This window comes from Nanorana parkeri, unplaced genomic scaffold, assembly GCF_000935625.1.
Source record: "Nanorana parkeri isolate BGI_ZX_2015 unplaced genomic scaffold, ASM93562v1 scaffold1376, whole genome shotgun sequence".
In the NCBI taxonomy this organism is placed as follows: domain Eukaryota; kingdom Metazoa; phylum Chordata; class Amphibia; order Anura; family Dicroglossidae; genus Nanorana; species Nanorana parkeri.
Genome location: NW_017307644.1, coordinates 253,893 through 325,981, shown reverse-complemented (window position 1 = coordinate 325,981; position 72,089 = coordinate 253,893). Strand labels below are relative to the sequence as shown.

At 43.2% G+C, this 72,089-nt stretch overlaps 1 protein-coding gene across 1 annotated transcript; it reads right to left on the bottom strand.

The window, feature by feature from the left end:
• Positions 1-13,838: 13,838 nt before the first annotated feature.
• Positions 13,839-64,795, bottom strand: STX3 (syntaxin 3). The gene is made up of 10 exons (XM_018569664.1): positions 64,613-64,795; positions 35,341-35,418; positions 30,222-30,321; positions 27,961-28,035; positions 26,260-26,327; positions 23,964-24,072; positions 21,487-21,560; positions 20,395-20,529; positions 19,982-20,092; positions 13,839-13,938 (listed from the first exon to the last, which is right to left on the bottom strand). The coding sequence occupies exons 1-10, from the start codon at positions 64,640-64,642 to the stop codon at positions 13,852-13,854; spliced, it is 867 nt and encodes a 288-aa protein (XP_018425166.1). The 5' UTR covers positions 64,643-64,795; the 3' UTR covers positions 13,839-13,851.
• Positions 64,796-72,089: the final 7,294 nt, after the last annotated feature.

Genomic DNA, 72,089 nt, shown 5'->3' with positions numbered 1-72,089 from the left:
ACAACCATACCTAGAACAGTTAGTACAGGGCAATAATGTTCCCAACTCTTCTAGCGTTCAGGTTTAGGAATATTGGTGCTGCTTTTGCAAACTTTCTTACAGCCCCTTTTGGTGTGTCTTATAGAGATTGTGAGGATTTGCTCCAAATGGTAGCACATTAAGGACACCGCCCCTTGCTTTTCACTTTAAGGGCTTTGCCCACTTTTATTAACGCTCAACTCAAAAGAAAAGTCCATACAGGTGTTCCCTCGCAGGGGTTTTCAAACATAAAGTACTGTTTTCTGTCACAGCAACAAACATTTTTCAGTCTCACCGACTTCAGAAAGGTCCTTTAACAAAAACATCCACTGGCCACACAGGCTTGTCTTTTCACCACACAGGCTGTCTGCTTCCCAGTCCACCAGACACACAGTCTTGTTCTAGGGTAGGGTTGTTCTCTTAGGAGTCTGGGACTTCTTGTGGAGACCCTAACAAGCCAGCTAGCTTCACCTGGGCTTGTTACCTCCAAGCATCCAGCCCTCTCAGCACTTCCCCCTAGAGGATAGCCTTTTGTATAACACCTGAACCTAGACCCAGACCTTTTTATCAGCCTGCTGCCACAAGATATAACATCGTATTTTGTAAGTGTGATTTTATGATTTCGTAGTTAACTGGGATAGAAAAGGGTGGGCACCACAGGTTTAACACTGAGTGCCACAAAGTGTCAAGATCATGCTTAGTGCAGCCAAAGACAACCTAAATCAATTCACGTACTTGGGCATACCCATCAAGCTTGCTGTACTCACTGTCGCTACAGATAAAGTTTGTGCATTCCACAATGCAATGAAGGGACCTCAGTGGCCAGTAATCTGAGCAGATAAAGTCCCCACATTCGACAATGCAATATGGGTTCATTATCTGCCAATAAAATGAGCACATAACATTTCAGAGTCTCACAATTTAGTCGGTACTTCACTAACTGCTGGAAAGAGCAGAAAGCTCCCATATCCTAGAATCTAATGAAGATACCTAAGAGGCCAGTAGAATCAGATTAAGTTCTTACATCCTACGCTGGCCAAGGAAGAACATAAAGTTCCCTCATCCCACAATACATATGGGTTTCTCATTGGCCAGTAGAAGGAGCACATTGGGTCTCTGCATTCCTCGATGAAATCAAAGTACCTCAGTGACTCTCTCTTGGCTGCTGATACTGAAGTAGGAGAACATGACAAAGCTTTAAGTCACAGGGAATGTGAGGTCTTTTATATTAAGACAATCAGGTTTGAGTCATCTAGGTGCACAAAATGTTTTTCACTAGACTACGAAATGCCTGACTTAGAGAGTGTTACAAATCATTTCATCTTTAATGGGAAGTTCCTTTTAAATAGCCAAACCAGAGTGTAAAACCCTTGAAGCTCAAGTTGTGTGTTTGAAAAAATCTAAAGCCCTTTACCTGAAAGAACACATGAGGCACAGTTTCTTTGACAAACTCTTTATATTAAAGTCATTCAGAAGACACAATTGTCCATTTACATCCAAAGTTTTCTTTATTCTTGTTTATTTGATTCGTAAATGCAGTCTGAGGCATAAAAGAAAAAAACAAAGATAAAATATAATTCAAGACCATCATCAACCATCCTCCATTCTGTTTTACTGTATGATAAAGTGATGGATTTACATAAAAGCTACCATGTAATGAAATGCAGAATTATGAGAAAGGTCCTTCTCTGCTTTATGTTGCACTGTGTTGGGGTTAGGGAAAATGTTATGAACCCTTTGCAAGCTCCAACACACCATGTTCGGTCCCGACATTAGGCCACTCAGGCCTCCCATCCTTGGAGGAAGGGAAGAGGTCACAAGGCCCTATGCGGTGTGTTATTTTAGTGGAGTTGGTGTTGGTTCACAACCAGCTATGACTAAAGCCGAGCAAGGCAGAAACACGTTTTATGGTGCTTTCTCTTTACCTCTAATAATATGTGTAAAATTTAGCTGGAACTGACTGGTTTCCTTCATCAATGTTGGTCTTTGTGGTTTAAAGTATCCTAGGGCTGATCCACATCTACACACTTGAAAATGCATGGAATAAGCCAGCACTTAAACATGGGGATTTAGAACCTTTTTTGAAAGTTTTTTTTGTGTTTTAGGTAATAGCCTGTTCGGCACTGAAAGCACCAGTAAGCATTTATATTGAGCACTCCTGATTTTTCAACCATTTTCACAGACTTGAAAATAGCTGTTCTGCTTAATATACTGTACATGCAATCAGGGCCGGATTAACATAAGGGCGGGTGGAGTCCAAACCCGACCCGAATCGTGGCCGGCCTGATGGCAATCGGGGCCGGCCTTGACTAGGTATCCACAGCCCTTTATTTAGGCATATCAGAGGGCCACTCACTCCTCTGTAGGGCCCCGAGGGGCCCTCTGATAAGGCTGAGCAGAGAGCCGCATCTACCAGTCTCACTCCCAGACCTCCTGAGAGCTTGCACTGTCCACCTGAGAGCCTGTACTGTACCACAGGAGAGCCCGCACTGTACCACCCGACAACCAGGACTGACCACCTGGAGCCAGGGCCAGACTAACATGGGGGTGGAGCTCCCGCTCCAGGCATGCCCCTGCAAATAGGCCAGGATCATCTATTCAGGCATCCCCGAGAGGCGTTTTGATAAGCCTGAGCAGAGAGCCATATATGCTGCGGCCACAGTCGCAGCCGCCAGTCTCACTCCCGTACCACCTGGAGCCTGCACTGACCACCTGGAGCCCGCACTGACCACGAGACCCCGCACTGACCACATGAGAGCTCGCACTGACCCCCTTAAACCCCGCACAGCTCTCCTGAGACCCTGGAGGCATCAGGTCACAAACCCAGAGCAACACTGAGTATGTAGCTTCATATTATTCTGCATTGCTTTACAATGTATTCCTGGGATTGGTAGTTCTCTATAGCTAATATTATTCTGCAGTGCTTTACAATGTATTGCTGAGATTTGTAGTCCTCTATAGTTAGTGGTATTATGCATTGCTCTGTAATGCAATACTGGGATTTGTATTCCTTTATAGTTAGAGGTATTATTTTGCATTGGTGTATAATTTATTGCTTGGATTTGTAGCCCTATATAGCTGGTGGAATTCTCCATTTCTGTGTAATGTATTACTGGGATTTGTAGTCCTCTATAGTTGGCAGTATTCTGCATTGCTGTATATTGTATTTCTAACATGTGTAGTCCCTCTACAGCTTGGAGTCAGTGACAGAACTACCAGGGTCACAGCTGCCACCGGGCCCTGGTGCTCAACCACTGACTCCAAGCTGTAGAGAGACTACAAATCACAGCCCGGACAGGAGGAAGAGGGCCCCGGTGACCGTCACCATTTCCATAAAAAGGCCCACCATAGTCCTCAGCATTAGATCCGTGATGCTCTTAATCCGGCCCTGCATGCCATGATAACTGACTGATCAATTGCAGAATTAAACAGTTCAAAAGATATTTTGCTGTAAAATTACCGCTCGGAACTACAAAGACAATATTGGCCAAACAAGGCAATCAGCATTCCTAGGCAGACTGCAACTGCATGCAGGTAATCGTAAAACCCATATATGACATGGGGCTTTAGGGTCTGGCCTCTGACAGCAAGGCTGGGAAGGAAAGGGTGGATGATCGACGTCATCCAGCTCAGAAATTAGGTATAGGTCATTGTGAATACAGGGACTTTAGTGCACACTGTGAGGTGCTCAAAACATACAATGACATTCAAACAGATAGTCTCTTAAAAGCAGAGGAGTCTGTACAATTGTGAAATATTTAAGGCAAGGTTGGAATTTCACCTTGGAAAAGATGTAAGGTGAACAGCAGTGAATTCTTAACTCTTCTGATGGGTTTTGGTGAAAGGCACTTTATAAACATTCCCCAAAAAGGTCAAAACTTCTTGCAAAAAAACTAAGCATGTTCTCAAAAAAACCTACAAGTTTAAAAACAGTTTATTTTATGTGTTTAATTCATTGCAATAAAAGATAAATAAATATGTACATCCTTTCACATAAATATATTAGCATTGATCGATAGAGTTCTTTATTTTAATTCCCTCCCCAGAGCGCCATAAGGTTCTCACCTTAGGCAAAGATTCCTCCAATCGTGGACGCTGTGATAATTATAAGGATTATACAGCAGATCATAATCATTATCTTCTTCTGCAGCATGCAAAAGGCCAGACAGGAGGGAATATTTTAGAGAAATAAAATGGATTTGATTAAAAAAAAGGAATAAATAAATGTAAAAAGATAAGTTTTGTATAAGATTTGTATGATTTGGGCATGGCTACATTGATCATTTCCTCATCCTGCAAGAACTAAACAAAAATCTACCAAAATTAACTCAAGGAACTTAAATTACTGCATGGAAATCTCAACACTGGAGAAGACTTGAGTGATTCTGCTCATCCATGCATGCATGATGGAAACAATCCGGAATCAAGATGTTCTAATGACTTGAAGTAAGCTAAAAATGATAAACTTTCTGGGCTGGAACAATATAGAGTAACAGAGTACTGTTCCCTCCAATGCAGGCCATGCAACAAAAGGCCTAAGAATTAGCAGGTGATCTCTGCTAAAGTGGAGGTTCAGCCAATCTAAACTCTGGTCCTTCACAAGAGATTATAGGACCACATTGCCTGCTTTTCTTTGAGTAATGCAACCGAACTGCAAAAGGCTGGGGCAACATTTTCTCCAAGAAAGGTACACATTTCAACACTTCATTACATCTGATTTATCCATCACAGCCAGGCTGTAGACAAGGCTTTAGGTCAACATTTAAATATGTTCGCACTTTAAAGGTTCATTTGAAACATCCAGTGTGATAATATAAGGCAGGGCAGTGAAAAACATGGTTCTCTTATCTATTGTGCTCACTGAGAAATGGTAACATTTTCTTGGATGCTCTATTGTATATCTGGCTATGGAATGACCAACATAGCATTGCCCTCATCATACTTAAAGGGGATTTTCATTTGGGGATAGAAGTAGGAAATCTACTGAAATGCTCCCCAGCTGCTGATCAGTATGAGTTTCCCTGCTAAGAAGTCCCCTAATCTACTGTTTTAACAGTGATTGCTTCTGGAAAGCCAAAGCTTTCCAATGTGGCTCAAACAAAAAGTCCCAGTTCGACCTTGAATTTCATTAGGATTCTGGGGCTGACTCAAGCTAAGGAGCTAAGGAGCTGAGCTAAGGAGCTCCAGGAGCAGTCAATTACAGGAATTCTAAGAACAGAAGCCCTTCCAGTCAGCAGATGGGTGCAATGTAGCTCAGTTTTCCACATGTATCCTAATTGCCGGAAACCTCTTTAAAGCAGACCTACGTGCAAATGTTAACATAAAGCTATCTCCGTCCTTGATGGGATGGATCAATAAAGTGCAATAGAAGGGCTAAAATTATCTTTTACTCATGAAATTTGGCTTAATGCTCCCTCTAATAATGGTCACATGACTAGGTCTTTGCTGGAAGAGAGAACAAATAGCTCTGCTTCTCTTTTTCTGCAGAGATCATATGATCTTCTGCTTTTACTTGGTGGAAGCATTTTCTCCATTATAGATATTTTGGCCCTTTATTACTCTATATATTTATCCACACCATCAATATCTGACAAAGCACCAAGTTAACATCTAACTATTGGTCTGCTTTAGGTCAATTTATGTGTCTCTTAGAAAAGTCAAGCAAGAAAAAAGAGAGGTTCCTTCATTATCTTTAGGTTGGTTTATATTACAGTATTTACAAATGTACAAAAAGCACTTCGGGACTACGGTCTATGTATGCGGGAACAGGTACAGGGGAACCACATACATTCACCTCCTCTCTCCTTTTCCTGTGGATAAAAATAGAAAGCAGCTTGTGTTGCCATTACCCTGATACTCTGTGGGCAGCACTTCCATTGTAACATATATTTGATATGATGGCACATTTTAAACATCAATCGGTTTAGGAGGCTTCCAAAACCATAACCTTTCCAATAGATACCCCTCTTAAGTGATGCCACTTCCAAGCTCTAGAGCAATGAAAACCTGCTGAAGCTTAATGAGGTCACGTTTACAAGAGTAATCTCATGTAAAAAGCTAACCAACAATTCTTCAGCACAAAAATGTCAATAATTAATTTTCTGTCAACTAACCATATGACGACTGATTGTTTCACATAAATAGAACCAGTTAACCTGGTCCATTTACCCTTTTAACCTGAGAGATAAACTAGGAGGTATTCAGAATGCTGGCCATAAAAAAAGCAGAAGCAAGTCAAACTTCAAATACAGGTTGGACCGGTATGATGTAACTTGTAACAATCACCCTACTTATCTATGCAAAAGTTCTCATACCAGGATATAATGGAAATGTTTCAACCATTTATGTACTGTTGTGTGTCTACAAGCTATATCTAGCAGCAGCTGTGTATTCATGGCTTTCTGGGCCATTATGGAAGGCTCTGTAGGGAAACCTACAAAATCTAGCACCAGAGTGTCTTATTAAAAGGTAGCCATGTTAAATACTTACATTCAAACCCCCTACCCAACCCACCCCCCCAAAAAAATCGGTTAATTTCCAGTTTGGGAGGCAAGATGCAAATCATTGCTTTATGCTTTGTGCATCCAAAACTGCTGGTTTATAGGAGCCACATATGTAAAGGACAGTTCCAGATGAAAAGGCATAAAGTAGTATAAGGGGTGAGAATCTCCATCAGGAGTTTTTGTTGTCAGTGTCGCATTGAAGAAGATATCCCCTCACATCCTGCACCAGGGATGTAACAGGAAGTGAAAAAACATCCCTCCAAGGTTGGGAAAGATTCCCTCTTAGACAGTTGTCACAACTAGGGATGCACCGTTACCGTTTTTTCAGTATCGAGTACCGATAATTTGCTTTCGTGACTCACTGATACGGAGTACCGATACTGGTGCTTCTGCTGGCATGGAGCCAGCTTCCCAGGCAATCGGTAAGGCGGGCGGCTGGTAATGACATGACTCCTGGCTTCCTGATTGCTTTCCAGTCAGCAGATGGGTGCAATGTAGCTCAGTTTTCCACATGTATCCTAATTGCCGGAAACCTCTTTAAAGCAGACCTACGTGCAAATGTTAACATAAAGCTATCTCCGTCCTTGATGGGATGGATCAATAAAGTGCAATAGAAGGGCTAAAATTATCTTTTACTCATGAAATTTGGCTTAATGCTCCCTCTAATAATGGTCACATGACTAGGTCTTTGCTGGAAGAGAGAACAAATAGCTCTGCTTCTCTTTTTCTGCAGAGATCATATGATCTTCTGCTTTTACTTGGTGGAAGCATTTTCTCCATTATAGATATTTTGGCCCTTTATTACTCTATATATTTATCCACACCATCAATATCTGACAAAGCACCAAGTTAACATCTAACTATTGGTCTGCTTTAGGTCAATTTATGTGTCTCTTAGAAAAGTCAAGCAAGAAAAAAGAGAGGTTCCTTCATTATCTTTAGGTTGGTTTATATTACAGTATTTACAAATGTACAAAAAGCACTTCGGGACTACGGTCTATGTATGCGGGAACAGGTACAGGGGAACCACATACATTCACCTCCTCTCTCCTTTTCCTGTGGATAAAAATAGAAAGCAGCTTGTGTTGCCATTACCCTGATACTCTGTGGGCAGCACTTCCATTGTAACATATATTTGATATGATGGCACATTTTAAACATCAATCGGTTTAGGAGGCTTCCAAAACCATAACCTTTCCAATAGATACCCCTCTTAAGTGATGCCACTTCCAAGCTCTAGAGCAATGAAAACCTGCTGAAGCTTAATGAGGTCACGTTTACAAGAGTAATCTCATGTAAAAAGCTAACCAACAATTCTTCAGCACAAAAATGTCAATAATTAATTTTCTGTCAACTAACCATATGACGACTGATTGTTTCACATAAATAGAACCAGTTAACCTGGTCCATTTACCCTTTTAACCTGAGAGATAAACTAGGAGGTATTCAGAATGCTGGCCATAAAAAAAGCAGAAGCAAGTCAAACTTCAAATACAGGTTGGACCGGTATGATGTAACTTGTAACAATCACCCTACTTATCTATGCAAAAGTTCTCATACCAGGATATAATGGAAATGTTTCAACCATTTATGTACTGTTGTGTGTCTACAAGCTATATCTAGCAGCAGCTGTGTATTCATGGCTTTCTGGGCCATTATGGAAGGCTCTGTAGGGAAACCTACAAAATCTAGCACCAGAGTGTCTTATTAAAAGGTAGCCATGTTAAATACTTACATTCAAACCCCCTACCCAACCCACCCCCCCAAAAAAATCGGTTAATTTCCAGTTTGGGAGGCAAGATGCAAATCATTGCTTTATGCTTTGTGCATCCAAAACTGCTGGTTTATAGGAGCCACATATGTAAAGGACAGTTCCAGATGAAAAGGCATAAAGTAGTATAAGGGGTGAGAATCTCCATCAGGAGTTTTTGTTGTCAGTGTCGCATTGAAGAAGATATCCCCTCACATCCTGCACCAGGGATGTAACAGGAAGTGAAAAAACATCCCTCCAAGGTTGGGAAAGATTCCCTCTTAGACAGTTGTCACAACTAGGGATGCACCGTTACCGTTTTTTCAGTATCGAGTACCGATAATTTGCTTTCGTGACTCACTGATACGGAGTACCGATACTGGTGCTTCTGCTGGCATGGAGCCAGCTTCCCAGGCAATCGGTAAGGCGGGCGGCTGGTAATGACATGACTCCTGGCTTCCTGATTGCCCGGGAAGCCGGCTCCATGTTCCCCTATGACACTGATGTCTCCAATGCAAGACTTCCACTCTATTCCTGTTCGAGACAATGGTAACCAGGACAAATAGAGCGGATGAATCTCACCAGCAGGGACAAAGATGGCAATAAAACCTGACAGGGGTTCTAATTCTTCCTAAAAATACAATTAAAAAAAGTTTTGGCTTTCGATGCACTTGTGTATAACAGAACCAAAACTGAAAAATGCAGGCATTGCCCCAATTTACCAATCAATGAGGACCTGTTTTTGTCTAACCTGAACTAATAATATGGCAGCTGTAATTTGACCGCTATGGCAATGGCAAGCTTTTTTCATAGTGTTTATGAGGACATCTGTTATGTGGCTGGCCAAAGGGTAACGCCAGAAGAAAGCTTAAACAATATCCCGGGGGATCTGAGAGCTGCCCAAATTGATCATAGGAACAATCTGGTTCCATTAGTCAGTTTTCCACTGCAGGTTAAAAAGTAAAAGGCACAGTTTGATTAACACAGATGGTACATGAAGGCCAGTTTTCTTTAACATAAGCCATTACATCTTCTTTTTTACATAGTTACATAGTATTTGAGGTTGAATAAAGACATTAGTCCATCAAGTCCAACCTATTAGGATCTCATTCTAGGAGTACCTGTACCCCTGTATATTACCTGTACCCCTGTATATTACGGTCCCTTAAGAAATCGTCCAAAAGTTTCTTGAACAATTCCACATTATTTGCTGAAATCACCGCCTGTGGCAGTGAGTTCCAGACCCTAACTGATCTTACTGTGAAGAACCCCCTTCGCCCCTTGTGCTGGAATTTTTTTTCCACCAATTTTAGGTGATGGCCTCTAGTTTTTGTAACGGAGTTAATTTTAAACAGTTTATCGCTAATGTTGCTTTTAGAAAGGTCTCACATGATTTGGTGTATTGTACTCCCTTGAAAGGATGACTTTTTGGCTGCAATTGGTTACCACCCTTTGCACATGTGCACTGCCCTTTCTGCCTGCTTATTAAATATTAAGAATCAAGTCAAGAAAAAATTTATACCTCCCATCTGTTTCGATTTGGCACAACAGTTCTGATTTTTCAAAAGAAGAGCCATTTAGAAGAAACAGTCCTAAATAAGAGTGTGGCTGGACAGGAATGAGGATGAGGTGGAGTGCAGGTTTTGGTTTCAGACATATGTGGAGGTGTAGATACGAAGATGGCAATAGTACTCAAGATTATTTTACAAATATAAGTCTTTCTTAACCTTATATACATTTAAAAAGCTTCTTCTTAAAAAAAATAGCATACATCAATCTTGTCCCTTCTCTTGCTTTTAAAATTGTAACAGGATTGTGTAGATGCATAGGTAGTGCAAACAGTCAATAAAAGAATGTGAGACCATAGTTCCAAGGGAGACATTATTGGGTGAGGTCTTCAGGAAGCAAAAGGTATGTTCTTCTACAGGAAAAGTTGGGCAATGGTACAGGAGAAGGCTGGAGGAGATAACTAGGATCTGGACTAGGCATCATGGATGGAGTGGTACGCTGGAGAACAGACAAAAGCAGTAATTACAAGATGGTTATAGCCAATGTCATTAACAAAATAGCCACCTGATATGTAGCATTGAGGTCTAACAGGGATATTCACAAAAGGGTGAAGAGTTTGGGGAAGGCAGGAGAAGTGAAGAATCTAGGACAACATAGCTGAACTTAAAGGAGAACTATGGGGTCAGTGTTTTTCCCCATAGTTCTCCTTAGGGTAACGGGAGGACACAAACTAGCGTCCTCCCGTTACCCTAAGCTCAGTATACCGCGAGCTACAGCTTGCGGTATACTGAGACGCCGCAGCCGGAGCGGATCATGACTTAACTGACGGGATCCGCCCAGCTGCGTGAGTGACAGCTGGCTCTGCCTATCCAGAGGTATGTGTTCGCTCACCTCCCGATCTACTGAGCCGACCTGTGACAGTCTCATTGTCACAGGTCGGCTAGAAATATGAGGTGAGTGGAAATCCCTCATCTCATAGTTCCCCTTTAAAAGTGAGCTGAATGGGAGAATTTTTCCAAATCAGCTATTTTGGTCTAGACTGTTCACTTCTGCTTTCTCCAAACTCTTCACCCTTTAGTGAATAAACCTGTAAGTATTTTCTCATTGGAGGATTAAGCCGAAATGAGCATGTTTAATAAATAATATCACTTCCTACAACATACTTCATAGTATCTATGCTAGCAGTGAGATGGTCCCTGCCTAGCCAGTTTTCACACCCGCAGTTTACATGCAGAACAGTGGTGCAGTGGTTATCGCTTCTGCCTTGCAGCACTGTGGGTTCCTGGTTTGATTCCTGGCCAGGTCACTATCTGCAAGGAGTTTGCATGTTCTCTCTCTGCTTGCCTGGGTTTCCTCTGGGTACTCCGGTTTCCTCCCACACTCCAAGGGCATGCTGGCTGGTTAATTGACTCCTTTCTAAATTGGCCCTGCATGTATGAATGTGAGATAGGGACCTTACATTTTATTGTAGGCTCCTTGAGGACAGGGACTGGTGCACTAGTCTCCAGTGTATATTCATTAACTCCCAGTGACCATTCACCAGTGTATATGCATTAAACCCCAGTGACCAGTCTCCAGTGTACATGCATTAACCCTCAGTGACCAGTCTCCAGCTTATGTGCATTAACAGTTTACATGCATTTAACCCTTAGTGACCCATCTCTAACATATATTCCTTAACCCTCAGTGACCAGTCTCCAGCATATGTGTAATAACCCCCAGTGATCCAGTCTACAGCATATGTGCATTAACCCTCAGTGACCAGTCGCCGACATATGTGTATTAACAAAGTCTATTTACCAGCATGTGTGTTAACTAGCCTCCCAACACATGTGACAGTGTATAGTTAAATGATGAAACTGCTCACTGCTACAAAAAACTCTATGTCACTGAGCAGTTTAATGACGTCACAGCTGTAGCAGGACACCAATATACTGCAGTTCTTGATAGGTGCTCCACTATTCCCAGATGCTGCTTTTACACTTCATTTATGAATGGCCATCCACTGGGTTGTGGGATGTACGTCTTTAATGTCTTGCTGGCCACAATCTGTAGATTAACAATCTCCTGTATGATGCTCTGTGCTAAAAGCAATATGAGTTCATGTTTCCTCTTTCACAGGTACCAGCTGATACACAGTATGTGGCTACTTTCATGCCAAGACATTACTAGCTACCAGTCCCCACTAGCAATCTAGATTCAAGCCCTATATGTCCAATATTTATGTAAATAGCACATTTGATATAGAAATATAGTTAAGTTATCCAACACATGCTGGTGATGCTAAATTTTGGCAGGGACTCATTTGCCATTAAATAAATGATTAGCTCCCGTCATCCAGTGGGATAAATTAGGGATAAATGATTAGCTCCCCTCATCCTGCCATTGCCTTTAGGGCAGTTTCTACACAACCTGAAATGAATGAAGTGTTGAGAGAGCATGTCTCTGCTGCTCAGCCACAAAACTAGAGTTATCATTAAAAGCATTCACTAATTCCATACTACATATAGAATGCTTTTGGCATCCATTGCCACTCTACCCTTTCTCTTGTGCTTCTGTGACACTGTATCACAGCTGGAAACACTTCCAAGAAAAATCCCCGCTCTGCCAAATTGTGTTTATGCTAAATAATTTATGCCTCAACATTTTAACTGTACAAGCAAACGAGTATCTATGACAAAACCCTTTTTTCCTACTTTTTATTAAAGTAGGGATAGGCTGAAACCCCCTGTCCATTTTTTTTTAACTGTCTGTCCCATTGGGGTATAATTACCTTCACTTCATGTAAAAGGCTATATCTCCTAAGGGAAATTTCCTTTTAGTTTGTTATCACCAGAACAAGTATTCCCATGAGAAGATTCCCCTTCCTGTTCTAGTGTTGACTTTTTTGGATTTTCTCTCATTTTCAGCCATGATGACGATGGTTACCAGGAGAAATAGTGAGGTTAAACCTCACCAGTGGGGACATAGATGTAGATAAAGTCTATAAAAATGAATAGACACTTCTGTGTTTTATCCAGACAAAAAAAAACAATAATACATTTTTTTTTAAAAAGGATTTAAAAACACTTTGGTCCTAAGGACCAAAACATAAATATATTGTAGATTAGCTGTCATCATATGTGGTGACTGCATTAGATTTCTTTTTTTTTCCTTTTTGGAGGGTAAGAACATGTTCTGCAAGTACAGAAAAATAACTCTTTATCTTGCCTGTAATCCGGTATCCTTGTATCTTATCCAGTGGCGGACTTAGGGAACAAAGGGCCCCGGTGCAAGATTTTTTTTCGGGCCCCCCCGCACCAGGTACTCCCCCCCCCCCTAGCGGGTGTCATTTTGCATTGCTGCAATGCAGAATGGGACCTGCTTTATAGCACTACAAATATCAGCTGTACTTCATACAGCATGTTCATCAATTGGGCTACAAAACATAATTATTTTATTTAATAACTTACCTTCACCTCTTCAGGCTGTTTTCTGGTGGGGGAGGCTGCAGAAAAACACACCATTGTGTGTGTCAGAGTCTCAGACACAGCATCCGTGTGTTCAGGCGGCTGCTTGCCGAGGCCCAGGGCTGCCCTGTGAAGTGCCTGCCGGCTTTTTTTATTCTCGCCTCCCTCTTCAGGCCGCACCGGCGGTAGGTCCCCCCCTGATCTTATCAGCCTTCCCAGCTATATTCTGTGAAGTAAAGGACACCACTTCCCTATGTAATGGAGGTAAGGTCCAAATCAGAAGAGTAACCTAGGGTGACAATGCTGCTCCTCCACAGATACAGTACAATGAGTGGCTGTTGTCACTCTAGGACAGGAAATGTGTGGACGTATAAAGGAAAAATTGTCATTATAAAAAATAGTCACCACATCTAAGGACAGGTAAGCTGCAAATTATTTTTTTTTGTTTTTGGGTTTAGATACTCTAAGTTATTTAGTTGTCTTGATTTTCCCACACTAAACTTTTAACTAATTCCTGAGGGTCTTGTGGCAGGGCTTTTAGGATTAACAAGTATGTTAGCAAGACTCTTAACTGTTTTTAAAGAGTTTTCTACTTACAAGTGCATATCCCCAGATGATGGTCTCATTTTTTTAGTCCAACAGATAAGCCAATAATCAGAGCCACGATCGCTAGCAGGATAATTACCACCACAATAATTATGATCATTTTCTAGGGAAGGGAACATCAAGGAGAAGGATCAAGTACAACAAGCAAATCGTACAATACAGTCATGTCTTTGTCTTATAGATGTCACATGTCAGTCCAAAGTAAGCACATTACATCGTTCCTGATCAAATATAACCTAAAGCGGACCTGGTGTTTTGCTGTTGACACAAGTTATAGAGGAGGATAGAGAAGGGATGAGATGGAACATAATTTAGTTAGATATAACATTTTTATGAGTATATCTTTTAGATGAATCTTTCCACCCCCCAAGAATGTAAAAAAAAAAAACTTCAAATCTGCGCCATCAGATGTGCTCTTCCTTTCTGATAAAGATTTAGGACTAATAAGAGCTGTTACCAATATGTTTGAATTTTTGTCAAGTCAGCAGCTAAACCCTCATCTTGATCTCTACCATCTCTCAGCCGCAGATTTATGTAGAAAGCAGCGACACGTGAGTGTCACCAGAAGGGTAGAGTTGTCTTTGGTGTGCTCTCTGAAATCCACAAACTTGCTTCACTTCACTAGGCTGTACAAGAGGCAAGATGGCAGCTCCCAATAGGAACATAACTGGGCCTCCACAGACAGACTGCAGCAGAGATTTTGTCCCATGACGATGCACTGGTTATTTGTTAAGTTCATATTCAGAAAAGGTTTCTGTAAACATTAGCAAAGGGATGCTTTTGGGTGGACCTGAACCCAAAAAGTGAAGATTCGCTAACTCACAGGGAACATCTAGAAATGTTTATTTTAATCTAAACAGTACTCTAAAAAATTTTTACATTTTGTCTTGAATTCCTACAAAACTACAGGAGCATTTTCTGTGCCCAGAGGCTCATTCTTCAGAGTAAAATTTTGGGATGCCCATACTGTGCTGCTCTCTGTTCTGCTTGCCGGAGAGAAAACAGCACCTGGGGACTTGCAGTGCAAGTATATCCCAGCTTCATTTATTCTGTGGATCAGTGCTATCCCCACCTTTTTAGTTTTTTATTGAATATTGCACCACTAGGCACAAGTGACAGCTCTAACAAGGTGAACAAAAGCAATACCTCTACCTCCTTTGCTCTCCGTTTGCCCTTTTGGGCAAAGCTTCCACAGTTTATAGCCTTTAATGCAGAACTCCGGGCATATGTAAACCTAACCTTTGCAGTCGGGCTACCCACCCTGTTTAGGATCAATTAAGTTCTCGTTTTTCTTTTGGGTCTAAAAATAAAGAAGTTATACTCATCCGATCCTCGATCCTGCGGTGGTGACCGCTCACCTCTCTCCGCAAATTCCTCAATGTCCTCAGGTCTAACATACTGTATTAGACATGCTGACTGGCAGATCCTTAACTCACCAGAGTCCGAGGGAGAAGTGGGTGCGGGATCGAGAATCATGTGCATATATCCTTTTTTTGTTTTACACCCTAGACAAATACGAGCTCTTTACCCTTCCAGTGCGGGAGTAGTGCCACTACAAGGTTTTATTTTTGTTCTGCCCAGAGTTCTTCTGTAAAGACCAACTGATTTTCCAGTTCAAATCAGCTATATACAGTACATGCAACATGAGAAGGACTCTTGCTGTTTGTCCCTGCTGAGCCAAACCTATAGTTCTTTAATCAGCAAATCTCATGCTTTCTGTTGGACAGCTATAGTCCAGAGTCATGGGAGAATGTCAAGCTTCTGCAGGGAGACCACTGCTTCCACACAGAGAGCAAGGATAAGCAGTGTGATGGCAGGCTGCTTTCTACGGATATAAAAAAAAAAACACTTAAACTGCGCACACCAAATTTTCATACACCTGGAATACATTATGCAAATATTAACTGAAAGTTCAGTTGGGCTTTAACCTGAACTTTATAAATAAAGCAAAACTATCCAGTTTTTTCAGTGGACTGAACTACCGTTATCTCATCTAAAACTGTACTGCTTTCCCTGAGAATTCAATCTTTGATTCAGATACTATGGCTCATAGAGTTTTCTTTGCACGTTGTAGGTTCAGTTGGCATAGCAAACTGACTGAATAAACAAAAGGCAGTGCATAATTTTAATTGTTTGGACGCACCCTATGACAATAACCACAGGTTCCTTAACCTCAGCAATAAACTACAAAATGTGTTACTAGTCATTTACTGTCACAATAAGTTTATACTATATAAGCACTTCAAAAGTATAGCACAAGTGTGCAAGACTTCATCCTAACTGGCCGTATAGGAAACCAAAACCATACAGGATGTCACATGACTCCTTTGGAATGCCCAGTGCTATCATGCTATTATAATATGATGCCCAGCGATATACTTATATTAAAAAATAGTACAGTAGTAAACAAAGGCGTAACTAGAAACCTCAGGGCTCCGGTACAAGACACCATGAAGGCCCCCCTGGCGGGGAAGGAGCTGCACTATTGGCGGGGGGCATGAGGGAGCTGTGGGCCCTCTTCTTCCTCTCTGGGCTCCTCCAACAGGCGGAACGCCAGGGCCTGGTCGCAATTGCAACCGCTGCGACCCTGGTAGTTCCACCAGTAGTAGTAAATATCCAATTCAATAAGAATGGGACACATAAGATTATAAAAATAAGAAGGTCCAGTAAAGCAACAGCATCCACACCCAAAATTACTACTCTGAATCAAACTTTCCTTCCAAAGCTGGGGAGGGTTAGAGACAAATAATAATCAAGGCTGACTGTTAACAACAAAGTTACTTGTCCACGTTGAATCACAGAGGTCATGGGAAATTCTCAACTTTATTAGACACAAAGCTGCAAATTGCCCCTCATTTGTAGGCATTGTCACCCTCTGTCCCTCTTTGCTCCTCAGTTGCTCCTCTTATTGGTGTGATATATAAATCTCTATAGATAATGGTACACCTACCATAAATGTTATATTATAACCTTTCCTCTAACCTTTGAATTATTTCATTTGTTGAAAAGCCAATATAAAAGAAAAGCAGTAGACCAAAAGCACTTGTGGCTTTAACCAACAATTTTGTGCATATCAGTTCTTCCAGGTCCACATAACTGGGAAGGGGGGGGGGTATCCTTTGCTTACAACAATTGACCCCTTTTTCTGTCTCAGAAAGTTGGGAGGTATGAAGACCTATAGTAAATTCTTTAGTTCTTTAATCACCAAATCTGATGTTGGAGAACTTTAGTCCTGACTCAAGGGGGCTCTGCAGAGAGTTTTACAATCTCAAAGTCCACCTTAGAAAAATTAATTAATTTTTAGATTGCTACAAACCTTGGCATTACATCAGCATTCTGTGGAAGCTTTATCTGACTTTAATTTCCCAGAATGCCTTTCATCTGCACAAGGCATAGCCAGTAGGCCAAAAAGTATTTGTTCTTTCGCACTCAGGATAGAGGAAGAAATAGAGTGAACCAAACAGAAAAAAGAGGAGAAGGAGGTAAACAATAAAAATGCACATTTAACTACTTTAGGCCTGATTTATGAAAACTGGAGCACAGGAAAGATGACACTTTGTTTTTTTGCAAACTATTTGACCCACCTCCCATAACTCTCAACACTTCATGATCAAATCATTATATTTAAAGGTGACAAAAATTGTCATTGTTGCAATCAGAAGCATTATAGCCCAACTTAAGCTATTATTTATTTTTTTAACATATAAGGTCCACCAGGAAGTAATAAAAAACAAAATTAAGTTTTGTTGCAAAACTCCCCTCCTGTCCCCACAGTGCTTTTCTTCTACAAGATGTCCTCAGTGTTCCAGATTAAATAATGTCCCACGCCATTCAAACTGGTAGACTAAGGACATACAGTACTCTGAGTGCATAGTGTCATGGACTTGTCGTAAGGAGAGGTGTCACCATGTACACTCATAGTGTAATGATGAAGAGAATGCTGGTTACATTTTCACGTCACTGCATCATTGAGGATCACACATGGCCAGAAGAAAATACAAAGAGGAAAAGGACCCTGCACATCATGTTACTGGCCTGAATACATCTGTATAAGGTAGGGGTGCTCGAGGTCCACTTGGAGGGAGAAGGCAGGGGAGAAGCCCAGAGCCTAGAGTTGGGCTTTAACGTGCAATTCCAGCCACTGTTTTTTCTTATTTTTGTGGCAGAAAGGGGAAGAGTTTGGAACTATCTCAGGTATTTATTGCCATCTGTGTCTCTGATAGAAAGATTTAGGCTGACCGCACATGGCTAATTTTTGCTATAGTGATCATCACTCATGATTAAGTACCAATAAAGCTAGCGATTGCTACACATAGGGAACAATGAAGTGTTCCCTAATGGCAGCACAATGCTCCAAATTGTGTGGTCGATCGTTGCTACATGCAACTGCATGTGTAGCGATTAATCATAGGGTAATTATGGTTGAAGACAGCTATAGCAAAAATCATCCCTATGCATCCGGCCTTACCCTTACTTTGTGATCTACTAACCATTGTTATGTAAGAGCACATGTCCCCAACAGGGACACAGGCAGGAGAACAACATGACAAAGGTTGCAGCTTTTCCCACTCTTTTCAAAAGCAAAATGTTCCAATTTAAAGACCTCTAATGGTCTTTCCTAGAAATGGTACCATGCAGATAATTTCAGCAGTATCAAAGTTTTATCTGCTCCTGTGTGACTACAGGCCACTAACATACATGACTATAGGCCACCAATTGTTTTATGCAGGTTAGGAAATTAACCATAACATTTACTTTGTTTTAGAGCACATCCCCTCTTTTCCCTTACTCCAGTTTTTATAAATGAGCCCTGTCATATCTATAAATTCTAAATCTAAAATTTTAACAGAGGCGGAAGGTTACCATTGGCAGAGGTTGAATCTAAATCAATGCACTACCAGCATAACATAAATGTATATGCAAGGATCTAGAATGGGTTCCAGCAAGGTTGCCAAGCCTTAAATTGCTACTGAGCCAACTAAGCGGTTCTTCTCACCCTCCGGGCATCACTCTGGTATTTTACAGCTTTCTTTGTGTCGGCCACAGCTCGTTCGACAAAACCTACTGACTGATCCATGTTATTTTCTATACGGTCTATAAGAGCACCCTTAAGAAAGAAAGAGAAATGGAAAAAAAGAGAAGAAAGGCAGAGGTGGGGGGAAATAGCAGAAGGAAGCCAAGACACAAGCGTGGCAATGAGTTAAGGGATGTATGTTGTTGGAAGATTATGAGGGGGAATAATTGTTTTAAGTGTAGAAGGAGAGAGTAAAAGGATATGGCAGAAGATAATTTATGGATGGATGTTTTAAGCGGTGCAAAGAAAGAAAGCATTATAGAAAATCAATGAAAGGGAAGAAGGAGGTCAAAAAGATTTAAGAATGGATGGTTCGAAAATGCAGTGTTTTGAAGAAAAGTTTGGGTCAATATAGAAGGAAGAATGTATGACACAAGACAGAAGAGTTAGATTGAAGCACACAGACACAGGGTACAAACCACAAAATATTGGTTGTTGGGAAAATTATGAAGTTGGCATATGTTTTATGAAGATAGGGATAGAGTAAATAGCAGATAAAACATCAGGAAGGAAGGATGGGTTTTTAGGTAGGTAGATGTTTTGAGAAAAAATAGGAAAACCCAACACAGGAAGTAGAGAAGAATGTGTTGGTAAAGACATATTAGAGTAATAAGAAGCCAGGATTGAAAATTGAGAACAGCGTGAAGAGAAGAATTAAGGACATGGAGGCGAGAATGTGGAGGATGAGATCAACATTGTAAAGGAAAGCATAGATAAGCCCATGGTGGAAACCAAAGAGGTTTCATAATACAGTAAAAGGATGACGAGTGAATGGTAAAAAGGTGAATTGAAACACAGAGGAACAAAGTGTAGAGTACACAACACAAGAGACACAGCGAGAAATGTTCATTGTTGACATAAAAAAATAGAAAGATGATGGGAATTGTACAGGATGTAGGCAGGAGATAGAGGGAAACATTAAAAAGCACATATAATATCATATTGTAGTGTCACATAACAAAGAACTTTGCTCAGTCATGTTGCCCTCAACTGAATCCTTATATCAGATTTTATATCTAAAGTAGGTCAGTTATGTCAATGTCCAGTTATGTCAAGGTCTTTCCACCCTCACCTTACGTGCTTTGCTCTGGTATTTCACAGCTTTGGTTGTCTCTTCTCGAGCTTTTTCTACGTGTTCCACTGACTTCATGACATTGATCTCTATATTATCAGTCACCTCCCCCTGTAGAGGACACACAGGATCAGTTAGTATACTTGGAAAAGCGGAAGGTTTTTAGATAAAGTCGAAAGTCAGAGAGGAAAGGTATAGTTACCTGAACTAGGTTGAGCCTCAGTCTCCAAGCAAAGCATTAAAGACAGAAAATAGGACACAACTGAGACATCGAATGGCTGTTAGAGACCATATTAGGGTGATTTAGGATAATTTTAACTGTTTATATAGTACTACCAATCCCTTATTTTTAAGCTGGGCATTCTGTCACTAATCTTTATCTTCACCCACCCCATGTTGCCCATAATGGTTACCTGGTTCTCAACCAACATGGCTATATCCATGAACATGTCATGGAGCTCCTTCAGGCTGCTCTCTAGCCGTACGATATCCCGGTGACGAGACTCAATTTCACTCAGGGCTTGACGTGAAATCTGTGAGTCAATGATCTGCAGGAAAAGATGGATAGGTGTAGTTAGGCTATAGGTACCAAATCATCCTGTCAGCTAGCCAAACCAAAATGTTTACATCTTCTTTATCTTTTTTTGTGATGTTCAGTATGTCACCTGATAGTATTATGCCCTACACCAGTTCAAAACTATAGGCATTCATTTGGAGTTGCCCTTTCTTCCCTTTGTGGCTGTAACAGCCTCCACTCTTCTTGAGAAGTCTTTCCACAACATTTTGAAGTGTGCCTGTGGGAATTCAAGCCTATTTAGCCAAAAGAACATGGCACTAATGTATGAGAAGACTCTTTGCATTGCTTTGCTAAATAAACCAGTGAATATCAGTAATATGATTATGAACCCCTTTTTGAAACCTCTGACCTAGCTCTCAATTAGCATATTTTAATTCATCCCAAAGGTGTTTAATAAGGTTGAGGTCAGGGATCTCTGCAGGCTGTAGCATTAATAACACTGGAAACACCAGTAAAAAATAAATCAGGAGCAGTATTTACTTACTTTTGGTGAAATAGTGGGTGTTATGGTCAGGTGTCCACAAACATTTGTCCATAAGCTTGATCTCCCTACCAGCTAAAAACAGATACCTATTGGGTATACATGGGTGATGGAATTAACCACTGACTTTGGCATAAGTTTTTGACTACCGCAGCAAGGCTGACATTAATGAAGGGTTACTAGCTACTTCCTTTACGTAACTGGGGCCCATTACTACTAGAGGGCTAAGTGTACTCAAGAACATCCGGCTTCTTGTATTTTCCCATATCCACTGCACATTTGGCAAGCCAGTACATAAGTAGCAAAAGGGAAAAATAATATTACCTATATTATGAACAGACTTCACTGGCTTATTTAGCAAAATGATGCAAAAAGGACTTTGTAATGTGCAGGATACAGGTCCACATCCATGTATTTGTGACAGGTCCTCTTTAAAAAGGGTCTTACCCCAGAAGTGAAGATGTTGGGGTTTCCGCTTTCCAGCATTTCCTCTAATTCAGCATCTGTTGTGTTTTTGCCAGCTTGAAAACAATGATAACAAGTGACAGATGTTAGAATCACAATGATATTTGAAATGCCCCGTATAGGCCAACCAGTGCCGCAGGCAGACACACAGAAGTATGATAATATTATGTCATAATGAGAACACAGAGTCACTTCCCTCGCCATTCCAAACACAGCTTTTTTGCTGCTCTACCACCAAAAAAGAGAAATACGGAAGCTGCCATCAGCGGTCTTCTGAAAATGCTTTACGGGAGGTCTCAGGCTGCAATGCTTCATGAGCCACTGGTCTAGAACTGTTTAGGTCAGGAATACTAGATGCCAGATGTAGACATTTCCAGGTTAGTGACTCACAAGGTACTGAAGCCATTGAATCAGCCCGACAACCAGGGAACTACAATTTTTAGAAGTTGGTCAGTATTGGCAGCCTTGATATTTTCTCGGCATGGCTTGCTTTAAAGTGACATTAAACCCTCAGATTTTTTAACATAAAACAATACTGTAATGTGTGCCTTACTGTAATCCATGGTTGTTTCCCTTCTCTTTGCTGCTCTTCCTTTTAAATCTGTATCTCTTCTCATGCTCTGCAGAACTTCTGTTTTGCAGCAGACTGCCTTGTCTCTGGAATGGATACATGGTGTCTGTGTATAGGTTTGTAACCTGAGCCAGCACTACAGGAAGAGGCCCTGAGCTGCAAAGGGAAGTTCTCCCCAAGCATGAGAAGACATGAGGATTTAAAAGGAAGAGCAGCAAAGAGAAGGGAAACAACCATGGATTACAGTAAGGCACACATTACAGTATTGGTTTATGCTAAAAAATCTGAGGGTTTAATGTCACTTTAAGTCCTAAATTAACAGAGTTTAAAGGCTCTTTTTACACGTGGCCACTTGTGGGAGTAAAGTATACATCACAGTGTATTTTCCCTGGCAGGGTACTACTTGGGCTGCATACAGCCTCCCATACAAGTCAATGGCTGTACGCAGGTATACACCAGACTTGCGTAAACACACATGTGTATGGGTGTGGACACATATGCATGTGAATGTTTACAAAAATCATTGACTTCCATGGCAGGCTGTAGGCAGCACCAGTGGCTCTCTGACGGGAGAAAAATGACGGAATTTTTGGCTTCAGGTGGCTGTGTGCATGAGCCCTAAGTCAGGTACATACCGTCAAGGTGCATCAAAACAAAGATGTGCAACATTTTGCAGTTCCCTTTCTAAAGGAAGCAGCCACCGCCTGTGTAGAAAGGCCTGTTCCTTCCTTGCCAGAATGCTGCAAAGAAGGGTCCTTGTTCTGTATTGAAGCAGTGGTCTCTCTGCAGAGGTCTGACATGCCCACTGCTGCATCAAAGCAAAATCTCTTCGATCAGCAAAGTTCTGACTCTATGGTGTGTATTGAAATAAATGAACTTTGCACGATATTCTAATTATTCGAGTTTCACCTGTATTTGAGCAGTGTAAGTTCAGTTTTAGAAGCCGGCATCTTACTTTTTCAGTAATGCAAAAAGCAGTGGCCGAGTCAACTAACCTTACGCCACCAAAAATAAGAATATCATAACCAGAACGGATCAATCATTCTTGCATGCAACTTTTTTTTCCCCCTCCAAATGGCTTAATTTGGAAACCAGAACATCGCTTCCAGCTCTCTCCAATATGAACACTGGCGAGCTATAGTAAAGCTGGCCTTACACTGTTAGAATTTCATTTGAACATTGGAAATAGTTCAGCAGAGAATTCAAAGATGCCATTGATGTCATTGAGCCGACTCATTTAATTTGAAAGCCCCGAAAAAATTTTGAGCGTTTGTTCGAGCTTTCATCAGAGCTTTCGATCTCGTCATCATTGAGTCAACTTATTTTGCTGGAAAGCCCTTAAAAGCCCTCTCCCTCCCCTGTCACGGCTCTCTGCCGTGACAGGATCGAGAAGTGAGCGAACGCCGGTATGTGTTCGCTCACCTCCCGATCTACTGAGCCAACCTGTGACAGTCTCATTGTCACAGGTCGGCTAGAACTATGAGGATGAGTGAAAATCACTCACCTCATAGTTCTCCTTTAACTTAAGTTACTTTAAAGCCCTTAAAATTACCACCAGACCGGCATCAATGGAATCCAAGATGTGTTAAACAGGTTTCTTTTGTTCCTAGTGCATGTGCATTACAATGTGTACAATTTTTACCTAACCAAAGTCACATTCATGGTTAGAACTTGATTAGTTCAGATAAGAAAGAAGAACATTTTCCGTCCTACTCATTCGAATTTCCCCATCCATAGGGTAAAAAAACGAATGTCCATTAGACCCTACTAATCATTAGAAAATCGAACAAACGTTCAGAATATGAACATGTTTAGATGAAATTTTACTGGAGTATGGCCAGCTTGAGTGAACAAAGGAAACCACAAAACCATGATGGTGATGACTCACTGATCTCCAACTGCCTCTGGATCCGCCCTTTACTCCGCTCTCTGAAGTCCACCTGAGCTTCATTGTACTTTGTCATTACGTCCACAAACTTCCTCGACAGGACAGAGTGCTGTGGGGAGGGGGAGATGCATCGTTAATACTTTGCTGAGAACAGTCATCAAAGAAGATGTTACAGGATCAAAGCCGTTTTGTCAAAGCAAGAAGCTATGAACTAGTTAAAGGGGAACTACATCCTCAGATCCATTACAGCCAAGGCAGGTGCCATCTTGGCCTCTATTTGGACACAAGTTACCATGGTGCTGCACATGTGATCAGCTTTGACACCGGCCATTTATGGGCATGAAATTTCAGTTGAGAGCTACAATAAGCACACTGGCAACCTTGACAATTGGCATGCCTTAAAGCCCATTTCCACCATTGCAGAGGAGTTGTCACCACAAGGAGGGTGCGGGGGGGGGGCGCTGGGCTTGGGTGTCCTGCACCTGGGTGCCAACTAGCGGAGGGGTGACACCGCCGGGTGAACGTCCTCTCTCTGCCGGCGTCCATCACCAAGATGACCGCCGGCAGGCGTCAATAAGACAATCACACTTGCGCACGATGCTGTCACGGTGGGGTGTCACCCGGTCTCCGCTCCGGGTGTGTCCCCCAGCCTCAGGACGCCCCTGACCAAGTGTACACGAAGCAGACATATGCAGATGCTGCAGAAACTTATGTTTTTTTTGTTAGCTTTCCTCAACATATCCTCATGGAAATGGTGCCTCTGTGTTTTGTGAGCAAATTGTACATATTAAAACTGAGCTCTTCCAGGGCAGTGTATTGTGTGTAAAGGCAGAGCTGGTGTTAAGTGATCGTGTTGTACAGAATCACAGGGAGGGGGCAGCTGTATACCATTAAATTGGTGGGTCTAGTTCCACTTTAAAGTGCAACTGAAGCCAAAACTAGTTTTGGATAGAGTGGAGAAGGATTAGAACACCTTTTGGTTTTTATTGCTGTCTGTGCCCCTGTTAGGGAGATTCACCCCCACTATTTATCTTGGTGACTGTTCACTAAAAGTGAATTAAATTCCCTAATTCTTAGTTATCATCAGAACAAAAATAGATGGGAAATCTTCCAATGTGGACACTAGTCATGCTGACCACCAGGGATTTCCTCTCACTTCCTGTTATAGTTAGACAGGAATTGAACAGAAATCTTTGCAATGGGATGGCAAAAAATAAAAGTTAAGGTGGTTAGAACCCTCCCTTACACTATCAAAAACAAAAATAAAAAAAATATAATTGCCTTTCATTCTACCTTAAGATATTTAAAGACAATGTGGCAATCAGGGACTGTAATTTGTTGGTCATTTATGGCATGGAACTGTTATTTGTTTGGTGACCAAGGGAAGCAAGGAGTGTTTGTGTTGATGCATAATATCAGGATACAGTGCATGGAAAACCCAACAATGTAAATTTTTTATTTAGTCCCTATTGGTCTGCTAAATATACTGTCCTTAGGTCATTTGAGGACAGTAGTCTGTCATTTTATGACAACAAATGGTTGGAGCCAGCCGTGACGTCACAGCCGACTCCGCCCATTTGTTTACATTTGACTAGGAATTACAATAGTGATTTGACAGGTGCGGCCAAATGTCAACAGATAGGCGGAGCCAGCGGTGATGTCACCACTAGCTCAGCCGATCTGTTTACATTTTGCCGGCATCTATCAAATTGTTCATTTTCTGGTGGGAGTTTGTCGTGTGCGAGCTTCATAGTTACATAGTATTTGAGGTTGAATAAAGACACAGATTCATCAAGTTTAACCTTTTATGTGTCTATTTGTGATTGTGCATGTGTGTATGTGTGCTTCAGGTTTTTTTATTTTTTTTATTTTGACGAGTCAACATCATCGCGGACAAAGCTGGACATCATGATTGACCCTTACCATACGTTGGTGGATCAAGGAAACCATAACAAACTTCACACAACTCACAAGAGAACACAGTAAAACATTATAATAACACCCACTGCATGTTGCCTGGACTTCTTTTTAAGGGAGAGTCCATCTCTAGGCATACATCAAGCCCCGAACCATCTAGAGTTGCCATCTGGCTAGTATTTTACAAGCCTGGCTGGTAAGCAAGGGATTGCTTTCCAGTGGTAATTATAGGAAAGGAACCATAAGATAAGGTGGCAACCCGACTACCGTAATAGAAGCTTGACTCCTACTGCAAAAGGGGACACAACCCCCGGCAAGATCTTCAGGAATGAGCAAACAATAAGATTGCAATGTGCACATTACGTCCTTCACCACTCACCTGGGACTTCCGTATTCGAAGGTCTGCTGAAGACTGACCTTGATCTTGTTCTATAGACTGCTCCATTGCTTAAACAAACAAATAAAAATAAAAGAGGGGGGGACAAATTGAAATTAGAACCCAAAATTTGCCAATGTTAAAAATCATCTTTGTGATCTGATAGACTAAAATCCTTTTATTGTGTGGATGTAAACTGACTTGCTGCAGCTTCTAATGCACATTGTGAGAAGCCCACAGTGTGCAGTAAAATCAGAGTAAGCTATTTCAGTCCAGGAGAGGAGCCGGTACAAGTGTGCAAGACTGAAAGGTAGGCTGAAGGGTTTAGTTTTAATTTGCTAAAGCACTTAGTACCAAACAATTGTCCTCTTAACTGTCAAGGAGCACAATTGGGAGACAGGGGCAGAGAGTTTTTTCAGTCAATGACATTGACCTTCCATAGCCATATTCAGTCAATGACATTCACTTTACGTGGCCATATTCAGTCAAGGGTATTGACCTTCCATGGCCATATTCATTCAAGGGTATTGACCTTCCATGGCCATATTCAGTCAATGACATTGACCTTCCATGGCCATATTCAGTCAATGACATTGACCTTCCATGGCCATATTCAGTCAATGACATTGACCTTACATTGACATATTCAGTCAAGGACATTGACCTTACATAGCCATATTCAGTCAATGACATTCACCAAAGTTTGCATGTAACTGCTCGAGTAAGAGCCTCTGACCGACCCTGGATGCACAAAAATTTACATTCCCCACCTCACAGCTACATGTAAACAAAAGGGGCGGGATACTGGTGACATAATTGACCTTATGTGCCATATGGCCATATTTGGTCAATTATATTGACCTTAAATGGATACATGGCCAAGCCCAGTGAATGATATTGACCAATGTCCACAACCATTCCGATGAGCGCCTCTGACTGACCCTGAAGAGATAGTCACTCACACCCGGGTCAGCCTGGGTCCCATGCATCAATACGTCCTTTTATTGACGACAGATAGACATGGCATTACAAGTATGAGCAACATTTCAGAAGGTTCGGTAGGTTCCAAAGCGGTGCTCATAATTGTGATGCCATGTGTATCTGCCATCAATAAAAGGAGGTGTTGATGCATGGGACTTTGGTGTGCGGTTGACTATCTCTTCTACGTTTGAATTTGTGTGGCGCCAACCCTACATCGTCCCAGCACCCTTATGTATATTACACTGGAATTCTGGTCTGGTGTGCAATGGGATATCTGCATATTCTGACTGACCCTGGACGCAGATATTTTGCATCCATGGATGGCATTTATGTGGAGTTTCTGGTCGCACACGAACTGGCCACACCTAAATTGGCCAGTTTATATGTAGTCATGGCACAGAATTTGAATGCAGCAAATTAAGCTCCCCAGATAGCCTGATAGCCAGATAGCCTGACTGAATGAGATCCAAACCTCCGACCAAAAACGAGTATGTAGATCATGAGTGGTGGCTGCATAAACTTCACCTGCTACATGCCTGTACCAGGTCTGTGACTCAAACAGTGCTGAATCCAGAGACAACCAGGTAATTGGGCATTTCAGAAAGGTTCAGCAAGGCAGATCCTGTATGCTCCTGCAGCTTTCCTTTAATACACATTCTTCCATTAACAGCTAAATCTCCCTAATCCGGTTAGCCACAACAACATCACACGAGTGGCACTCACCCTTTAAACGTGACCGGATGTTATTTGCCGCTTTCTTGATCTCCAGGGTTAAGTTTTCCAGTTCATCCTTTGTTTCTGAAAAGCAGGTGAGCCTTTTGTTAATGCACAGACGTACAGTAATGTCATTGCATTGGAAAGGCAATGTGTTTTCATTTTGTGTTCTGGTTCTTACAATTGACCTCCAGGCAGATATATAACACACATCAATGAAGTTATGTAGCCATTAAGAGAAAACCTGAATATACTGTATTTTCGTACATGATTCACTTAGGGACCTGAACTCATCTTGGTATCACCCTCCTATAAACCCCTAGTCAGGAGTATGCAGACTGCTGAGACTGGAAAAGGCAAGAGAGACAATTAGGTTCTACGGCAGTGCACATGCGCCCACAGAGAACTAACTGATAGGAGGACAGTGCAGAGAGAGGACCTTATCAGTATAAAGCTGCTCCTTTATTGTCCATTCAGTCAGCAGAGGGAGTGTCTGAAGTGTTATAGGGATGAGCTCGGGTTCGGTCCGAACTTACGTTCACCCAAACCTGGAAGGAAGCAGTCAGTGCCGGCCCATTGAACTGCGGCCGGGACAATTTTTTTCAGTATCATATTCATTCAGTCAACGACATTGACCTTCCATGGCCATATTCAGTCCACGACATTGACCTTCCATGGCCATATTCGGTCCACGACATTGGCCTTCCATGGCCATATTCAGTCAATGACATTGGCCTTCCATGGCCATATCCAGTCAATGACATTGGACTTCCATGGCCATATTCAGTTAATGACAATGACCAATGCTCAATGCAGCCACTCGGTTAAAAGCCTCTGCTCCCCGACTCTGGAGACAAACATTTTGTATTCTCCACCCCGCAGCTGCAAAGGAGCAGGATGCTGGTGACATCATTTATCCTATATGGCAACATGGCAAAATTGGTCCATGACAATGACCAATGTTCCTATGTAGCTGCTCGAATGAGATCCTCTGACTAACCCTGAATGCAGACATTTTGCATTTCCCACCCCACTGCATGTAAACAAAGGGGCGGGATGCTGGTGACATCATTGACCTTATGCAACCACATGGTCATATTGGTATAGCGTTTGCTATACCAACTCAGACTAATCACTGGTGGCTCGATCCCAAATGTGAGCAGGAGGTTAATAGGTCTGGTCTGGCCACTGGCTGTGGAAGACTAAAAGATCACCCAGAGGCTGCATAGGAGCATGTATCACTTCCTGAAAATGTGAACTCTTGGTTTTGTGTATTAAAGTTTGATCTCATTTAATGCACTATTTGGAGTCCCTGTGTTCCTCTGTACCTCTGTCTGGAGAAATGTACTAGGATGCACCTGATGTGGTTTCCTTTTTCAGTAAAAAATGTTGTAAGTGCCTTATCTACGTACACTTCTTTTTGGTACATTTTCACCAGTCCATTGATGCCCTTAAACAATTCCTTTTTATTTATGTTTTTCAATTTTGCCTCGACATACACTCTATGGCCAACCCAACTGGAGCTGTGGTAACTATTATCTATTGTGTGAGCACAATGACTGCGGTATGGTGATGGCATGGACTTAGCTTCACAGACATTACTTGAATACACACCCTCAGGTGTCTCTATAATAACATAAGTTAACGTGTTCTGTATTATCAGTTACCCTGTTCCCAGTTCCCTCTGCAAACTACCCAACCCCCAAGTTGTAGAGATGAGGAGAGGGTATTTTGTAGTTCACAGAGATCCGAGAACAATGTTAACTGATAAGTGTGCAGCACAGGCAGAGAGCACAGGAAATTCACAGCTCATTGAATTTCCTATCAGAATCAAGAGGTGTTTCTTCTTAAAGTGTTTAGTTCTATCTGCTTGATAAATTGTTAGGGTTTACATACAATTTAAAGGAAACCTATCATAAGCATAGATGGTGTCTGCCATTGCGGACATATACTTCTGAAAACGCAAGTTGCCTGAATGTCATGCTGACCCTCTTTCTTCAATTCTTTGACGTTAAAAAAAAGACTTCTGACCTCTTGCTGACTTTTCTGATTTCAAAATCTGTTCCAGGTCAGAGACTCTGAAAGTACTGAAGCCATAGGGCTTCCCCAAATTTCCATCTTATTGGGGCTGACAATATGTTTTTGTATGATCCCTGATATACATTAGATATGGCAGTGATTTGGACTCTACTGCAGTGTAGACGATACCGCCATGCCATGTGATACACAAGGGTCAGATGACACTATGATAGCCAATGGCATTTACACACTCTGCTCAGGAAGAGGAGCCGATAGGATGACACTGTGCAGTCTCTTGGTCTCGTTTACGCTTTCTGAGATCTTGTCAATGTTCTGCCGAATCTCCTCGATCTGAAGAAGGAGAGAAATGATAACAGAATTAAAACGCAAGAAGATAACCAGGAAAGGGAAGACTATAGAACATTTTTACTACGTCTTTCAGCAGCCAATTTTTTTTTAGGGGGGGATAGTGTAGTGAAGGGTTATTAGGGCTCATGTGCATAGGCTCATGCACCCATACAACATAAATTGCTGGGCGCCAAAGGTACTGAGTACAGCTTCCCATAGAAGTCAATAGCTGTAGGCGGGTATATGCTGGTACTTCCATGTACCCATACATGTGCATAGACGTACTGTACGACTCTGGGCGTCCAGGATCGTACATCAGCACACATATTCATATCATGTTGAAGATTTGCAAATAACAAGCACAAAGGTTTAAAAAAATGATACGACTTGAAAACACACTAACCAAAACACATAGTGTTTTTAGAGTGTTTTCCATGCATTGCCATCATCTAAATTAATAAAAAATTGTACCAAAATGCACAACAAGCGCTCCCCCTCTAATGCAACATACTGATGCGGAAAGCTTCATAGGTTATAATGGCAATTAATTTTCATGAGCTTTTAGCATGATGTGCTACATGTAGCGCTCATAAAATGCAATGGCGTGAACAGGCCCTTAGAGGGCAGTGTAGTGCATTTTGAACAATTGTGCTTGCTGCACCAGTTGTGCTTTTTGGCAAAAACATGTTTTCCATCATAGACAATGGCAACATATGGTCACTTAATGCACTAAAAGCGCAATATGCATTTCAATTAGCATATTTTCAAGTCAAATTTTAAGCCAAGTTCATACTTCCAACTAAAACAGACATGACCCGTAAAATCAACACAGGAAAAGACAAAATGAAAAGTAGGACAAGGCAAGTAATAAGTGTATTATCTTGCATTTACATTACAAACACACACTAAAACCACATTTTGTGTTTTTAGGAACGCACATGGATTTTTTAACACAATAGTTTGAATGGGCCCAAAGTCCGGATGGCGTCTCTCAGAGCTGGTGGCTCTCGTCCATCATCGTTCACCTCTTTATTGGTTTTGGGGAGGGTTGGAAGTTTGGTATGAAGCAGTGGTGGTTTGGATCGTTCCTTCTTCATTACATTTTTCAGCCTTTCCTAACCAGGGTGGCACCATGGCACCCTGGGGTGCCGCAAAATTTTCACATCATCATGCCTCCAATGAGAAGAGTGTTTCCTGATGTGAAAAAGGGGAACTCTAATGTGAAGAAAGGCTCCTAATATGAAGATGGGCTCTTAATGTAAAGGGGAACTCTGATGTGAAAGGGGGACTGGAGGGGGGATGTGAAGGAGAATGTGAACCCCACTTTTATTGGCATTTGTTTTTACTTGGGGTTCCCGCTTAAAAAACATTCCTCGACTTTTATCTTGGATAAGAGTCTGGTATGGATTTTGGAGGGTCAACACATCATTTTATTTATGGTTTTTACATATTATTATTATTATTTCTGGACCCTTATTTAGTTGGACTTTATTTAAGGTGAAGCAGTTGATACATGCATTTATTATAGGACCTTAATTTGGTTTTGTTTTATGGTGTCTACATCTTTATGATGTGATATATACACTTAGTGCAGATTGTTTGGTCATTAACTACTTGCCATCCGGCCCTTTATAATGAAACAACCCAATGGTGCCCTTGCTAGAGTGGGTGAATGTACCTGTACATCCTGTTTGTCTCTGTTGTGTGTGCAAAGCTGATATTCGCGCTGTCAGCAGATTGAAACGGCTCTGTGCCATGTGATCAATGATGTCCAATCCGTGTAGTATTGTTTACAGTGGCAAGCCCTCCCCTTCCTTTCACAACACAGGAAGAAGGGTAGGAGGCCTTACTGAATGATTTGATTCAATAAATCCTCCTGGCTGCTGCAGGTCAACAAAGGAAGGATTATTTTGCTGGAGATTTAAAGTGCCGCTGATCAATAAAGGGGGGGGGGGGTTAAAATGCCATTGATCATTAATGATTGTGGATTGTTTTGGTAGGAGGGTTTAAAGTGCCGCTGACCACCAATGATTTGGCAAAAGGTTTTTAAATGCCACTTGCCACCAATAATTGTGGGTTGTTTGGGGGAGGGGGGGTGGAGTTGCAATGTGCTAAAATTGAATTGTGTGCAATGGCATTTACACATGTCACGTAAGACAATTCTGGTGGAATACAATTTTTCATTCTCCAGGGAACTTTCTGACGCTAAAAATGAAAGACTTGCACTTAGCTTAAGTGGGTGATATTTCAAGGCTAAGCACACCTTAATTTGTTTTTTTAACCACCACAATACCAGCATGTTTCTTCTATTCCAGAAAACAAAAATTTGATCACTTTGCGATTTTTCACACATTTTGGGGGTGTCCATAATGTCCTGGCATATATACTGTATATATTAGGGATGCATCAATACCATTTTTTCCAGACTGAGTACGAGTACCGATACTTTTCCTCAAGTACCACCCATACCAATCACCAACACAGTCACTCAGGACTCTCAGTCAGAGGGGCTGAGAGGTCACAGAATGTAAATAGTTTTGGAGGGAAGAAGCTTGCCTTTCAGTTTCTTCCGTTTTTTTCGGATTGTAGCTGAGATCTGGAACTCTGGAGATTTCTTAGCACTCGTTCACACCAGATGCAGTGCATTCCGGTCCGATTCTGGCCATAATGCACTACATCACATTGTGGCCGGCTCACTATTTTGCCTCCGAACGCAATGCGATCGCCCGCACAATAGTTTTGGAGGGAAGAAGCTGGCCTTTCAGTTTCTTCCGGTATTTTCGGATTGTAGCTGTCACGCCCCCTCCTGCCCAGCAAAAAAGTGAGCCGTCCGCAATGCGATGCAGTGCGTTCCGGCCAGAATCGGACTAGAACGCACTGCATATGGTGTGAACTAACCCTTAGAGTTTTGGGTTGGATGAAATCTCCAGTCCTGAGGTCAGGTGTTGCCGGTGATCAGCCTCATTAAGCCTGAGAGCAGCTCAAGGGAGGATTTGTTGGGTTGTGTGCTGGGGGTACAGGAGGGCCAAGCCAGGTGGTGTGGTAGAGGAACACAGGAAACACCTGGGAGGCTGGAAGGTTTGGAGAGGCTGAGAGAGCCAGGCACACAAGGTGTGTGTGCTGGAGTCAAAAGTAAAGTCTTAGGACTGGGACACTGTGACTGAATGGGACAACCTGGGAATGGTGCGATAATCTGTTTGCTGAAATGCAAGCATACTTTATGTTGTACTGCTGAAGATAAGATATCTTCTGTTACAAAATAAATAAAAGACTGTCCTTTTTCTGTTAAAACGGCTTTGAGACTAGTCCTTAAGCGCTCACCACATGTACTAAATTCCCCAAATATCACAATAGTAAAAAAAATTCAAGAAGAAAAATTAACAGTGGTTTATAAATACCATCATGGCCAAGTTCTATGTATGCAAATTAATAATACAAATTTTATAAAATTATAATAATTGTTGGTCAAACTTTCGCAGCACTAAAAACGAAAAAAAAGGGCCTGGACAGGAAGGAGTTGTAACATGCCGGTATTTATGTGGTTAATTTAAGTACATTTTGCCAGCTGCTTGTAATATTTTGATTTTTTTTTTGTTAGTTTTTATTTAATTGCACATGTTCTATTCCTTGTATGGAGATTGGTCTTTGTACCTTGACTTAGAAGCTTAAATATAGGACCCCTGTAGGTTTACAAAGCCATTATCTTTCTGAACAAGTAGTGGGTTTTGTGAATGGTAAAGACAACTCCTGTATACTAGTGATGGGCTCGGGCGTGTTCGCAAGCGCCTCGTTCCGAGCCCGCCAGGAAGCCGTCAGCGCGCAGGGCCAATCACAGGCACTGAGACATGTCCCCAGTCCGCAGCTGCAGAGATCGGGAACATGTCTCAGTGCCTGTGATTGGCCCTGCGCGCTGATGGCTTCCTGGTGGGCTCGGTACGAGGCGCTTGCGAACACGCCCGAGCCCATCACTACTGGATACTACAGGAGCTGGAATTCCAAAGATTTTAAGCCTTATGTTAATAATTAATCTAAAGATCGTGTAATGAAGCCATATTAGACACATAAAAATAGAGCCAGATGGACAGGCACTCATATAAGCAGAAAAACAGATTGACAGACACTAAGGGGCAGATTTATCAATCTTTTGCCTGGTGAATAGCTTGGTGAATGCTGCTTGCAAGGACTTGCCACCACTTGATGAAGTCAAGAAGCATTAAAATCTCTTATGCTCCTCAGCTCCATGTAGTGGCGGTAGTGACATGCAATACGAAGTTTTGTGGAGATATAAAGAGACAAACACAGACACAAACAGAAAGAATGACATACAGCTAGAACTAAAACAAATTGTGGGGTCTTCAAAATCTATACCAGACCCTTGAAAGCATGCAGTCTGGCTGGCCATAAAAGGGGGGGGGGGGGGGGCAGTCACTGTGGGCCACCACCGGCTGAACCACACCAGGGCACATGTCCTCATCACTGTCATTGATGGGGGAAAGAGTCCCATCCCCACATTCCTGGCGTGGTGGATGTGGGGTTCTGCAGGAGGAAGGGCGGAACATAGCGCAATCTGGAAGTCCCATTTAAGATATGTGGGCCTCCAAATATCCCTATGTTACTCATCCACAAGCAAAAGTAGCATAAAAATAAATAAAACCCACAGACGCCATGAAAAAGCAATTATATATATTTTTTATTTACTTACTCTGATTTTACTTCACACTGTGAGCTTCTTAAAATGTACATTAGAAGCTGCAGCAAGTCAGAGAGACCGCCTCATTTCCTTGCCCATCCCTTTCACTCATTGGATTTCAGTTCTTTCAATCATGGAGGTTCAGCATCACATGTGGGTGTTACATAGAGTGGTCTGCATGCAAATATACCCTATCTAGAAACACCAAATTCCAGTGGGTTCTATAAAGGTTTTATTTAAAATATATAATTAGCATGTTGCTAAGTGAGGCATATGTAAACACATTAAAATGTCTTCTTTAAAGTAATTGTATTGCATTGTAATTTTCTTACCTGGATAAAGAAGTCATCCATAAAGGCCGCATTATCAATGGAAATGTCAACATCTTCTGGGTCATCTGTGTCTTGGGTCTAGGAGAAAACCAAACACTGTCACTAAAATTAAAAAGACATAGGATGCATCAGTCAGAAAGCAAGATGATTGTTGCCTCTAATGAAAGTACATAAGGTTGAATGTTGATATCACATCTAACATAGTCATCGAGCAAGGACTTTCATGGCTGCAGTACATTCTACAAACACAAGTGTGATAGGAAGACCAGCCATGTCCTCAAAGGAGGCCTTGTAGATATGCTGCATGTATGGCTCACGTTCCTTCACCTGAAATTTAAGGAGACCTATCCATCGCACCTATAGGAGCTTGTTGGACATTCTACTCCAAAACAATGGATATACATATGAAGTCCCCTTTGTAGCTATAACACCCTCTATCTTTTTGAGAAAGTTTTCTTCAAGATTTTGAAGTGAGTCTGTAAGACTCTGGGGGTGATTTACTAACCTAAACACACTCACGCACCAGGTGCGTGTGATTTTTACACTGCAAAACGTATCAACCAAACACGAGCAATGTGTCACATTTTCACGCCGTTATGGTGCGTTTTTATGTATTTACGTACGTGCGTGTCATGTAGCATGTACCATAGGCTACACGCCGCTCTAATAGCGGCATGCAAGTCTCTAAAAGCATATTTCCACTAATGCCATATATGGAAAAATCATGCACATGATGTATATATAATGCTGCTTCACAGTTTAGACAAAAATGGTTAGCTCATGCATTTACATTCCTGCATTCATCAACGCAAGCAACACAACGTAGAGCTAATTTACACAACATCACCTTGCAATTCTTGCAGGGCTTTGCACAACACACCTGCTGGGTGTGTACACACTACAAAGGTGTCTAGATTCCACCAATAGATCATGCTGGGAGGGAACACACTACAGAGGTGTATACTTGTTTGTGGCGTGTTTATAAGGTTAGTAAATCAACCCCTCTGTGTCCATGCAGCCAAAAGAAAATTTGTGAGGTCAGCTTGATGTTGGATGAGCCTCACAATTGGAGCTCCAATCTATTCCAGGGGTATTCACTAGGGTTAAAGACAGGTTCTGATGGTGGATGAGAAGGTCTGGCTCACAACTGGTGCTCTTATTCATCCCAAAGATGTTCAGTAAGGTTGATGTCAGGGTTTTGTGTAGGCCACTCAAGCTCAACCTAAACCCATCAAGTCATGTCTTTACGGAGCTGACTTTGTACACAAGCACAGTTATGGTGGAATAGAAAAAGGACCTTCACCAAACTGTTACCATGAGGTTGGAAGCCCACAATTGTCTAAGATGTCTGGGTATGCTGTAGCATTAAAAGCCCCCTTCATGAAACCCTGAACTCATCAATAATTTGAAACAATGTCCACATACTCTTAGTCCTATAAATGAGATGGTCAGACTCAGTTGTCCACAATATTTTGGCTATATGGTGTATATTGTACACACACACACTGGGTAGTCATTGTAGAACGTACACCAAAAGCACCCTTTGCATTATGTTCTAAAGATATCTACACTGCAAAGGAACAGAGTGTGACTTGTGACTCATTACATATTTCCATTGTCACCATATCATCTCCTATTGCAGTGTGTTCACTCTAGAGTTATTTATAGCTTCTCTGCTCTTCTCAATTATGGCCCCATGTCACATTGCCGATTCATAATCTGAGCTCATTCATCGATTCCATGATTCACCTCTAATGCCGTCTCATAAAAACACTTAAAGGAAACCCATTCTAAGGGAGCCTGCCACAGCCAACCTCTCAGTTAGTCTCCTGGCTTCTATACTGATCATCTGGCATCAGTGTATTCAAGGATACTGATCCAGAACACATATGCAGGTCAGAAGCTCTACCTTTTCTCTAACTTTCCAACAAAATTATTACATAGTTACATAGTATTTGAGGTTGAATAAAGACATTAGTCCATCAAGTCCAACCTATTAGGATCTCATTCTAGGAGTACCCGTACCCCTGTATATTACGGTCCCTTAAGAAATCGTCCAAAAGTTTCTTGAACAATTCCACATTATTTGCTGAAATCACCGCCTGTGGCAGTGAGTTCCAGACCCTAACTGATCTTACTGTGAAGAACCCCCTTCGCCCCTTGTGCTGGAATTTTTTTTCCATCAATTTTAGGTGATGGCCTCTAGTTTTTGTAACGGAGTTAATTTTAAACAGTTTATCGCTAATGTTGCTACCACCATTAAACATTTTGTACATGGAAATCATATCCCCCCTTAATCTCCTCACCTCTAATGTGAACATGTTTAAATTTAGTAGCCTCGTCTCGTAGCTCTGGTCCTCCATACCCCTAATTAGTTTGGTTGCCCTTCGCTGGTTGCCCTTTGCCCTATTGTTTCAGGTCAGCGAATCAGAAAATTTTAAAGCCAGTAGATCATCATTGACATATAAACTGGCCATACACTAGTAGTTTCTTGTTCAGCCCCGGGGGTATTTCCGGCTATCAGAATACAATAGCCTGGCAGTTCGGGGGATATCCACACCCACACTGGTGAATGTTTATGGGGGGAACACCCCATTGCCAGGCTATTGTATTTTGATAGCTGGCACTCCCAGCTGTCAGAATAGCTGAGCAGTGACTTTAGCTAATTCGCTGCACTCACTGTTTGGCCAACAATTTTTGCCACGCCTACTTCCACAAAGGTGGATTGAAAAATAGATTTTTGTTGTACAGAGTGGTACCAACAGAGCCACACATGGCTGAAATTCACACGCGAGTATGGCCAGCTTTAGGCAAAAGGCATTTGTTAAAGAAGTTTAAAAAAAAAGATATACTGTAACAATCTGGTCATTTATAAAGATGGCATAATTTTTGTTTAGGGTATGTCACAGCCCACTTCTGCCTCTACTGTACAGATGTGACCTCATTAATGACAAACGTTAGCAATTGAGAGGTGTGCACACACACTCAGTGCAGTTAAGAGACAAGCCATGCAATATAACACAGTACAGAGAAGAAAAAAAAGCTATTGTTAGGTGACCTGTCAACAACCCAATCAAAATATAAAGGCAGTATCACCACTAAGGGGTCTATTCACAAAGCTGCCGAGGGCAGCCTAGTTCTCGGCCAGCTTCGGCTTTCAGCACGGCTCAGCGCTCGACTGAGCTGCTCGGCCGTGATCGGGAGCTGTACGGGCTATTGTGAATAGCCCGTACAGCACCCCCTCGGTTCTCCTGAACCGAAGGGGTCCTGGGGCCGAAGCCAGCCGAAGGATCGGCCGAAGCTACGGCCAGATCCTTCGGCAGCTTTGTGAATAGACCCCTAAGTCTTTGTTTGGCACACAAGCCCCTCAGTGTTTTAGCTATACACTTTTCTTGTTAAGTAGACAGAACACTCCTTGGCACTCTTCCTTAGGCCCCTTTCACGTGGGCTGATTACGGATCCCTTCCTGAACAGAGCAGTATAGACCGTTTAACCGTGTGTAAATGGTTGCCCGTCCGTTTAGACCTGGCTATCCATAGACTAGCATTGGGCATCTGATCTGGTCCACCTGAAAAACTGGCAGGTGGACTTGATCGGACTGCCCGTGTGAATGGGGCCTAATGCTGAACTCCAGGCACACATTTTTCACTATATAAAAAGGAGAAAAAAAATCAAAAACAGAATCACTGAGTTGAAAAAAGAATCACCCCCTCCTAAAAATGACTTGTAAACTCAATCAGGTGTAGCTTATCACCTTCTCAATGGCACACGAAGCCATATGACTTTCAACTTTGATCAGCTGTGGTCATTGTGATTAGCTCAGCATGAACAGAGCTTTCCTGGAGCATTTCAGTCCCTGCTAGTGCAACTGAAGCAAACAAACTATAGGTGGCAAGGCGGCACTGTCAAAAGCTCTCCGGGAAAAAGTTGTGGACAGGCACAAGTCAGGAGATGGATAAAAAAAAATGTCAAAGGCTTTATCAATGCCTAAAAGCACAGTGAAGTCTATTATTAAAAAGTGGAAGGTATTTGTTACAACACAGACCCTCCCTAGTTTAGGACGTCGCTCCAAACTGGATGAAAGAGCCATGAGGAAACTGGTCAGAGAGGCTACGAAGAGGCCTACAGCAACTCTGAAGCAGTTGCAGGAATTTATGACAAAGAGTGGACATTGTGCGCATGTGACAACAATATCACAAAATCTCCACAAATGTGGCTTGTATGGGAGGGTTGCAAGAAAAAAGCCACTTCCCAAGAAGGGCCACATGCAGTCACGACTGAGCTTTGCCAAAACGCACCTTGAAGATTCTGAGGCCACATGAAAAAAGGTGTTATTGTCAGATGAGACTAAAACTGAAAGTTTGGCCTCAGCACCAAACGATATGTCTGGCAGAAATCCAATACAGTTCACCATCCATATAACACCATTCCTGCAGTAAAGCATGAAGGTGGTAATATCCTGTTATGGGGGTGTTTCTCTGCAGCAGGGACTAAAGCACTTGTCGGCATAGATAGAGAAATGGATAGGGCAAAATACCGTCAACTTCTTGAGGAAAATCTGCTGCCCTCTGCCAGAAAGTTGTCAATGGGAAGAAGGTTTACCTTCCAACATGATAACGACCCAAAGCACACCGCAAAAATGACCGCACAGTGGTTGAAGGAGTAAAAGGTAAATGTCTTTGCATGGCCTAGTCAGAGCCCAGACTTAAACCCCATCGACAATCTGTGAAATGACTCGAAGACTGCAGTCCACAAATGGTCACCATCTAATTTAACTGAACTTGAGCAGTTCTGCAAAGAAGAGTGGGCAAATATTGCAAAGTCTAAATGTGCAAAGTTAGTAAACACATATCTCAACAGATGAAGCAAATTACACACATTGGGGTGATCCTTTTTCCAAATAAGTGATTCTGTTTTTGAATTTAGTTTTATTTTTTTCTGACATGTTATGGGTGTTATAGGTTGCATTGAGTAAATACAGCTGGATAAAACAAAAACTGTGTCTGTCTTCATTTCAGGCTGTGCCCAATAATGACAGTATGGATGAAAATTAGGGATGCACTGATACTGGTTTTTCAGTATCTTGTACAAGTACCCATCATTTTTTTCTTCCGGCACTCGCTAATACCGATACCAGAAGTTCCATTAAGGATGCCAGGCGGCATGTAATGACTCGCCACCTGGCTTTCTGATTAGCAGGGAAGCCGTCTCCATGCTCCCTCATCACCAAGTGACGAGAAAGCATGGAGCCGGCTTTCTGGCTACTCAGGAAGCCTGGCGCCATGTAATGACGCGTTGCCCGGCTTCCTGATTGGTCGACAAGCTGGCCAATCAGGAAGCCGGGCAACACGTCATTACACAGTGCCCGGCTCCCTGATTGGTCAGGAAGCAGGCTCCATGCTCCATCATCACCAGGTGAGCATGGAGCCGGTTTTCTGGCCAATCAGGAAGCTGGGCAGCGTGTAATGACTTGCTGCCCAGCTTCCTGATACCAGAAGCTCAGGTATTGGGCCAGGCATCAGAGCATTTGGGCGAGTACGAGTACATGCCCAAATATTCGGCATTGGCACCGATACTAGTATCGGTGCATCCCTAGTGAAAATGTTGACAGTGATGGAATTACAATGCATTACAGATTTGTAATGGTCGGATTACCACGGATAACCAGGAGAATAGTGAACTATTGGTAAAAGATGTGTCTGTTGTACACAGTGACGGGATGAACACATCTGCTGGCCTAGACAGAGGGGCTGCTGAACACCTTACAGACAAAGGGACATGTGTCGCAGCGGCTTCAGTACAGCATTGCATGACGGAATAAACGTCAGTCAAAGAAACGCAACGCTGAATACTGAAAAATGTCCTGGCCAGGAAGGGGGTAAAACACCCCGGTCTTCAAGTGGTTAAGGAAATGATGCTGGGTAGGGGAATTGGCTCCTGCTGGGAAATAGGAACAGACCATGTTCAGGGGTCAGGAGGACTCCCCCAGAAGTTAAAGTGGAGTCAGGTGGTATGTGTGCTGGAGGCACGCAAAGACAACCAGGGAGGCTGGGAGAGAACTAGTGAGGGTAGGAGAGCTGTGAGCCTGAGGGGCCACCATGTGGACAACATTTCGAATTCCAAGAGGACCAGTGGGTCAGACGTGCTAATATTTAAAGTGGAAGGCAGGAGGCTAAACTTATGTTGCAAGTATTGCATGGAGGTTATGCTGAACAACCCCTGTGAGGGTATCCAAGGTGGACGTGTGAACTTTGTTTAAATAAAAGTGGGCTACCATGCCCTTAAACAGAAGATATTGCGGTGGACTGCATCCTTATCCCCAAACATTATCTATCTCTCTATCTACACTCCAGGGGGGTGCCAAAATGTATAAGCCCTTTAAGAGAAGTTGTCCATAAACCAGTAGAAATTTGTTTGAAATAATTCATATTCACAACGTTCAATTTAGTTTAATGGGACAAATCGACAATCATTTTTAACTGTAGTGATGAAAACTGTTGTCGTGTTACTTGATTTGTAAACTTTAATCAGCTAGTTTTGTTACCCAGACACTCCTGGCAGAATGCCATCATAAGCCTGGACCTAGACTACAGCAGCGTCTACAGTTGGTCTAGAGCAGGGGTCCCCACAATTTTTGTGTTAAGATCTACTTTTCAAACCGACGAGCTACATCTACCAACGAGAAAAAAAAACTCCCTCGCTCTCTCTTTCCTGGCTGTCTCTCCTCGCTCTCTCTCCCCTGGCTGTCTCTCTTCTCTCCTGTCTGACTCTCCTAGCTCTCTCTCCTGGCTCACCTTGCTGTATTTTGCAAAAGGCTGTGTAAGCCAATATTCTTTGATGTAATACATAGCACTTCAACCACCAGTATCCACCAGAAAGGTGTCAGGGAACTTGGCTCAGCAGACTCAGGCTAATAGGTAATCATGTGTGCGCAGCTAAATAAATATACCAAAATGGAATAAAGGGGCCGCCATTCACACCCTTCCAGATCTACCAGCATCAGCTTTGAGAGCTACTGGTAGATCACGATCTACCTAATGGGCACCCCTGGTTTAGAGCATGCCCTCTGGCTTGCTGATTGGACAATGAAGGAGGAGTAGCACACTGAAAATGTATCTCCCTGCTCTCTCCTCTTTTTAGCATGCTCCCTGTCAATACATATTCACTGAGGTAGAGCCCAATTGACTCAAAGTGTTGCCACTCCTTCTCCAAGTTTGGAGTTATATTATACAGAATTCTGATAAGACAGATACTCAGTTTTAAAGCTGACCTGTGGGATAAGCCAACATTGAGTGAATACAAAAGCCATGTGTATTCTTACTAGAATCTTGGTGAGCTGAGTTTATTTTTTCCAGATATGTGCAGTAAGTTAGAGAATATTTGCCTCTGTGCAGGGGCTTCCTGTAATAAAGACCCATCACTGCTGCTCTCACTCCTTGTGCAGGGTGACTGGTCCTGTCTCTGCCCCCTTTTGTAGTTTTCTGCAGGCAGCCTGTAGTGGGTGGAGCTGCTGGGTCCCTCCCACAGCTCTCCTCTCTGCACAGGCATGCTGGTTATTAAGATATATATGTACAGAGGGTGCCCCAAAAAATGTATACACATTTTAAGAAAGATCTATTAAAATTGTAATACTCAATATATACTGATACCAAAAGATGAATACTAGTCATGTTTGACTTCTGCAGTTACAAGAGGTTACCATCAGCGTCCAGACACTTCTTATTACGGCGAATTACTGCCTGAGCAACATTGACCAAAATGTCCACTTGCATCGCTGCGCATGCCATTTCAATTTCTTGCCCAAGCACCACCAGTGTAGCCGGTTTTCGACGGTACACCACATTCTTTAAGGTCCACCTTGGGATGAAAACTTTCCATTTAGCTGTTTTAAGAATGTGCCGTATGCTTGTTCTGCTAACTCCTGTCTCATGTGCACATTGGAAGACTTCTGTGGCGAGCGTGTCAATTGTTCCAACACCATATCAGCAGAAGCCTCCTGGATCTTCCCTTTTGCACGTCACACACAGTGCCATGCGTCTCAAACTTATCACGAATGTGTGTGATGTACAGGCGAGTTGGAGGTTCTGTTGCATACTCACGCCTCCATTGCCGTCGTACTTTCACAATGCTCTCGAATTTGTAATACCACTTCAAAATGGTCTAGCGCTCCTCGAACGGCAACCGTGCTTGCGCTATTTTTTTTTTGCTGTCCTGACTGTCGCATGGTGACGCTAGCATTCATTTGAATAATGCCATACTACACATTGCTACCGTAATTCAATTCAACTTTGAAAAGTAATACATAGATAACTTTAAGTTATAGATGGAGCCTGGTGGTCTGAGTAAGCCATGGGCTTCTTATATTTCTTGGTGATTCCAACAAAGAAAGCTCTTTGTCCTCATTCTCAACCCTGTTGGTGTCCACATGGAAGTTTTGTGTGTCCTATCACCACCTGTTACAATCTCTTTAATCTAAAATAGAAAAAAAACTTAGCGCAGGGATGGTGACAGCCCCTCATATTGGGCACAGAAGGTGTACAGACCCAGTAACTCAGAGCAGAGATAGTGGGAGCCCCCTCATAATGGGCACAGCAGATGCACAGACATAAGAACTTAGTGCAGGGATGGTAGGAACCCCTAGTAATGTGCACAGCAGGTGTACAGACCCAGGTACTTACCAAATAAATGGTGTAAGCCCCTCATAATGAGCCGGAGTGCAGACCCAGGAGCTTAGTGCAGGGATGGTGAGACCTTTATAATGGGCACATGATGTCTGCAGGGACAGAAACTTGGCACAGAGATGGTGAGAGCCTCTCATAATGGGCACAGTAGGTGTCCAGAGCCAGCAACTCATCACAGAAATCCCAACAGAGTACTTTAGCGATAGAAGAGGCCATCTTATGGTTTACCTCTCCAGCATCCACAAAACATTTAAATATCAGTTTTTAGTGGACTGATTTTTTTTTTTTAAACACAAAGGCATGCTAAGTGCAGCAACCCATACCATCCAATCAGTATTTAACCAATCTTACTGCAATCCGATTGGTTGTTATGAGCTATTGCTCTTTGTGCTGCCTCTTTCAATAAGCCTGATTGTGTCAGTTTCGTAGCCTTTAATCAGTCAGGTTGCAGCCCATTGAACATCTGTGCTATCAGTGCAGATGGTCAGTGGATAATCCCCCTAATACCTATAACACGTTATTAAGGTTTTTACTGTTTGCTGGGGGAGGGGAGAGCGTCAACTGGACAGCTGGGAAAAGAGACACAAAACACATTCTGATTTCACTGAACCCAAAATGCCAAGACTCCATATAAAATATTTCCCTAGGAAAAGTATGCCTCAGATTATTAGGGCCCATTCATACTACTGTGTGTGTTGATTATGTGGCAAACAACATTACCAGAATATATGTGATGCAGTGCCATTCATTGAGAATGGCAATCCAATGCAGCTCGGTGATGGACACGGAATGCAGCATGGCAATGTACAAATGTGAGGTGCGCTGCCATAAAAAGCTTTGCATGCACCTTCTTTGGTGTGTTGTACTGCCTTAGGACGCATGTTAACATGTACTAAGTTATTTGAATGGGCTACCCAACACATATTAAAAGTGTGAATAGGCCCCTAAGGTTTATGTAAACCCAAAATCTATTTTTTTTTTTTTTTACCTGTTGGCATCATATCTTCTTGTATACATGTTCTAAAGAAAATAGTTTCAACCTCTTGCAAACATTTCAACATGGAGAACCTGCAAGTAACAGCATTTCCTGTTTTAGGCTGTAAATGCTGGCCATACACCTACCTCTCATTCTGTGCATTGTTTTCAGGGGTCTCTACTGCCAATCCCTACATCACAGTATTTACAGTACAGCACAGCAAACACAGGTGGATTAATCGGGAAGACAGACTCATGCATCCGAGTCCAGAAGGCAGTGCGGGAAAGATAGACGTTGGGGCCAGTAGACAATGCTGGAGAACAGGTGATCCATCAACTGATGAATCTGACAGATTTATAAGTCTACGGGAAGGGTGAATAGAAGATGGCCAGACAGATCTGAGTCTAGAAGATAGGGCATAAAAGATGGCCAGACAGATGAGTTTGTAAATGGTGCAGAAAAGATGGACAGATTAATCTGATTTTACTAGATAGACTGGACAGACAGATTTCAGTCTAGTAGATGGAAAATAAAAGATACAGACTTATCTGAGTCTAGTAGATGGGACAGAAAGGATGGACAGGAGCAAATGAGTCTAGTAGATGGAGCAGAAAAGATGGACAGACAGATCTGAGTTTAGTACATAGCGCAAAAAAGACGAACAGATGGATCTGAGTCTAGTAGATGGGACATAAAGAATGGACAGGAGCAAATGAGTGTAGTAGATCGAGCATAAAAGATGGACAGACAGATCTGATTCTAGTAGATGGCGCAGAAAACAGGGACAGGTGGATCTGAGTCTAGTAGATGGGACATAAAAGATGAACAGGAGTCTAGTAGATGGTGCAGAAAACACGGGCAGACAGGTTTGAAACTAGTAGTTGACGCAGAAAAGATGGACAAATGGTTTCGAGCCTAGTAGATGGAGCAGAAAAGATGGACAGATGGATCCGAGTCTGACAGACAATGCAGGAAAGACAGGGAGAAGGATCTAGTCTAGTAACGGACAGTTATACGTTACATCGTTTACAGCGTTTGAGGATTAAACTTAGCGGTAAAGTCAGAAAACAACTATCATGGTTTGGTATTACATACATTACACTATTAACAGGCCCTGTGTCTGTGAATAAAGGTATTGCTCATTCACACACTTAATATGCTCTGGGCTAATCAGTCATCTAAGCTCAAACAGCAGATATTGATGTGAAGGGCAGAGGTCAAGCAATACACCCATCATTACCTTCTCGCCTGCCAGGAATACACAGATCCCCATTGTCTAGGCCTGCATCCCAACAATATGAAACCGGTATGCCTCTTTCAAGAATTTCAGACATCCATTTCAAAATAGTGTTTTCCTGGTAGTCATTTAGCATGAAGTGTTTAGCAGACCAGATTGTTTCTGGACCCAAAATGCATCATAATGTATCCCTATGCTATTTCTGGCCTCCGTTCACACCAGCGTCGTTCGTTCCAGACCAGACCAGAAAAATACTGCAAGTCTCAGAATGCACTGAAACTGTGGGCAGGTTAAACACCATTTTCCGGACCAGATCTGGTCCGGAAAATGGTGTGAACCTGCCCTTAAAATAAACTTGTGCAAAAACTATTCATGCTAAAAGTATTTACCCTTTACTCTTTTGATCAAATTTCTTCAAAATAAGCCTTCCTTCATCTCTGTAGCTAAAGGCATTGTGGAGAAGTTAATATTCAAATTTTAGAACAGAGACACTGAGAACTCAGCAGAGAGCAGATTATTGGCAGCCTGCTAGCCCTGTCATCAAAACACACAGCAGGTGTTTCCAAGCTGTTAAAAACGACTGAAACTGGACATTAGAGTCAGGGGCGTATCTAGAAATCACAGAGCCCCATAGGGGGGACACTTTGGGGAAATATCTAAAAACAAACCCCTAATATTTCACTTTTGAGATAGAAAAGAAAAAACAAGTCATCACTCTCCTTCTCCTCTGCATCCCTGCAATAGAACTCAGATAAACTCTTGTGTTTATTTACAAAGTAAGTCATGGTAAAAATAAGACTTATTTCTACTATTACACACAATGTGCTCTATACAGAGAACTTCCGGTGTTCATTCCCGAGTGTATTTAATGAATGCCTATGATCAGTGGCTTCTCAGCCACTGATCACAGCTGTTCAGTATTCAGCACGGGGAATACAACCAAATGGGCCATACTGAGCTGGCCAGCTGTAAGTGGTTCTGTTCTGATGTATGCCTTGCGTCCATGTCAGGGTAAGGGTTAAAGTCCATTGTACCCTAAAAAGAAAAAACCTTTTTGACTTCAGCGCATTTCACTGAAACTTTCTGAGCTCCACCAAAATTTTAGGGAAATGAAAAGGCTTGGTTTTGCCCATTCCAATTAATCATTAGGATGTAATGTGTTTTATAAGAATAATAAGATTTCTAGAGGGTATAGCTGTACTTTATAGACCGAGAGAAGTATCAGGAAAATTTTACAGGCTGACAAGACCTGGGTAAATATGTGAACTGGAACAAATGTTCACCACACAGATACATGTAAACATGGGCTTTTCAGCAACAGACGGTATATAAACATGTTACTGCTGTGAGAGCTCCTGCCTATGGGTATACGGCTTACGTGTATTAACTTGTTCACTGCCAAAATTAAGCCTCATGGCTAGGTTAGGGGTACAATTAACGGTCAAAGTAACTTTGTTTGAGGACCTGTTCACACGCTGGGGCGTCATTCAAATGAATGGCATAACAAGGCACCTAGCACACAGTGTCACACACTAGGTGCGCTGTGCGATAGTGTGTATTAATCGCATGATAACACGTGCTGTAGTGTGAACAGGCTCTAAAATCACTAAATACATTCTAGGTGCCCCAAGGCAAAAGGTGTTCAATGTCCAACAGGTAGTTTTATTGAAAATTCGGCCACAGTCTGAGTAGAAAAGTCTGTCTCATGCCAATATGCTGCGGAGCGCTCGGTGAGGAAGCAGAGATCTCTCTGCAGAGTGTGGTCTTCAACATCTCCAAATAGCTGCATAGAATATTCAGTGAATGCAATACTGCAAAAGGCCGACAGCAGATAGTAGATAGGATGTGTTCAGAGGCTGCAGACAGTAAGCAGGAGACGGTCAAAGACGGGCCAGGGCCCGAGGATAGTAGACAGGGAATTGTCAGGGCCCGAGAATAGTAGACAGGGGATGGTCAGAGACTGCAGCCAATTTGGATGGTTTGGTGAATTAGATGCTATATGCATGCTACATGCTATAGTCTAATGAGCTGGGTGCTGATATGGCTGCAGAATGTAGAGTGGCATTGTCCTCTGACTACCATGCAGCACGGGCAGGTTTTTCAAACTGGCTGAACAGAATACACAATATTCATGCAGGTGAAACAGTCCATAGGTATGTATTTCAAATACCTATTGAGCTATTTGAGAGCAGGTTAACTGCATTGATTGTTTACAATGCCATAAAACATGTTTTTCATCACACAGCAAAAGAGAGAGCAGCAGGATTCTGTATGAATGCAATCTCTTCAAGGTGTTTCCTTGTTTATAGCAGTTGAAAAGGGTGTATTCAATGGTTAGTTATGTCACGTCATCCTGTCTCATGTGCTGCCAACACATCTCTATGGGAAAAATGACAGCACAGCAGTTTTCTTCTCCTACCTATCATGATATAATGATAAACAGAATATATCACTGTGCTGCCAATCCAATTGCAACTACATGTATCACTAAAGCTGCCCATACACCTTACAACCTCCGCACGACTTTCGTTGTGCGATGGTTGTAAGTAATCTTGGACAGGCAGATCGTACTTGCGATCATCGCAAGCCCTCCCCGCTGAGGGAAGGGCTTCCGATGATTGCAGTGCTGAGCGGACAAGGTGTGCTTGCGCACACCGACCCGTGCGTCATTCGTCTCCCGAGCACGCCACTAACCCGCCGAAAATCGTACGATTTTCGGCAGGTTTTCAAGCATGCTCGGAAGCCGACAGTCGTGCGACCTTACAGTAGAATAGGTCGCACGCTGCCCATACACCTGCCGATTATCGTACGATCGCGGGATCACCCGTACGATAATCGGCAGGTGTATGGGCACACTAACACCAGTACCCCGAAAAGGAAGGCACTGCCAAAAGGAGTCTGCCTGTATATTAGATAACCAAGCTTCAGTTACTAATTACAAAGTAATTAACAACTGTAAAATAGAAAACATATCAAATGTTTAAACTGAGAAAATGTACCAATTAACAACAACAAAAAAAGGTAATTTTTGAAATTAATGGCAGCAACGCGTCTCAAACAAGGTGGGACAGGGCCATGTTTACCACGATGTAGCATCCTCTCTTCTTTTAACAACACTCTAAATGTCTGGGAACTGAGGAGACCAGTTGCTGGAGTTTTTGTTGTCCCATTCTTGCCTGATATAAGATTCTGACTGCTCAACAGTCCTGGGTCTTCTTTATCGTATTTTTTATTTCAAGATGCGCCAAATATTTTCAGTTGGTGAAAGGTCTGGACTGCATGCAGGCCAGTTAATCACCCGGACTCTTCTACTATGAAGTCATGTATCTAGTGCGGTTTAGTATTGTCCTGCTGCAGTGTACAAGGCCTTCCCTGAAAAAGATGTCTGGATGGGAGCATATGCTGCTCTAAAACCTGGATATATCTTTCAGCATTAAATGGTGCCTTTCCAGATGTGTAAGCTGCCCATTCCTTATGCAATAAAGCACCCCCATACTATCAGAAATGCAGTGAGCGCTGATAACAAGCCAGAAGGTCGCCAAAAACAATGTCAGACCATCTTAAAATGAGCTTTGGCCCAGAGAAGACTACAGCGTTTCTGAATCATGTTCACATACGGCTTCAACTTGCATGTTTGGATGGCACGGCGAGCAGTGTTCACAGACAGTGATTTTTGGAAGTATTCCTGAGCCCATGCAGTGATGCCCACCACAGAATCATGATTGTTTTTAATGCAGTGCCGCCTGAGGGCCCAAAGATCACAGATATCCAATATTGCGTTTCAGCCTTGTCCCCATACACCTTACGAATATTGTCCGATTTTCATATGCAATCGCGTTTCCGTCCGATATTCGTAAGGTTGATGGGCAGTGTACAACCACAAATACTGTACAATCAATCGACTTTTGACTAACCAGCAGGTTAGAAAACTTTGGTCGATCGTATGATTTTTGCAAGGTTGGTGGCGTTTCCGTACGTCAAAATTCATATGATCTACACTGCACATGCGCAGACGAAAATATGTGTAGTCGATTACCGCAATTCGTCCAGGTACTTTCTTCTAATTACCGCTGATCCAACCTTGCGATCATCGGGGCAGGATGGGGCCGCCGTATGAAAATCGTACGACGGTTCGATCATCGGACGAAAAGTGTTGTACGATGATCGCAAGGTGTATGGGCAACCACACATTTAGAAGTGAAATTTGTATATTAAAGCCAAAAAGAGTCCTTGAGAGCACTAGTATACTTAAGTCAAGTGATAGATATAGTATGCAACGTTATAACACAATATGAAATTAGGCATAGGTATATACAATACAATGAGCGGGAGACATTTCCTATCACTTCCTGTTGTGGCTATCAGACAAGAAGTAGTGGGTAAGCTCCCCAGTGGGACTCAAAAAAAAAAAAGCTGACAAAGTTTTTAGCCCTCCCTTACTTTATCAAAATGTTTCAGCTTCAATCTACTTCAAGTACCAGTTTATTTATCAATAGGCATAGTGTCATTGCGATACAATGGGGTTGATTTACTAACCTTATAAACACACCACGAACATGTATACACCTCTGTAGTGTGTTCCCTCCCAGCATGATCTATGGGTGGAATCTAAACACCTTTGTAGTGTGTACACACCCAGCAGGTGTGTTGTGCAAAGCCAAGCATGAATTGCAAGGTGATGTTGTGTAAATTAGCTCTATGTTGTGTTGCTTGCGTTGATGAATTGCGGAATGTAAATGCATGAGCTAACCATTTTTGTCTAAACTGTGAAGCAGCATTATATATACATCATGTGCATGATTTTTCCATATATGGCATTAGTGGAAATATGCTTTTAGAGACTTTTTGGTTGATAAATACGTTTTGCTGTGTGAAAATCACACGCACCTGGTGCGTGCGTGTGTTTAGGTTAGTAAATCACCCCCAATATGTCCAACGTCCACAAAATGTTTTGCAACTGGGGAAGAAAATGTATGTGTGTAATAGCCTTGTACTTCCTGTGGGGTTTGCCCAACATAGCCCAAGCACATGGGCATGTCAGCTGATATATGACTGAAATGCCCATGTGGTTCGGGCTATGCTGGCCAAACCACATAGGAAGTTAGGAAGTACAAGCCCATATTAGAACACATAGAATAATTATTTGCATGTATACATTTTCTTCCAAGACATTTTGCAGAAACATTACCAGACACAGATGTGGTAAAGTGCGCATTACTGCAAAGTGTGCTGACGCACAGCAGCATGTGTGTTAGGTTGCCATTCACTTAGAAAGGCACCCAAATGCACATTTAGTGTATACATGTACAGTACAATGAGCATGCTGTGTATTGTCATGTACATTTTGTGTGCGTGTTAAAGCCAACCTTGATGCACCAGGGAAAGAAAAACAAAACCTTGCAGTGCCCCCACCCACCCTACACTGCAAGGGTTAAATGCCTGTTAGGTCCAGGGGTTGAAGAGTAGGGTGTAATACTTATCTGATCCCTAACTCTAGCACACTTCTTCCTTCAGTCCCCCAAAAGCTTCTTCTCTATGGCCCTCCCAGCCGTGGATGCCCACCAACGTCATCATGTACACAGCAGAGAGAAGGAGACGTTCTGTAGACTTGTCCCAGGGTGACAACTCTGCTCCTCTATAGATACTGTATGGTGAGTGAGTGCTGTCACCCTATGACAGGAAGTATGTTACTGGCAGGGTCACCAGATGTAGTTAAGGGGAAAGAAATCTAATACAGCCACCACATCAAAGGACCCGTAATCTGCAATATATATTAAATTTCTGTTCTCGGAATGGGATATGCTTCAAGTTGTAGAAAAGGGTGGAGGACCCTTTAAATTTTGCCACAGGACACGTCAAGGCCTCGTTACACCCATATTTGTCTGCACGCATACAAGACCTGATGATCCATTTATGTGCTTTGACAGTCAACTATGACAACAAACTCTGTATGTATAGCTGTGTGGCTCACATAGTTTGCTGTAGTCATAAGGCTTATGGTCAGGCTGGATATTATAATAAGGGAGAGTCCAATAAATCAACTTACAATGAATGAACGCCATAAAGAATAATAACATACTACATACTCAACCTAAACTACAAAACCCCCTCATCCAACTGCTGTCCAATCACATTAAGCCCACACACATTCTATATATACATATCTTTATTTCTTTTCTTCTTTTTTTTTAGCATCTTTGTGGCGGAGTAATTTTTGCATGCACACATTAAAACCTGGATTTTTGGATAGCAAATCACTTTAAAACCTCAAACAAGTATACGTTTTCATGTTGCACAATATTTGCGCACAAGTTTATCAAATCAATATTTTTAGGAAAAGAAACACTTAAATGAATTTCAGTGCACATAAACCCAATGCAGTACCCTTTTTTGGGGTATAATATAAAAGATGGGGTTACAACGAGTAAACTGATACCAAACATGTCACGTGTTAAAATTGCGTGCACCTGTGCAATGACGAGAGAAACCGTGGTACTCAAAATTGGCCATAGGCGACAATTTAAAAGCCTTCACCGCTCATCAGTTTAGAGTAAACAGCAAATGATGGCCCTAGAATTATTACTCTCGCTCAGGCATTTGCAGAAATACCCAACATGTGTGGCACAAATGTCGTTTACATACACGTGTATGCCCTACGTGCGTGTTTTTATTTGCATGCAAATGACGGGGGTTGTTTTATTTGATTTTACTATTTTTTACTTTCTTTGTCACTTCTTTATTATTATTGTTTTTTTTTTTACTTAGCTTTATTGCCATCACACATGGGCTAAACAAGCCCCTATGTAATAGCATTTGGAGGTGACCTGTTCTCTTTTATGGAGACATTAGCACGGTTATTCACAAAAGGGTAAAGAGTTTGGAGAAGGCAGGAGAAGTGAACAATCTAGAACAACATAGCTGATTAGGAAAAATTATCCAATTCAGCTCACTTTCCAGTTCAGCTATGTTCTCCTAGATTGTTCACTTCTGCCTTCTCCAAACTCTTCACCCTTTTGTGAATAACCCTGTAAGTCTCTATTAGACTCCTGATGTCTCCCTGGCCTCCAATTCAGGGGATCATCATCAAGCACAGCATTGTGCCTGATCCCCATGTAAAACATATAAATCAGTAGATCAAAAATCAAGTACATATAATTATTAAGTTAAAAGATATATCATTTATTTGAACCCAATGTTTAAAATGTTAACACACCGTATGATTATTATTATTAATATTTATTATTATTTTTATTATTATTATTCAGGATTTATATAGCACCAACACATTTTCAGCATCACTTTACAAAATGTATAGAAAATGATATGTAATAACCAGAGTTGTACAAGGACACATTTTTCAAATGTTGGAAATACTTTGTGACTGTAACCTTTGATAATACAGAATTGTCCCACATTATGCGACCTTTTCTATATACCTCTTGGTATCTGAAAGCACAACTAATAGCCTGGGGACACTGGAAATTACTTAATATTTTCTTTGAAGCATTTATACAGGACTATGTTTTGTTTTGTTTTCTATGCAATGTCTTTGTTGGATAACGTTTGTTTGTATAAAAAGAAATTACAAAAATGTTATAAAATTTGTTTAAAAAATATATATATGCAATAAAACCAATGTCACATCTCCTCTGATTCATAATGGGCTACAGCATAACCAATGTCACATCTCCTCTGATTCATAATGGGTTACAGTATAACCAATGTCACATCTCCTCTGATTCATAATGGGTTACAGTATAACCAATGTCACATCTCCTCCGATTCTGATTCATAATGGGCTACAGCATAACCAATGTCACATCTCCTCTGATTCATAATGGGTTACAGTATAACCAATGTCACATCTCCTCTGATTCATAATGGGTTACAGTATAACCAATGTCACATCTCCTCCGATTCATAATGGGTTACAGTATAACCAATGTCACATCTCCTCTGATTCATAATTGTCTACAGCATAACCAATGTCACATCTCCTCTGATTCATAATGGGTTACAGTATATCAGAACCTGTGTTGTGTCAATTATAACCCCTGTCATATTTTTTTGGCCATTAGGAACTCTACACTTCCTGTCCGATAGCCACAAGGTAAATTCCTGGTCGTCAGCAGGGTCATCAGAACTAGTGTCCCCATTGGATTTTTAGTGATAACGGTCACCAGGACCAAATAGAGAGGGGTGAAGCTCCCTAACAGGGACATAGACAGCAATTAAAAAAAACCTGGCAGGGGTTCTAATCTCTCTCCACTCTATCCAAAAATAAATACATTTTTAAAAAAAAGTTTTAGCTTCAGCTGCACTTTAAATGTGCCCATACACCTTGCGATTATCGTACGATAATCGTGGGAAATCCCACGATCGTACGATAATCTCAAGGTGTATGGAAGGCGTGCGACAGTTTCTACTGTACGGTCGCACGTCTTTTGAAGGAGCATGCTAGAAAACCCGCCGAGAATCGTACGATTGTCGGCGGGTTAGTGGCGTGCTCGTTCGACAACTGCGGAACGGGCCGGTGTACGCACGCGCACACTGCCCGTTCAGCATTGCGGTCAACGGAAGCCCGCCCCTCAGTGGGGCGAGCTTTCGATGATCGCAAGTACTGCCTGTCCAAGATTGGCAGGTCGTACGAGCTTTTAATTAGCTTACAACCATCGCAAGATTTTAAATATTCCATCACCCCGGTCCTCTAGCTTTTTGCGCTAGTTTTACTGGTCCCAAAGGGGCACGTGATTTATAAAAACATCCGCTCAGCCATACACTTGGCGAATTCCTGCCACTAGATGGAGCCGAGGAGCATAGGAATTTCCTATGCTCCTCGGCTCCATCTAGTGGCGGAAAAGTTGTGTGAATGCCATTCGCCCAGCATATGGTTTGGTGGAAGTTTTTTTGTAACTTAGCTCACCACAATGCACGGTATTGCGTTACCATGCATTGTGGTGCACTGCAACAAACATCTGTCAGCAAGGTACGTTTAGCTGCCATTCAGAATGAATGTCACTGCATTGCACTAATGCAAATAACATTCTTTACAGTAATAGGGCATAAATCTATTTTTCAGTAGGTTGGCATCATCCTTCGACGTATACAATTTTCTTAATCATCAATTGTTTTTTGTGAATCCTTTGCAACCTTTCTTCCCTGGAGATCCTGCCAGTAACATCACTTCCTGTTTCAGGCTGACTACGCAAAGCGAGCTGTCTCCCATTTAGCAGCAGCGTTGTGAGCCTTCCGTGCCACGCTGCTTCAGTTGGCCATTGGGCTGCTTATGTGGTTTAATAAATCTGCAGTCCAAGGCCATCTGAAGAAGATTGCATGGCAGGCTGAAAACAGGTCTTCTAATTGCTGCCAGTTTAAATAGACACCACCAATTGAGGGGTAAAATTACAGTCTCTCCCCTTAACCACGGATCTGTAATTTGTCCTCCATTGCAGAGGGTGCAATAGCTAGTGCTTCCAGATATAGGGGAACATGTGACCTACTCTTATGTGACGGCGCTCGGGTGTGGCAGCCAATTACCAGACCCAAGCACTGTCACATGACAAGGGAGAGCCCTGCATTTGTATGTGATTGGATGTGGAAGCTAGTTGGCAGGTGAAGGGGGGGCTACATTTATTCGGCACTTACTAATCCCTGTGGGTGCCGGATAACTGGGAGTTTACTGTACAACCTTCATCAGGACTCATTAAGGGAGAACATGAGAACATGGCGGCTGCTCGGGTTTGTCCATAAGCCGCGGCCACAGGACCGTGATGATTTAAAATTGGATACTGAGTGCTGACAGATGCTGAAAAGCTCTATACATTCTCACCCAATGGACAAAGTGGTATTCAATGGACGACGAAAAACAAAATCAACTGCTCTTTTTACTGCCCTACAACCACCTACATAAAACCTAACATGGCGGCTGCTCGGGTTTGTCCATAGGCTGCGGCCACGGGAAATTTTATACAGTACATCACGCTTCCCAGGCTGTGCAGCTTCCCAAACGTGACCCTTGCAGTTAATGGGACTGCACTCTAGCTGCATGCCAACTGATTGGCACACAGTAGCACTAGCAATGTCACCAGGCTGGGTGTCACCCGGTGCACACGTCATTATCACCTAAAATTGGTGGAAAAAAAATTCCAGCACAAGGGGCGAAGGGGGTTCTTCACAGTAAGATCAGTTAGGGTCTGGAACTCACTGCCACAGGCGGTGATTTCAGCAAATAATGTGGAATTGTTCAAGAAACTTTTGGACGATTTCTTAAGGGACCGTAATATACAGGGGTACGGGTAATATACAGGGGTACAGGTAATATACAGGGGTACAGGTACTCCTAGAATGAGATCCTAATAGGTTGGACTTGATGGACTAATGTCTTTATTCAACCTCAAATACTATGTAACTATGTAACATATACACGCGTGTAATGATATCACGTTCAGTTCACTGCCCGCGGTCTTGGTGATGGAGGCTGGAAAAAGAAAGGAGGGGACGGGATAAGGTGTACTAGCGGGTCCCCTGCTCTCTCGTGTAGCTTTCGGGGTCTCGATCCATGAGTTGCTGTTGTTTCCAGTTGCTTCCACTTTGTTATAATATCACTAACAGTTGACCGTGGAATATTTAGTAGCAAGGAAATGTCACGGATGGACTTATTGCACAGGCGGTAACACGCTTGAATTCACTGAGCTCCTGAGAGCGACCCATTCTTTCACACATGTTTGTAGAAGCGTCTGCATGCCGAGGTGCTTGATTGTATACACCTGTGGCCATGGAGGTGATTGGAACACCTGAATCCAATGATTTGGAGGGGTGTCCCTATACTTTTGACAATATAGTGTATTTATATATGAATACAGCTCCTTCTTTAGGTCTCGTTCACACCTAGGCGTATTGCATATGCGCGTCTGTCGCACGTTTTTTACCGCGATTTGCGGTAAAAAAGTCGCGCGACAAACGCGCGTTTCCAAAGGCTACTTGGCTGTATCCCAATGGAAACGGGCAACAAAACGGCCCAAAGTAGTACATGTACCTTTTCAGGCGTGGGCCGCTTTGTAGCGCGTTAGGGACGGGCGGAAATACGCCAAGGTGGGAACGAGACCATTGAATACAATGGGATTTATATTTTTGAGCGTTTTGTAGAGCGTTCGTCGAGCGTAGAACGCGCTACAAAACGTTCAGGTGTGAACGAGGGCTTAATGATGCATCTTAAATGTAAAGGTGCCCATACACCTGCCAATTATCGTACGATAATCGTGGGTGATCCCGCAATGGTACGATAATCGTGGGTGATCCCGCAATGGTACGATAATCGTGGGTGATCCCGCAATCGTACGATAATCGTGGGTGATCCCGCAATCGTACGATAATCGTGGGTGATCCGGCGATCGTACGATAATCGTCAGGTGTATGGGCAGCGCGCGACCACTTCTACTGTAAGGTCGCACGACTTTCGTCTTCCGAGCACGCTGGAAAACCTGCCGAAAATCGTACGATTTTCGGCGGGTTGGTGGCGTGCTCGGAAGACGAATGCCGCACGGGCCAGTGTGCACAAGTGCACACTGCTCGCTCAGCACTGCAGTGATCGGAAGCCCTCCCCTCAGCGGGGAGAGCTTGCGATGATCGCAAGTACAATCTGCCTGTCCAAGATGGGCAGATCGTACAAAATTTGAATCACCTTACAACCATCGCACAATGAAAGTCGTGCGATGGTTATAAGGTGTTTGGGCAGCTTTAGTATTTAATTCAAGCACCTGAATGTGACTTGCTATCAGCCTCTTCCCATCCTTGTAAAGCAGAGCTCAGACAAGGAGCCAGTCAGATCATGTGCTAGCAAAAGGAGTGCTGATAGTAGGAGAGAGATGAGCACATCTGCTGCTTCTCCTCTCCTCCTCTGTCCAATCACAGCCTGTGGGCAGGGCAAGACCTGCAAGTGTTACTTAACTGCAGCAGAGAAAAATCAGGTCTCCTTTTGTCGAAGGAGGCGGGTGGGAAATTGCCAGGTAAACAGCGACTGCAGCCACCGTTCGGGTCATAGGAGCACCGGCTGCCAGCATAGAGATCAGTCCATCCGCATTGTTTAGCGCGCAGGCTGTGTATTGCCAGCTCTAGGGAGCCTCATGACTTCTGACACAGTTGAGTAGCTGAGGAGTTAAGCTGCTCTAACGCTTGTCAGAAGGTTGGGTAATACAGATAAAAGATAAGAAAAGACGCAAGACAAGCACACCGATGTAATGCAAGTTAACCACCTTGTTACACACAAAAACGATGAAACAAACGACGGCAGCAAAGATCAGCTCCGTACAGAATGCAGAATCTGTCCGTTCGATCTTCAGGATGTTTTGTACAAAACAATTGTCACAGTGTTCAGTTAGGTATTACCAGAGAAATTTTGTTTTAACCCCTTGATGACCGCGGTGTTAGACCCCCTTCCTGGCCAGGCCATTTTTCAGTGTTCAGCGCTGCGCTACTTTGACTGACATTTATTCCGTCATGGAGCGCTGTACTGAAATGAATTTTATACAATTTTTTGCAGACAGAGCTTTCTTTTGGTGGTATTTAATCACCAATGGGGTGTGGGTTGTTTGTTTTTTTTTTACTATATGATGAAAAAGTAACAAACATTTTGGAAAAAAAAAAAACTGTTTTCCCAACGTTATGTTATAAAACATTTTATCAGAATCCAGTCTTTTTGGTAAAATATAAAAGACGGGGTCATGTCGGGTAAATAGACACCAAACATGTCAAGCTTTAAAATTGCCTGCATCCGCGAAATCGCAGAAAACGACCGCAACCAATCGCAAAATACTAGCATACCTACAATTGGCCATAGGCAACGCTTTAAAAGCTTTTACCGCTTATCAGTTTAGTGTTACCAGTGGATGGAATGCCCTAGAATTATATGCAACATGTGCGGCGTAATGGTTTTTGCGCGTAGGCGCACCCGACGCATATTTACGCCTATATGTGCGTGCACACGGGGGAGGGGGACTTAAGTTTTGGGGTTTTTTATTCTTTTTTAATATGCAACAATTTTTTTTGTATTTTACTTAACTTTATTGCTATCACATTGCTTTATAGCCATTGCTAACAAGCCCCCAATGTGATAGCCAATATACAATGACAGGTCCTCTTTATGGAGACATCAGGGGTCTCTGAGACCCCTAACTACATCACCCAAAGAAGCGGATGAAGCAGAGATCTACTTCTCCAGCTTCTTCTTTGGCACTAGCAGCCAGAAAAATGACAGCTAAAGGCGGAAGTGATGTAATACACATCGCTTCTGCCTTAAAGGAGAACTATGGGGTTAGGGCTTTTCCCCATAGTTCTCCTTAGTGTAACGGGAGGACACAAACTAGCGTCTTCTCGTTACCCTAAGCTCAGTATACCGCGAGATACAGCTCGCAGTATACTGAGACGGTGCAGCGGATCCCGACATCGATGTCCAGATCCGCCCAGCTGCGTGAGTGACAGCTGGCTCTGCCTATCTAGAGGCAGAGCCAGCTGTACCCGCCCCCAGTCAGCGCTGGCGGATCGGAGCGGGGAGGGGGGAATCCAGCCCCTCCCCTGTCACGGCAGAGAGCCGTGACAGGATCGAGAGGTGAGCGAACGCCGGTATGTGTTCGCTCACCTCCCGATCTACTGAGCCTACCTGTGACAGTCTCATTGTCACAGGTCGGCTAGAACTATGAGGTGAGTGAGAAGCACTCACCTCATATTTCTCCTTTAAGGAAGGTGGAGAGATTAGCGGAGGGGGAATGCTGATCGCTCCTCCTCAGTATAGACAGCCGCTATGCCAGTCCCAGGCCTGCAGGGGGGACAGCGGATCCCAGGACGGGATAACCGGAAGCGGTGGTGGAGGGGGGGAGCGCAACAGCAGAAGGGGGGGACACTGTACGTTACAATACAAACAATCGGCCGGTTGTAGAGCCGGCCGAACGCTTGTATGTAACAGCCGGTACCGGCTGTTTACATGCCAGGCAGGATTCTGGACGCGCGAGCAGAAAAAAAAATGACGCACAGACACTTCCACCCATCGGGAAGCGTCCGCCATCCACCTGTGTATTTACAGTGGGCAGATGGCAAGCGGTTAAAGATGAACTCCAGCCACAGAAACTTTCTTTTTCATCTTCAAAAGCCATCATTGATATAAATCCACTTTGTGTGCACCAGATGCCTTTGTAATCCTAGATATTACCTTATAAAAGTAGCAGTGACATCATCACTGTGCTGTACATAGACTGTGAAAACAGTACAGCTGTGAGAGGGGCCCAGCAGGCTCCACCCATACAGGTTGCCTGTAGAAATCTACAGGAAGGGAGGAGACCAGACCAGTCACGCTGCACATGGGGAGAGAGCAGCAGTGACTGGTCTTTATTACAGGCAACGTTTTACATTGGATTGCTGCACAGCCCTGGAAGAAATATCTTAATCTTAGTGAGCTTTGTGTATTTCTTCCAGATCTGTGCAGTAATCCAGTGTGAAACGTTGCCTGCAAAAAAAGACCGGTCACTGCTGCTCTCCCTCTTTGTGCAGACTGACTTGTCTCCGCCCCCTCTGGTATTGCAGCCTGTAATGGGAGGACCTGCTGGGCCCCTCCCACAGCTCCGCACAGGCTATGTACAGCACAGTGATGATGTCACTGCTACTTTACAAGGTAAGATCTGAGCCTGCAGAGGCATTTGGTACATACAAAGTGCATGTATATCCTTTATATATTTTGTAGAATATATTTACATGAACATTTTTGTGCCTGGAGTTCAGTTTTGTTCTAAAACAGTTTAAAGCCCTGTCGGTTTATTTTTGCTGTCTGCGTTCCCTTCCATTCACTTCCTGTTACACAGGAACAGCAGGAAGTGAGAGAACAAATGTGGTAAGTGGATATCCCCTCTTAGTTACCTGAAATTTTTGGAATTCCCATCATTGCTATTCTGCAGACAGCAATACAACCTTAGAGAGCTTTTAACCATTTCTCGATTCAAAACTGGAAAACAACATTTTTGGTTTAGATTTTATGGGTCCATTCAGACCTTGTGGACCCGGAGCATTGCCCTGGAAAGGCATGAATGGGTCTTAACAGACAGAACAGCAATTATCTGACTTCCATCAAGTCTGAAGTCAAACATTATATCTGCTAAACCTGATTGAGCGCCATTACCATCAGATGATGCTCAGGGTACACAGTCAGCCCATATCAATGTTTGTGGGACATTGCCAACAGATGATGGGGCTATGGGTATGCAATTGTACTACATGAATGATTGCAGGACATCAACATAAACAGTCAACCTATATCAATTTTTGTGGGCCACCGCCATAAAATGATGGGACTGAGGGTAAACAGTCAACCCATAACAATATTTGTAGGTCATTGACATCAGATGATGGAGCTCAAGGTATAGTCAGTCCATATCAATGTTTGTAGGTCATTGCCATCCGATGACGGAGCTCAAGGTATACAGTCAGTCCATATCAATATTTGTGGGCCATCACTATCGCAGAATGGGGCTCAGGATATACAGTCAACCCATATCAATGATTGTGGGCCATTACCATAAGATGATTGGGCTCCGGGTACACATTTGCCCCATATGAATGTTTGTGGACCATCACATGATGGGGCTCAGGGTATACATTCGGCCCATATCAAGGATTGAGGGACATTGCCATCAGATGATGAGACTAAGGGTATGCACTCATCCCATATCAAGGCTTGTTGGTCATCACTATCACATGATGCGGCTCAGGGTATACTGTACAACGGCCCACATGAATGATTGCAGGACATCAACATCAAATGATTGAGCCTAGTTTGTGAACCATCACTATCAGATAATAGGGCTCAGGATATGCAGTCAGCCTATATCAATGTTTGTGGGCCAACACCATCAAATGATGGGGCTCAGGGTATACAGTCAACCCATATCAATATGTATGGTCTATCTCCATCAGATAATGGGGCTCAGGGTATACATTCATCCCATATCAAGGTTTGTGGGTGATTGCCATCAGATGTTGGGGCTCAGGGTATACAATAAGCCCTTATCAATGATGGTGGGACATCAACATGAGATGATGGAGCTTAGGGTATACAGTCAGCTCATATCAATGTTTGTGGGCCATCTCCATCAGATAATGGGGCTCATGATATACAGTCAGCCCATATCAAGGTTTGTGGATCATTGCTGAGAACTGAGAAGGAGTGCGGAGGCCGGACACCGAGAAACAGACTTCTAGAGTGAACAGAGACATCTGAGATGGTTGATGAGGAAATTAATTGGCATAACGAGGCTTGTGCAGGTAAGGACGGGTACAGAAAGCCTTGTGGGCACGGTACAGTACAAATGTTTAACAGTTGAGCAGTAAGAGTCTGACCGCACAAAGGAGCAACAAAACAAAGCCCTTCAAGTAAACCCGTTATGAGAACAATTAAAGGGGTCAACAAATCAATGGCCTCCTTCTAGGAACGCCAGCTTTCAGCCTATCTCTGGCCTTATACTTTGAGTCACATACCCAGAACAAGCATGCAGCAAGTAATGGAGGAAAGCCATAACTCCTGGTAACAGCCAGGTGACTATAAGGGCTCATTCACACTTAAGTGCTCTGCTATGGTAGGTTAATGCACTCATTATGGACATGTTAACATGCACTATGTTAAGGCAGCCCATACATTATAAATGGACTTAAAACAGGCCACTATGAATAAATGAACAGTTAATGGACTGCTACTTAAAGCTGCAGATAAGTGAATTCTAATTGTCTACCATGGGTTACCGCCCACTCTCACCCTTCTCACTGCCTTATTTGGCAAACAGCAGTAACCCATAGCAACAGAATGTTACTACACTAAAGTCAGACCAAAGGATACATTTACACAAGGGTAAGGCTCTCTGATTTAGCCATGTGACTGCAATTTTTAAATCTCATTGGATGCAGCTAAAAATAACTAGGGATGCACCGATACCGATCTTTCGGTATCGAGTACAATTACTGATATTTTTTTTCTGGTACTCACCGATACCGAATACCGATACTGGAAGTCCCATTAAGGAAGCCAGGTGGCGTGTAATGACTTACCGCCAGGCTTCTCAGCTAATCAGAAATATCTAGCCATCCAGCTTCCCGATTAGCATGGAAGACGGCTTCATGCTCCCTCGTCACCAAGTATCGAGGAAGCATAGAGCCAGCTTTCTGGCCATTCAGGAAGCTGGGCGCTGTGTAATGACTAGTTGCCCGTCTTCCTGATTGGCCAGCTTCAACCAGGAAGCAGGACGAGTCATTACACAGAGCCCAGTTTCCTGATTGGCTGGGAAGCCGACTCCATGCTCCCTCGTAACCAGGTGATGAGGGAGCATGAAGCCAGCTTTCTGCCCAATCAGAAAGCTGAGGGGTGGGTAATGACTTGCTGTCCGGCTTCCTGATTGGCCGGCTTTCCGACCATTTAGGAAGCTGGGCAACGGGTCATTACACAGCGCCCGGCTTCCTGATTGGCCAGAAAGCAAGCTCCACCAAGTGACGAGGAAGCATGAAGCTGGCTTTCTGGACAATCAGGAAGCCGGGCGCTTTGAAATGACTCATTGCCAAGCTTCCTGATTGGTCGAAGCTGGACAATCAGGAACCCGAGCAACTAGTGATTACACAGTGCTCGGCTTCCTGATTGGCCCAGGAAGCCGGCTCCATGCTCCCTCGTCACCAGGTGATGAGGGAGCATGAAGCCAGCCTTCTGGCCAACCCGAAAGCCAGGGGCAGGTAATGACTCACCGTCTGACTTCCTGATTGGTTGGGCAGTCGACTCCATGCTCCCTCGTCACTCGGTGACGAGGGAGCATGGAGTCGGCTGGCCAGCCAATCAGGAAGCCGGGCAGCGTGTAGTGACTTGATGCCAGCCTAGGGTGACAACACAGCTCCTCCATAGGTGCCGTGCAGTGATGGTTGTCACCCTAGGAAAGGAAAACGTCACTGGCAGGATCACTGGATGAAAATAAGTCCTATTCACACTTGAGGGTGACATTTTGAAGCACAATCCTCAGGTGTGAACGGGCACCATTGAAAATGATGTAATTTGTCAGGTTTGAGTGCTGTTGCGCCTCGGGAAAGGCGCAACAGAACGCTCAGATGTGAAAGGAAAAGAGCTTGAAAGAAGAAAACGAAGGCAGACACATCTAGGGATTTATTAGGTGCAATGTAGCATTTTGGGGGGTTAGATACACTTTATCAATTGATTGGTACCCATACATCAGACCCCATCAATTGGAGTTCAGTCCTGTTGCTCATTCAATGGGGTCAGGGTGGAGTCCCCGGGCTCTGGAAAGGCTGATTGTTGTCACCAATCCTCCGACCTGTCAGACTGGTTCCTCCAGGACAAGTGTCACTTACCGCTCGCAGCTGCTCCAGTCGGTCCTTCATGGCTCAATCCTCCAGTGATCGGGCTGTGTCGGTCTGTCTCTGGATCCGTCTGTCTGTCCTCGGTCGGTCTGTGTCCTCGGTCGGGCTCAGCTCTGGGTCCATACAAGCATCATTGTCCCCGTGCTGCTGTCACAGCGGACATGGTGGGAAGACGACCTTCAGGTCAGCGCCGACTGGTCCGCCTATGTGTTCCGGGGGGGGGGGGGGAAGATCTGCTGCTGCCGCCTGATCCGGGGACTCTTTATCCAAATCCCTGGAACTCACTGTGACTCTGATCCGGTTATACCCTCCTGTGTACACACTACCAGCCTGCTCCGCCCTGAGCTAATCCTCCCAGGACGGGGCGAGGAGGGGAGGGGAGAAGAGAAGAGAAGGGGAGGACAGATGACATCACCGCTTACCTGAGCAGGTGTGACAACAAAAACTGACACGTAATACCCAATATATACACACACAACTACAAAGAGAGTGCTAGGAAGAGAGAGGGGGGGGGAGAGCGACGGGAAGAGAGAGGAAGAGAAAGATAGGAAGAGAGAAGGGAAGATAGAGAGAGGGGAAGTGAGAGAGAGGGGAAGAGAGCGACGGGAAGAGAGATGGAAAGAAGAGAGTGACATGAAGTGAGAGTGAGGGGATGAGAGCGATAGGAAGAGAGAGGGGAAGAGAGCGATAGGAAGAGAGCGATAGGAAGAGAGGGGATGAGAGCGATAGGAAGAGAGAGGGGAAGAGAGAGATAGCAAGAGAGTGATGGGAAGAGAGAGGGGAAAAGAGTGACGGTAAGAGAGAGAGGAAGAGAGCAATATGAAGAGAGAGGGGAAGAGAGAGATAGGAAGAGAGCGACGGGAAGAAGAGACAGGAAGAGATAGAAAGGAAGAGAGAGAGGGGAAAATAGAGATAGGAAGAGAGAGAGGGGAAGAAAGAGAAGAAGAGAGAGAGGGGAATAAAGAGAAGAAGAGAGAGAGGGGAAGAAAGAGAAGAAGAGAGGGGAAGAAAGAGAAGAAGAGAGAGAGGGGAAGAAGGAGAAGAAAAGAGAGAGGGGAAGAAAGAGAAGAAAAGAAAAGAGAGAGGGGAAGAAAGAGAAGAAGAGAGAGAGGGGAAGAAAGAGAAGAAGAGAGAGAGGGGAAGAAAGAGAAGAAGAGAGAGAGGTGAAGAGAGAGAGGGGAAGAGAGAGAGGTGAAGAGAGAGAGGGGAAGAGAGAGAGGTGAAGAGAGAGAGAGAAAGAGAGAGGGGAAGAGAGAGAGAGAAAGGAAGAGAGAGAGGAAGGGAAAGAGAGAGATAGGAAGAGAGAGATGGGAAGAGAAGGGAAGAGAGAGAGATAGGTAGAGAAGGAGGAAGAGAGAGATGGGAACAGAGAGGGGAAGAGAGAGATGGGGATAGAGAGGGGAAGAGAGCGACAGTAGGAGAGAGAGGAAGAGAGCGATAAGAAGGGAGCGATAGGAAGAGAGAGGGGATGAGAGCGATAGAAAGAGAGAGGGGAAGAGAGTGATAGGAAGATAGAGAGAGAGGTGAAGAGAGAGAGAGAAAGAGAGAGGGGAAGAGAGAGAGAGAAAGGAAGAGAGAGAGGAAGGGAAAGAGAGAGATAGGAAGAGAGAGATGGGAAGAGAAGGGAAGAGAGAGAGATAGGTAGAGAAGGAGGAAGAGAGAGATGGGAACAGAGAGGGGAAGAGAGAGATGGGGATAGAGAGGGGAAGAGAGCGACAGTAGGAGAGAGAGGAAGAGAGCGATAAGAAGGGAGCGATAGGAAGAGAGAGGGGATGAGAGCGATAGAAAGAGAGAGGGGAAGAGAGTGATAGGAAGAGAGAGGGGAAGAGAGTGATAGGAAGAGAGAGGGGAAGAGAGAGAGGAAGAGAGAGATAGGAAAAGAGAGAGGGGAAGAGAGAGATGGGAAGAGAGAACGGAAGAGAGTGATAGGAAGAGAAAGGGGAAGAGAAAGAGAGATGGGAAGAGAGCGATAGGAAGAGAGGGGGAGAGATAGGAAGAGAGAGGAACATGAGAGATCCTGGACTTATAAATCCAAAACATGTACTCGCTCCATCCCCCTTTATATTATCCTTACACCTGACTTACCTATCCCCCCATATCATCCTTTACCACTAATAATGTTCTACTAACTCTTTAAACTGTGATATTTACTTATTAATGGGTGGCCGTATTTACATATGAATAAGCCACAACTCATTCTCCCAATTCTCCCCCAAAAATGTCCGTGCGTTGCTAGAGTGTTCGGGTTTCGCTTGAACAAAAGGTGGCAACCCTACTATGGTGAGATCTCCTTGCTATAATTTCATTCTCTGCTCCTGTTCACCTGGGACTTTTATTGTGTTCCCATCCACCTTTCTGTTACAGCTTCTCCTGTTCCATTTACCATAACAAAATATATGTGTGTGTATATAGCTGAATGCTAGTCAGTGACTCATGGAGGACTTAGGTTGCCAGGGAAGAAGTGATCAGGAGGTGGCATTAGCAGTCTAAATACCTGCTATATATACACTATATCGACAAAAGTATTGGGACACCCCTCCAAATCATTGGATTCAGGTGTTCCAATCACCTCCATGGTCACAAGTGTATACAATCAAGCACCTAGGCATGCAGACTGCTTCTCCAACATTTGTGAAAGAATGGGTTGCTCTCAGCAGCTCAGTGAATTCAAGCGTGGTACCGTGATAGGTTGCCACCTGTGAAGTCCATCCGTGAAATATCCATGCTACTAAATATTCCATGGTCAACTGTTAGTGGTATTATAACAAAGTGGAAGCAACTGGGAACAACAGCAACTCAGCCACAAAGCGGAGGCCAGGTAAAATGACAAAGCAGGGTGAGCGCATGCTGAAGTGCACAGTGCGCAGAAGTCGCAAACTGTCTGCAGAGTCAATAGCTACAGACCTCCAAACTTCATGTGGCCTTCAGATTGGCACAACAACAGTGCGTAGAGAGCTTCATGGAATGGGTTTCCATGGCCAAGCAGCTGCATCCAAGCCTTACGCCACCAAGTGCAATGCAAAGCATCAGATGCAGTGGTGTAAAGCACGCGGCCACTGGACTCTAGAGAAGTGGAGATGTGTTCTTTGGAGTGGCGAATCACGCTTCTCTGTCTGGCAATCTGATGGACGTGTCTGGGTTTGGCGGTTGCCAGGAGAACGGTACTTGCCTGACTGCATTGTGCCAAGTGTAAAGTTTGGGGGAGGGGGGATTATGGTGTGGGGTTGTTTTTCAGGGGTTGGGCTTGGCCCCTCAGTTCCAGTGAAGGGAACTCTTAAGGCATCAGCATACCAAGACATTTTGGCAATTTCATGCTCCCAACTTTGTGTGAACGCTTTGGGGATGGCCCCTTCCTGTTCCAACATGACTGTGCACCAGTGCACAAAGCAAGGTCCATAAAGACATGGATGAGCGAGTTTGGGGTGCAGGAACTTGACTGACCTGCACAGAGCCAGGACCTCAACCCGATAGAACACTTTTGGGATAAATTAGAGCAGAGACTGCGAGCCAGGCCTTCTCGTCCAACATCAGTACCTGACCTCACAAATGCGCTTCTGGAAGAATGGTCAATCATTCCCATAGACTCACTCCTAAACCTTGTGGACGCCTTCCCAGAAGAGTTGAAGCTGTTATAGCTGCAAAGGGCGGGCCAACTCAATATTGAACCCTACGGACTAAGACTGTGATGCTTTTAAAGTTCATGTGCATGTAAAGGCAGGAGTACCAATACTTTTGGGGAAATATAGTGTGTGTCTGTGTGTGTGCGTGTGTGCGTGTGTATATTCTTACAACCATCGCACGACTTTCGTTATGCGATGGTTGTAAGGTCATTAAAATCTGCCCATCTTGGACAGGCAGATCGCACTTGTGATCATCGCAATCCTGCTGAGGGGAGGGCTTCTGATGATTGCAGTGCTGAGTGGGCACACCGTGCGGCATTCGTCTTCCGTTCGATTTTCGGCAGGTTTTCCAGCGTGCTTGGAAGACAAAAGTCGTACGACCTTACAGAAGAAGCGGTCGCACGCTGCCCATACACCTGCCGATTATTGTACGATCGTGGGATGACCAGCGATTATCGTACTCTCCCCCCTTCCGCAAGTGGCTCCGTCGGCTAACGAAGGGAAGGGGGGAGGAGTCCGGTGACGTCGATGTCGGTGACGGCTAACAAAGGGAAGGGGGAGTAGTCCGTGACGTCACCGGAACTCCTCCCCCCTTGATGGCAGCACCTGTGTGAAGTGTGGAACACAGCCAGGGAGGAATAGACAGGGCTTCGATGTACAGGGACCATGGTGGTGGTGGTAGCATTAAGGGACATATAGTCCCAAGAAGGGAGAATGAAGCCAAGGAGGAATAGGCAGGGCATGCATGCACAGTAGCCATTAAAGCTGTGGAATTATGGGACATGTAGTCCTGAGAAGGGGGGAACTCAGCCAAGGAGGAATAGATGGGGGAGACACATGCACAGTGACCAATGTCGCAGTGGCATTATGGAATGGGTAGTCCCAAGGTGGGGCAACACATCCAGGGGAAGGATAGAAGGGGTGTGCATGCACAATCTCCATGGTGGTGGTGAATAATGGGACATCTAGTCCCCAGAAGGAGGAATAGATGGGGCACACATGCACAGTGGTGGCCATGGTGGTGGTGTGCATTGGTGGTGGAGGCGCTATGGGGTATGTAGACCTAGATAGGGAGAAAAGGGGGACTTTCTATAAAGTGATGAGTACACGCTCCCCAACCAGAATTTTATTAAAGCAGCAGGAATCCAGAGGATACAGTGCTAAAGAAACAAGTTGTACGTGTTTCTGGGCTTTTATTACAGAAAGCAATCATTTTCCTCTGCTCCATTGGTTTATATAAATGGAATGAAGGCACATAATGTGAGTCATTAGTGCTAGTTTAACTCTCCATCATCTACCAACCACTGAAAAATGAGGGTGGACCAACCCTTTAAATTTCCATCTCGTCCAACTGAAATGTCACATCATGACAATGAGAGGACATGCAATGCAGAGAAGAACATCAGCCGGACTGATCCATATAAAACCCTATGTGGAGTGTGTAACCGTGGCCTTTTTAGTGAAGTAGAGGTCCAAGAGGTGGGGCAGAGACCACATACAGAAATAAATGCGAACTCAGAAAATAGAATCACACTCCTGTATAGCACAATGAGTACCGATAGACACAAGGAATGGGGAAATAAAGCATTAACAAGAAACATGTGGCCATAATAACAGACAGAAGAGGGGTTTTTTTTCTTCCTTATCAGAGGGGTTGACTGTTTAAATAAGTGATGATCTGATAAGCAGTTTGAGGATAATGTTGACTTACTTACAAGAATTTCGAAAGAAGAAAGACCAGTAATTGTGACATTCCAACTCCAGTGCTGAACTGGTCTCTAGTATGACAAATGACAGTGTATAGGTGAGGTAGCTGCATTTTTAAAATGTGTTTATTTATTTATTTATAAATGCTATAGAATTTTTTAATCATTTTTTGTACTTTTGCTGTATTTATTATTATTATTCCTTTTTTGTTGTCTGTAGTTGTTTGTTTTCCTCTATGAAAACAAATAAATAAATTAAGCATGAGATAATTACTCTAATACGGGACCAGTGGCGTCACAACCCCTGCAATGGCGTCACCCTCACCCGGGTGACACCATTGCAGGGGTAACACCAAAATGACTGATAGTCATTTTGGTGTCACCCCCTCTAAAAAGTCGGGCACTCGGTCATGGACAGTATCAGGAGAGAGGAGGGGACCCGGCAGCATACCTCATCCCACATGGTGAACGTCCCCTCCTCTCTCTGCCGGCATCCATCACCAAGATGGCCGCCGAAAGGCGTCAATCAGATGGTCGCACATGCGCATGGTGACATCACGCGTATGCGCATGATGACATCACGCGTATGCGCATGGTGACATCACGCGTATGCGCGATGACGATTCGGCAGGGTGTCACCCACCCGGCCTCGGGACACCCCTGTACGGGACCTTTTTTTTTGGCACAGGAATCGATCCAGGATAGTTGAAAAGTGCTTCTTTAACGCTAAAAGGCAATTTAACCCTTGCTGCTTCTGTCATAAACAGACTCCCAGCTTTCTAATTTGGAAAGCTATACAGCCCAAAAATTGGTGCATGTCCTCAAACCAGACTATCGCCCCCCATGTATCCCTTCTGGTTGCCCGGAGCATACATGTTCGGTGTCAGGATGGAGAGCAGTGGGAGAGGAGCTAGAATACATTGCTTTTCCCCACTGTGTGAAGCTAAACTGAGAGCGACGAGGTTTGCGTCACTTTCGGTTTCAGCGCTATCATTCTCCAGTGTAGCCAAAGAAGACACCAAATGAGCATGATTTGTGGCTTTGTTGGAGGGCAGAGGTGACATTAGAAGCCTAATACACCCCTGCTGTCTCCTTAAAGTAGACCTGTCATTCCCAATTTGCTATTATTATTATTATAATACAGGATTTATATAGCGCAAACAGTTTGTGCAGTGCTTTACAACATATATCACATAGGGGCTTGTCAGTCCTCATGCAATAGCAATAAAGATAAGTAAAAAAAATAAATCAAAGTTTAATTCAATAAACTCTCCCAAAATTTTTGAAAGCCCCGCCATTGCATATTTTGCACACATAAATGTAAACATGGGCATCGGGTGCACCTACATACGTAAACGATGATTGGACCACACATGTTAGGTATCACCACTCATGCCGGAGTGAGGACACTAGTCCTCAGACCTTCATTCACTGCTATCTCTAAACCTATAAAGTTATTTTAAGGCATCAGCTATGGACAATTTTGGGTACTGTCATTTTTTTGCCATTTCACGGGCGCACGCAATTTTTAAGCTTGGCATGTTGGCTATCTATTTACTCAACACAACCCCATGTTTTATTTTTTACCCAATACAATGGGGAGTATATTGTGTTTTTGTGCACAACATTTTTTTAAATGCATTTTTATTAAAAATTTTATTTTTCATAAAAAGTTGTTCTTATATTGTTTGTGATGGAAAATCGCAGCTGCTACTGCAGCTGATTTTCTTCTAAATGGTCTCTGCTATTGTTTTAGGGGGTTTCAAGTAATCTCCAGGCCTAAACATGTGTGCAAACAATAATAAAAACTGTATTTTGGTAGTGAAAGGGTTAATGCCCATTGTACCCTTAATAACCACCAAAAACTGCCGTAATTAAGCCCTCTCAGTGGTCGAATCTCCTTATTTTCACCAAAATATCAGGGAGATGTAAGATCAATACTAAAGCACAGATCAAATGAAATATTAGGAAACGTGGATTTGTAGAGCGGCGGTGTAACCAGGGAGGTAAAGCATAAACCAAAGGCGTCTATGCACACAGCTAGGATTCAACTCATCGGGAAACTGTCTATGATACTGGCATCCTGTTTTCAAAATGTTTTCTGGATTCCAGTTCACTCAACACCCGTTTGTTTGTCACCTC

Coding starts and splice junctions, on each gene's coding strand:
- STX3 (XM_018569664.1), bottom strand. CDS start 64,642: ATGAAGGACCGACTGGAGCAGCTGCGAGCG. Junction 35,419..64,612: donor GACTGGAGCAGCTGCGAGCG/GTAAGTGACACT, acceptor GTTTTCTCCTAG/ACCCAAGACACAGATGACCC. Junction 20,530..21,486: donor CCAACATCTTCACTTCTGGG/GTAAGACCCTTT, acceptor CTTTTCCTGCAG/ATCATTGACTCACAGATTTC.